The sequence below is a fragment of the Aegilops tauschii genome, chromosome 3 (genome assembly GCF_002575655.3).
Source record: "Aegilops tauschii subsp. strangulata cultivar AL8/78 chromosome 3, Aet v6.0, whole genome shotgun sequence".
Lineage (NCBI taxonomy): Eukaryota > Viridiplantae > Streptophyta > Magnoliopsida > Poales > Poaceae > Aegilops > Aegilops tauschii.
This window is the reverse complement of record NC_053037.3, coordinates 442,401,854-442,473,539: the sequence shown is the minus strand read 5'-3', so window position 1 is coordinate 442,473,539 and position 71,686 is coordinate 442,401,854. Positions and strand designations below refer to the sequence as shown.

Genomic DNA, 71,686 nt, shown 5'->3' with positions numbered 1-71,686 from the left:
TCACCGGTCCCACCTGCTTGCGACCCTAACCAGCCCTGAGTCACTGACTAGCAGGCCCGACCGGTCAGGTTTGACCAGGACCGGCCCCTGTTGACTTGCTGACATCACAAGTACGTCATGCTAACGTACTAAACTATTTCTGGAATTTAAATAAATCTAAATGATTTATTTATTTTCAGAAATTTGTTTAAACTTCTAAAAATCATAGAAAATCAACCGTAACTCCAAATGGAATAATTTATATATGAAAAATGATCAGAAAAATCCAATCTATCCATCTGTACCATTTTCATGCATGTTAGAACAACTTATAAGTGCTGTTTAGGACCAATCATATAAATGGCATTTGAATATCCACATATGGAGTTTGAATTTGAACCTAGGGTTCAAACCAACTTCATTTAACTTGTTGCTACTTGCTTTAGCTCAATCAACAGCATATTGCTATGTCACATTCATGCATCATATTGTTGCATTGCATTGATTGTGTTCTTTCTCTGTTTGTCGGTATTTGTTCCCCCTCGGTAGACGTGGTTCCGACGATGAGATCGATGACACCGATGAAGAACTATACTATCTTCAGAAGTGCCAGGTAAGCAAAACCCCCTTGTTCATTCCGATACAATCCCACTCTCTCGCTCCTGATCTCTTTTACTGCATTAGGACAACAACGATTCAACTGTTACATGCTGCGGTAGTTGAACCCCTTTCCTTTGCATGACCTGTCATTGCCACAGTAAATAGATGAAACCCACTAGCATGAGTAGGAGTTGTTTGAGCCCTGATGTGCCTACTCATTCATGCTTGTTGTCATGCCTGCTACTTCTTAGAGTTGAGTCAGGTCTGATTCATCGAGAATGAATTGGAACGGTGATGAACATGTCCTACTGTATGTGAGCTAAGTGTGTGAACACGATTTGGTAAAGGTAGCGGTGAGAGGCCATGTAGGAGTACATGGTGGGTTGTCTCATTGAAACCGTCCTCAGGAACTGAGTTCTGTGTTTGTGATCCATGAACAGCTACTACCACACGTTGGGCCCTGAAATATGACCCCGCTCGACTTATTAACCACCCCTGTCCTCTGTCCAGGAGTTGCAAGTAGTTTCTGGTGTTTGTAGTATGCTGGAGGCCGTGCGCAGAGCTGACCGGAGGGGTGGGCTGTGATGCGGTAGGCACGTGGCCCGGTGTACCGAGTCGCCCGTTTGGTGACCCGGGAACCTTGTACACATCGTTCGGGGCCGTATGTGGAAACCTCAGCCGGACTCCCCGCGGATGGAACCGGAATAGGCGATAAACCTGGACTAGGGACTTGTGTGGTTAGTCAGGTCGTGATCTACACCCACGTCGGCTTTCGCTTGAAGTCTGCCGAGCACATGTCGTGTGCAGACGCTAAGTGGTGGAAACATGTGTGAAGAAGTACACCCCTGCAGGGTTATAAATGATCTATTCGAATAGCCGCGTCCGCGGTAAAGGACCTCTGGGTTGCCTATACAGTTCATAGACAAGTGAAAGTGGATACTCTAAAATGTAGGGAGACGGGAGCGGATCCATAGTGGTGTATTGATATGGTGAATATGTGGACTCGTGTGCGCCACCTCAAAGAGTTACTTGGAGTCATAGTTCAGGATAGCCACTGAGTCAAAGCTGGCTTGCTGCAGTTAAACCCCACCACCAACCCTTTGTTGATACTGATGCATATGTAGCTAGTTCTGATGTAAGTCTTGCTGGGTACATTTGTACTCACGTTTTGCTTGATTTATGTTTTTGCAGAGAGACTTCAGTCTCACTAGTAGTTCCGCGTGGACTTCGACGTTTAGCTTGTTACCTCAGCTACGATCTTGTGCCATCGGCAGGGTCTTGTAGATAGTCAGGCTTCTCAGCCTTTTCATTTGTAGTTGTCTGTACTCAGACAAGTTAAGCTTCCGCTTGTGCTTGTTGCTTGTATGACTTGAATGCTGGGTCATCAGACCCCTGTTTGTAATATCTGGCTCTTCGGAGCCTAATGAATAAATACTTTGAGTCATAGAGTTATGTTGTGATGCCATGTTGTATTTGCACATATCGAGCATATTGTGTGTATGTTATTGAAATGCTTGGCATGTGTGGGATCCAACAACCTAGTTGTTTATTCTTGGTAGCCTCTCTTATGGGGAAATGTCTCCTAGTGCTTCCACTGAGCCATGGTAGCTTGCTACTGCTCCAGGACACTTAGGCTGGCTGGCATGTGTCCTTCTTCGTTCCTGTGTCTGTCCCTTCGGGGAAATGTCACGCGGTGTCTACCGGAGTCCCGTTAGCCTGCTACAGCCCGGATTCTCCGGAGTCCTGTTAGCCCAGCCGCTACAGCCCGGATTGACTCGCTGACAACCGACACGTTCGTTGCTGGGTCATGTATGCCTGTCCCTGTAAGTTAGTGCCACTTTGGGTTTACGACTAGTCATGTCGGCCCGAGTTCTTTGTCATATGGATGCTAGCGACACTATCATATACGTGAGCCAAAAGGCGCAAACGGTCCCGGGCCAGGTAAGGTGGCACCCGTGGGAATACCGTGCATGAGGCCGCAAAGTGATATGATGTGTTACATGCTAGATCGGTGTGACTTAGGATCGGGGTCCTGACACCTCCCCAACCACGGCAAGCCGCCGAATCTAGTCCTCCGCCGCAGCGGTGGACCTCACACCCCGCCGGATCTACCTTTCGCACCTTGGAACCCCCAACTGCCAACTCACCACTTCACCGGAGCCGCTTCAGCGACTGGCTTGTCGACCGCTCCAGATCTCCTTGACCGCCATCATGGTCCACCGCACCGGATCTACTTAACCGGCGCCCTCATCCACCACAGTGTAGGCCCTTCACTGACTCCCTTGTCCACCCCATCGCTGTCCCTTCATACAAGTCCTCGTCCGCCGCAACAGATCCGCCTCACCAAAAGCATTGTACACCGCGCCCGCCAAAGCCTTCGTCCACTACACTAGACCTGCTCCACGGACGCCATATTCAACTCCACCGGCCCTGCTTTACTGATGCCGCAGCCTCATCAGGTTATTTCGATTTGTACTCCTTCGGTTTTTCTCTTCTTTATCGTGCAACTGTTCACTTACCACAGATGGGCTTTCTTTATGTCGGCAGGCGCCGCAACCGAAGCACCGGAGCTACTTCAGGAACGACGACAGTTGGCCCAAACTCAACCACAACACGAGCACCATCGACGATCCTTGGCTATCAAGTATGACAACGACACCCATACGCCACCGAGAATCGGGTACTATTATCCAATGGCCGGCGCCTACGTTCACTTTCTTAGCATAAGCACCGTACCTTTGAATTTCTTCAGGGCATCATTCAATTTTTCATGAGACGCGTTATTCTGCTTGCACCTGTAGGGTCATACTTCTTGCAGTGAACATGTTACATGTGCTAAATTACAAACCAGTGCACATATTGTTACAATGCTTTAGTTTTGTCCTAAGTATTACTGTACTTCCTAGATATCACTGCCTACTATTTTACTTCTTGCATGTTATATTTATGATAATGGTGTTGTTCTGATGCCACCTGTTGGTTCCATCAGACTGCTTCATGTTCTCTATGCTTAATTACACATCAGCAAACTAGCATGTGGTTCCGCTGCTTTTTGTTCGTTTTACCCTACATTTTCTGATGCTACCTATTACGTCACCGCTCCGAGCCTCTGTTCATTACTTTTTTGTGTGTTCTTGATCTTCCCAAGTTGCATGACTAATTTGATGCTTCTATTAATTATGGAGCTGCCAACCCCATCAAGCAAAATATTTGTTCTTTTGGGGCTGGCACCTCGAACAAGCATAAAAATAGAGTGAAGCACATATATTGTCGTGTAAGCACACACCCTTCTTTCATTAGTTTAGATGAACCATTGATGATCAATTCGAATAAGTGCATGTGATTAAAATTAATTTTACCTATACAGAGGGTGCAGAATAAACTACAACAACTAGATTTGCAACCACGGGATGCTAACGATATCTTCAAAGAACATTGCAACAGCAGCGAGGCTTCACAGCAACATATGGTAAGCCAGTGTGTTTTAGTACATGTGAAATGTAATGCGTGTGGGCTGCTTTCTTGGCTTGTGCCCTCAACCTGTAATCCTATAGAATTACAAATAGTTCAGTTGTCTGCTTTGCTGTATTGCTTGATTCGAATGCTTGTTTGTTACTTGTTAGGCTATACCTGAGTTAGCCAATATGTCAGCAGTGCCTGCTGTACTATCGTAAAGAAATGCATGCCTAGTTCATTTGAGTCCTTAACGTTTTCTATGAACTTCATCACAAGACTGTCTTCATAGTTTATATGAGGCCACACTGTTAAGTGCTTTCTCAGATTATTTCAACTGCTTAGATGCCTTGGCAACTTAAATATAGCGGTGGTACACTCCCTTTCAACTAGGGATGTCAACTGGGTCCCGTTTAATCCCGATTAAAGCCCACTAGTGGTATGATAGTTCAAAAGAGTTTTTGTTTTCTGAGGAAAATGAACTAGGGAGCTAGCAAAAACTAACTAGATGGGACTGGCGGATGTCGTTTATTTGCCCCTTACATCCCTAGTTTCATCTTACCATTTTAGTTTCTTTTCAGCTGATGCTGCTTCGAACCATTTAAATATAGCTTGCCATGCTCAGCAATAATTCGTATGTCGTTTACCATGTAAGCTTACTGCCTAGATCATGCGATAACTATCTCTTACTTATGTCCAGCGGGAACCTTTCCGGATGCCGTTCACACTAGGACACAATGTACAACCCCAGAATCTATTTGTGAAAGCAATGCGCCATCCATGTTACCAGATGGTAGCAGTTCAGAGGCAACACCGCCGGAGAGCAGTCTGAGCACAAATATTATAGTTCTTGAGGTTCTACTAGAGGCAGAAAGAGATGGTGTGGCTGCCATGAATGAGGTAATCTTGATCTTGAGGCTGAAGTTACGCAATTAGTTGCACGCATTATGCAAGCAACCCAAGAATTGGAGGAAGTAAGAATGTTGCATTTGAAGACGGAGGAGGTCCTGCTGTTTCTGCTATCTGAAGCCCAGGGTAATCCCAGTTCTTCTTTAGATACCAGTTGAAATTGTCATTAGATTATTGTACTTGCATGCTGTGTCATGTATCTGAATGGATTATGTTGTAAGACCCCCTGTGTTGTCCATGTGTTGTAATGATCCGAATTTTTTAGGCGAGGTAATCCTCAGTACTTGTATGATTGACATAAGGTGAACTGTTTTTCGTGTGAGCATATTGTATTGGATGAAATAACTGTTTGACTCAAAGTGTATCCAACCTACTGAATTCAAAGATCACGGCATTTCTAAATCATAATCATATATAAAGGTGGAATAAATCTTTGTCGTTGTTTTGAAGAAATAAATAACAAAACGTAGAATTATCTATGGATATTCGTAATCAAATACAAATTGGATTTGAATTTAGTTGCCAGGGCCCAGGGCAAACGTGAATGCTAATTCTCCCAAATTTTGAACGAAGTGGCTAAACACCCACTATCATTTGTGGGCTGCCCGAAGCAAGTGTTTGCGAGATGGAAATTACTGTCTACCCCTGACACTTGACATCCTTATCGAACCGATTTACACTGCCGTCGATAGGGGTAGACTAGTAACTTCAATCAGACATGACACGACCGCCTCTGAGCCCATTCAGACACGGTGGGCTCCAAACGTGGGCGGCAAAACACATTTGATTCAAGCTCGTACGAAAGACATGTGTCTCTCCCTCCATTTCCCCATTCATACACGGTGGGCGGCAAAACAAACTCTCGTCGTCCGATATCGATGTAGGCAAATATTTTAAATAGGGGCAGATGTGTAACTTCCCTCAGGCGTGACACAACTGCCATACCCGTCAGCCCCGTTCATACACCGTGGGCGCCAACCGTGGGTGGCAAAACACCCTCTCCTCACCCGAAATCACCGGCAAATATTTGGGAGATGCGAGATTACCGTCCTATCCCCAACCGACGTGATGTCTGATATTTTAAACGGGGGATAAGTTCGTAACTTTCCCACATTTCAGACAAGCGCGTCCCAAAGTTTGAGATCCCCCCTCCCACTCCATTTCCCCATTCATATACCGTCGGCGCCACAACAACCTCCCCACTGCGGCCAACCTCCTCCGTCCGCCACCCCATCCTCCACCTTGCCGGAGCCGCTACCCCTACCCCGTTGTCCACTGCAAGAGATGGACGTCTCTCATACACGGCGCCGGACCAGGATCCTTTCATCGGCGCCGTCGTCCACCTTGTCGTTGCCGCTCCTACGACCGCCTCGTCCATGGCAACAGGATTTATCCCCCGACCCAGCCATCTGCCGTCTAAAGTCTTCTTCCCCGCCGTTAAAAGCCATCGCACACGCAGCACCCTCAACGTATCAGCAGGGGCCTACACGGCGTCGCAAGAGAGGTGGTACTCTTCCATATGTGCTTAAGTTATTGGTCTCACCCGGAAAATAGATCGTAAATTGTTTAATGTACTTTTCTTGTCCGTACCAAATCATAGTGGCTAGTTGAATACAAACATTGGTTGCGAAGTAGCTTTGTCCAGTTTGCACCTTCAGATCCGCCATGGCACAGTCACTATACTCGTAAAGCTTATGGTTTTCCCCCTTTATATTCACTGCCATCATCGTAGGTGCTTCGTGTCGTGCTAGCACTGCTCCTCAAGACCTCAACCCATCAAGCAAAACAACATGCCACTCATAACTCCAAAGCGTAGGTGTTGAATACGAATCTGATATGATGCTCATATTACTAAAACAGAGAACGTTTAATTGGTCACCTAATGTTCCTATATTCGTTTCGAAAAGCATGTTCCACTTTCCTAATTTTACTCTTGATGCTTAGGGTTTTCCCCTTTTATCTACTCTACTATGATCTGCGTAGGTGCTTTCTGTCGTACTAGCATTAGTCCACCCTTCAAGCTAAACAACACAACACCCAAAATTCCAAAGCTTATTTGTTCAAATATGATTGTGATATGATATTGATATTAGTTAACAGACACATTTAATTGGTTAGCTAAAGGTCCCACTTGAGTTTCCAAATGCATGTCGCGACATATAGAGAGACGGCAGAATTGCATTTCTTTGTCACTTGTTGACTGTACTTTCTTGTCCATACCAAATCTTAGTTGTTATTTCAAAGCAAATCGGTTGCTAACTACCCTTTGCGCGGTTTGCAGCTTCAGATCTGCCATCGCACTGCCACGGTCAACACTATACTCATCATGTAACGCCCCAAGACCGACGCTCCAGAAGACTTCCATATATTTCGTGATCACCGTGTGTTTCTTTTGTGCTTGCTCTTTTATTTTTGCATTGCATCATGTCATCATGCCATCATGTCATTCATCTTTGCATCTCAACTCAACTAATAAATTGCATAGATGGTTGATCTATTTAAATCGAGGGAAGGGTGACTTCTCTTTATAACATATCCTCCCAATATTAGGGAGCTATATTAAATATTTCTTTAATTTGTAAATCACCATAACACACTTGCAAATTATCCCAATGCCTTTGTTATCTTAATTCTTGGTCTCCAACCTTGCCATATATTCTTTCATCATATTCCGGAGCTCCACCAAAAATCCGAACATTTTTGGACCTTCCCAACCCTCACTTCCAATTCAAATCAAATGAGTTTGAATTTAAATCTTTTAATCATGGCCTTTTCTATTTTCTCGGAACAAGCACATTTTTGTGAGTCCGGGGAAATAATCCCCATGTCCAACTTCTTTCCCTAACCCTCTCTTTCTTTTCTTCTCTCTAATTTCTTTTCTATTAAAAGAAATATGAGGGAGAGACAGAGCACAGCCTTGCAGCCCAAGCCGCCGGGCGTTCTGGCCCTTGCACATCACTGTTGACCCGAGGAGACCACCGCCAAGTCCAAGGACTATCCCCGAAGATTTTCGACGCACCAAGTTCCTCTTCAGAAGTACTACGTCTACATGACAACCCGCCAAGTATCGTGGCACCGAAGACCGTTGATGTGTCAAGTCCCTCTCCGCAATTGTTGGGCTACCATCCCGTGCATTGCAGCAAGTACCACGACATTGACGGCCCTACAAGTTCAACTACGGTTGCCGTGTACAACTACCGTCGACTCTCGAAGACTCCGTGGACGTCAAGTTCCTCGCCGTGACCCCGAACATCTACGGAATGTGTACGACTACGAAACGTGTACCACTACTTCCACTACCGTCGCGAGAACGACTACTTCCACTACGACCCGTGAACGACTACTTCCCTCGACATTTTTGAACCGCCTCGAAACACACGCTTCAAAGGTATAATGACGAGACGACCGCCGTGGACCGAATGCATGTGTTGTATGAGATGCACCGTTTGCACCGTGTCCGATTTGTCACTCGTTTCCATGCCACTAACCTGTGGGAACCCGGTAGTCGGGAGCACCCCACCATCTCTAGCATGTTCCGCACATCCGCACACTTGCTTCTTTTGCACCGATATCTCAACGAGTTGTCGGAACCGGAACGTTGTCGTGGCACCGTGTCCGTTATCGTCGCCGTGGCACCCTTTCATTTCGTCATGGTGACCAAATGCTTCATAACATGCTCAAGTCAATATTTTCATTAAATTGCATAAAACTTGCATATGTCATCCGCATCATGTTAACAACATTTAAAATTGTTGTTTGCTTTAAACTGCTATATGCATATGGGGATTTTCCGGAATTGTTGTTTGTTATTTCCGGCCTCATTTAAACTTGCCTAAATAGATAGTTTATTTATGCTTCACCCCTTGCCATGTTGAATAACATTTAATATTGTTGGGTACATAAACAAGAGCGAACTAAATAACTTGAATGTGGTGTTTCGTCAATATGCAACTCGTTGCATATTGAGCTCCACTTAATTTGTAGTATTGTTTGTGCACCTTGCCATGCCATGCCTCATTAAACCGGACATGCATCATACTTGGTTGCGCATCATACCCTGTTTGTGTGATGGTTGTTTACCATGTTGTTTGCTTCTTTCTGGTTTGCTTCTCTCGTTAGCTTCGGTTTCGTTTCGGAGTTGTGAGGATTCGTTCGACTACGTCCGTTTGTCTTCTTCATGGAATCGTTCTTCTTCTTTGCGGGATCTCAGGCAAGATGACCATACCCTCGAAATCACTTCTATCTTTGCTTGCTAGTTGTTCGCTCTATTGCTTTGCCGTGCTACCTACCACTTGCTATATCATGCCTCCCATATTGCCATGTCACGCCTCTAACCATCCTTTCCTAGCAAACCGTTGTTTGGCTAAGTTATCGCTTTTGCTCAGCCCTTCTTATAGCGTTGCTAGTTGCAGGTGAAGGTGAAGTTGGTTCCATGTTGGAACATGGATATTTTGGGATATCACAATATCTCTTATTTAATTAATGCATCTATATACTTGGTAAAGGGTGGAAGGCTCGGCCTTATGCCTGGTGTTTTGTTCCATTCTTGCCGCCCTAGTTTCCATCATACCGGTGTTATGTTCCTTGATTTTGCGTTCCTTACGCGGTTGGGTGTTATGGCAACCCCTTGACAGTTCGCCTTGAATAAAACTCCTCCAGCAAGGCCCAACCTTGGTTTTACCATTTGCCTACCTAAGCCTTTTTCCCTTGGGTTCCGTGGACTCAAGGGTCATCTTTATTTTAAACCCCCGGGCCAGTGCTCCTCTGAGTGTTGGTCCAAACTAGAGCCCCTTGCAGCGCCGCCTCGGGGAAACTTGAGGGTTGGTTTTAGTTGTACGGACTGCTCATCCGGTGTGCCCTGAGAACGAGATATGTGCAGCTCCTATCGGGATTTGTCGGCACATTCGGGCGGCTTTGCTGGTCTTGTTTACCATTGTCGAAATGTCTTGTAACCGGGATTCCGAGGCTGATCGGGTCTTCCCGGGAGAAGGAATATCCTTCGTTGACCGTGAGAGCTTGTGATGGGCTAAGTTGGGACACCCCTGCAGGGTATAAACTTTCGAGAGCCGTGCCCGCGGTTATGTGGCAGATGGGAATTTGTTAATGTCCGGTTGTAGAGAACTTGACACTTGACTTAATTAAAATGCATCAACCGCGTGTGTAGCCGTGATGGTCTGTTTTCGGCGGAGTCCGGGAAGTGAACACGGTCTTGTGTTATGCTTGAACGTAAGTAGTTTCAGGATCACTTCTAGCTTCTCGACCGTTGCGTTGCTTCTCTTCTCGCTCTTATTTGCGTATGTTAGCCACCATATATGCTTAGTGCTTCCTGCAGCTCCACCACATTACCCCTTTCCTACCCATAAGCTTAAATAGTCTTGATCTCGCGGGTGTGAGATTGCTGAGTCCTCGTGACTCACAGATACTTCCAAAACAGTTGCAGGTGCCGATGATGCCAGTGCAGGTGGTGCTACCGAACTCAAGTGGGAGTTCGACGAAGACCTTGGTCATTACTATGTTTCGTTTCCTGATGATCAGTAGTGGAGCCCAGTTGGGACGATCGGGGATCTAGCATTTGGGGTTATCTTCTTTTCATTTGGATTTGACCGTAGTCGGTCTATGTGTGTATTTTGAATGATGTATGATTTATTTAAGTATTGTGTGAAGTGGCGATTGTAAGCCAACCCTCTTTATCCCATTCTTGTTCATTACATGGGATTGTGTGAAGATGACCCTTCTTGCGACAAAACCACCATGCGGTTATGCCTCCAAGTCGTGCCTCGACACGTGGGAGATATAGCCGCATCGTGGGCGTTACACATCATGCTTACGGTTTCCCCATTTTATGATGACCACGATCAGCCTACGTGGTTCGTGTCGTAATAGCACTGCTCCACCCATCGAGCTAAACAAGCTTAGTTGTACAAATTCAAATCTGATATTATCCTGATATTAGTAAAACTGAGAGATGTTTAATTGGTCAGCTAAATGTTCCTACTTTAGTTTTGAAATGCATGTGAGCCACATATGGAGAGACCGAAAGGAATAGTATTTCTCTGTGCGCTCTGGTTCATCATGGGTGGGCAACCGACATTGTATAGAAAGACTTGTAATATCTTCAATCTGCTTGCTCTTCTGCTCTTCGTTAAGATGATCCTCTTCTCTTCTTTAATAAGTATGTTCCTTGTTGGGAAGAGTAGCAGAGACATTTGCGGTCGACTGGTCAGGTTGAGTTGTTCTACCTTAGTATATTTTGAATATGTCATGTCAGGTCGACTTGTTCTTCTTTACTATATGTTGAAGCTGTCATCTGCGAAGTATCAGCACTTCTGGAGCTCTCATATTTTGAGTAGTAGGCCACATTATATTAATGCACACACCAAATTACAGCATGCATGGCATCTCTCAGAAGAATTGCAGAGATAGCACAAAGGGGTTTACAGGGAGGCAGTATTGGATTAGAATCACTTCTGCATTACAAAGATAATCTCACTTGTTTTTATGTTTTCATGCATGTCAGGTATTGAACATTATCAAAATGAATATGAGAATGGGCGCACGAGAGGAATATTGCGGAACAATCCACTGGCTAACAAGCTTGGTATGGTGGAGGATGGCCTATCTTATTCACCCATCAAGGTGCTTGCTCTAACTTGGCAAGGTTGTATTGGTTGCACATATTTTGCATTTGACCTCTTGCATTACTTCTACTTTGTTACACCATCTGCTTAGTTTAAGCATCATATATGAGTATATGCCATACCTATCCATTTTCTGTACCTATTCCATGTGTCGTCATACTATGTTTTTTCAGTCAAAGGTTGTTGTTTCGTAATAAATGTCCAAAAGGAAGAGGGTGAGTGCAAATCCTCAAGGAGTACAAACTAGGTATTTGGAAAAGGTAGTGATACCTGTTAAATAAGATAGATCAGCAACCACAGAAAACACAGGCCCAACTGTACCACACTTTACCCCTACTCCACTGGCCAAACCCCTATTAGAACTGCTGAGAGCCCAGCCTCAGGTACTGTCTATGATATCAATTCAAAATTTGAACTCCTAAATTTCTGCATGTGCCTTACCTTCTCTCTTGTATGAAAACTAATTTCAGATGAATCTCCTTGCTCAAAGGATCATAGGATCTCACAACAATACTGGGCTCTGCATTGCTCTTGTCAGTACCTGTTGCCCTTTGTCAGCATACTTACACTCATTGCTGTTTGATTATGTAGCATCACTGTAAATGTTCGCTTCTTTATCCTACCTTTGCTTGAAATTATAAGATCTATATTTACTCTTAGATAAATGTAGAATTAACACAATGGTTATGAAGTTTTGGATTGCTCATGTAAGTACATGTTGTCATGTACTCCCTCTGTATCAAATTAATTGTTGATCAATTGGATGTATTTAGAACTTAATAGTGCTAGATACATCCATTTGAGCGACAAGTAATAACGGACGGTGGTGGTATTACTGTACTTGCATCGCGAGATAGTTGATTGTCTAGCATTACTCTGCATCTTATCTGCCCTGCCCTCCAATTTCTCCAAATTATCATATCCACATTTTCTCTTACCAAAATGTTGAATAAAGCCAATGCCACTGCACACGTTGATGTCTGCATTCCTCTTATCAGTACCTTTTGCCTTGTAACGTTGTACTTAATTAATTGCTATTTGATTATGTATCATCAGTCTGCACCTGAGCTTCATTATCTGATGTTTCTTCCAATATTATTTGATCTATATTTATTCTTTGTAAAATGTAGAATAATGGCAACACCTATAAAGTAGTTTCTTTGGGGGATTTATTGAATTATCCTTCCATCAACATGGAGAAGGGCTTTGTCCAGCCCGTGTTAACATGTAATGTAAGTTCATCCTTCTCAAGCCTTCAAACTTTGTTCTAGTATAGATTTGGATAGGCATCATTTCCTCCACTGCTGTTTACTTTGCTGTTTACATCTGATTGGATGTTTGCAACAACTACCAGTTTTAAATTGTAGTTGTAAAAACATGTTCCTTATGCAGAACAGATCCATTTATTTGCTTATATAATTATGAAACCTATTACGTGTCTCCTTGTTTCTCTTTCAGAGTCATATCTCTTATGCCAGGCAGAACTTTAGGGAAGATAGTGAGCCAAACCATCTTGAGGAGAGTGAGATGACCCCAAGGTCCTGTCTTGATGAAGACAGTGAGTTGAAGCTACTCACCAACAGCTGTGAGACAACCTCTGCTAAGTCGCTGCCTCAATCAGTTTGACTTCTTCAGTCTCAACTTAAAGCGGAAAGGCTTGCTTCAGCTCAGCTCCGACTTGAAGTCAAAGATGCAATGAAGATGTCAGAGGACTGCCTTGTGCACTATGGTGCTATACAGCTAGGGATGGAGCATCTATCGTTGACACAACTGAGGTCTCATCAGCTTGTTCGGCTGCTTGCGGGGCCCGTCCTGGCCAGGCCTAGTGCCTTCTAAAGCGCTCTCAGTTTTGTATATTCTTTTGTCGGCGTGTTTATATGCACTGGTGGCGACCATTGATGCCCGGTGTATGTAATCTGCGGTCACCTTGTGCTTTATTATCACCGATAGCGAACTTTGATTCCCAGTGGATGTAATATGTCGTAATTTCTTTATTGTATAGTCTAGGTTTATTCTTTGGTCGGTATGCTGTAATTTAGGCCGGAAGGTTCAGTGGATCTCAGTGTTGTCGGTCTTCAGGCCGGCCCGTTACTCATATGGGCCAAAACGTCGGCCTATAATCATCTTGGGCCATTAGCAGGTCTAAACCTATAGTAGTTTCCCGCCTTTAACAGGCCGAGTAAAGTTCTGGCCAGCTGGACCAGAGAATACCATGGGCTTTTAACAGGCTAAAACCTAGATTGGGCTAGCGTTGAGCCAAAAAATTCACGAGCCAATACAGGTCGAAACTGACTAAGGCCCATGTTTGGCCCAAATTGGACGAGCAGTTAACAGGCCAAAATATGGCCTGTTTGGCCCAATAAAATTATGGGCTTTAAGCAGGCCGGTATCCACGTGGGCCATAGGCCCAAAAGTGTCACGGGCCATTATCAGATGGGCTGTAAGCAGGCCGGATTCAATGCGGGCTGTAATTAGGCCCAACTGTTACACGGGCCATTAACAGGCCAATAGGCCAGTTGGGCTGAAATTTATCCACGAAGACTACGGGCCGTTAAGAGGCCTAAAGTTACTTCGGACAAGAAATAGCCCAGTTTCTGCATGGGCCGTTAAATGGCCTAAAGTTAAACCGGGCCGACAACGTCCCAGATGCACCACGGGCCGCTAACAGGCCGAAACTATTATTGGGCCGAACTGGTAAACGGACATTTAACAGGCTGAAATACAAACCTGTCTCAGAATGGGCCCAAAAGAACAGTGGCCTGTTAACGGGCCTGATCCGATATGGGCCATAATTTGGCCCAAAACACGGCAGGCTGTGAACGGGCCTGATCTGATATGGGCCTCAATTTGACCCAAAACATGGTAGGCTGTTAATGGGCCAGCCCGCTAGTGTCTGAGAAAACATGGTGGGCCTTTAGCTGGGCCGACTTTTTCACAGAAATGGGCCTCTGTTGGGCCGTGCCACGTGTCGACGTATCATAGGCGCCTCCTGTCCAATGATTGGATGACATATGTCCCAACGGTGAGCCAACACGTGTTTCCTCCGGCCAATGAGAATTTTACACGTGGAAAATCCCCATTGGTCTGGGCTGTTAACGGGTTATCGGATCCAAAACCGGACCCGATAGCTTAACGGCGACCCGTTATGGTCGATGCCACGCGTCGGTCACCCTTGACGAAAGCACTTTTATGACGCACGATTTATCGTCATGGAAGTGGACACTTCCGTGATGATAATTTTGGTAATGTCATGAAACACTTCTACGACAGCACATGTATGAATATCTTGATTCTGTCATAAAATCGTCATGGATGTACATGCATGACAGAAAACGTGACCTATTGTGACAAATACGTATCATCACGGAAGTATATTTTTTTATAGTGAACATTCTCCAATTTCAACGGTGGGTTGCAAGTTTGCTGCAATAGTTTGTTGTTCGGGCGTTGAGACTACCTAGTTTTGGCTGTACTAAGCGGCGATGTCTCCACATGGTGCGGGGGTGCCTCTCGCCTATTTCCTAGCATTGGTTTCATGCCCTTGATTTCTACAACTATGACTTGCAACAATTCGTGGACTACCCTAGACTATGGAGGTTTGCAAAGGTACAAGGTGTGACGCCCCCGATTTGACCGTACACTAATCATGCACGCAAATGTGTACGATCAAGATCAGGGACTCACGGGAAGATATCACAACACAACTCTAAAACATAAATAAGTCATACAAGCATCATAATACAAGCCAGGGGCCTCGAGGGCTCGAATACAAGTGCTCGATCACAGACGAGTCAGCGGAAGCAACAATATCTGAGTACAGACACAAGTTAAACAAGTTTGCCTTAAGAAGGCTAGCACAAAAGTAGCAACGATCGAAAAGGCAAGGCCTCCTGCCTGGGACCTCCTAACTACTCCTCGAAGCCGAACTCCACGTAGAATCATCCTCGGGATCTCTAGCTCCTGGACTCCAGCATCTGGTTGCGACAATCCGGTATAGAAAGGGGAAAAGAGGGAGAAAAGCAACCGTGAGTACTCATCCAAAGTACTCGCAAGCAAGGAGCTACACTACATATGCATGGGTATATGTGTAAAGGGTCATATCGGTGGACTGAACTGCAGAATGCCAGAATAAGAGGGGGATAGCTAGTCCTGTCGAAGACTACGCTTCTGGCCATCTCCATCTTGCAGCATGTAGAAGAGAGTAGATTGAAGTCCTCCAAGTAGCATCGTATAGCATAATCCTACCCGGCGATCCCCTCCTCGTCGCCCTGTTAGAGAGCGATCACCGGGTTGTATCTGGCACTTGGAAGGGTGTATTTTATTAAGTATCCAGTTCTAGTTGTCATAAGGTCAAGGTACAACTCCGGGTCGTCCTTTTACCGAGGGACACGACTATTCGAATAGATAAACTTCCCTGCAGGGGTGCACCACATAACCCAACACGCTCGATCCCATTTGGCCGGACACACTTTTCTGGGTCATGCCCGGCCTCGGAAGATCAACACATCGCAGCCCCACCTAAGCACAACAGAGAGGTCAGCACGCCGGTCTAACCCTATGCGCGCAGGGGTCTGGGCCCATCGCCCTATGCACACCTGCATGTTGCATACGCGGCCGGAAGCAGACCTAGCCTAGTGGCGTTCCAGTCCAATCCGGCGCGCGCCACTCAGTCGCTGACGTCACGAAGGCTTCGGCTGATACCACGACGCCGGGATACCCATAACTACTCCCGCGTAGATGGTTAGTGCGTATAGACCAAATGGCCAGACTCAGATCAATACCCAGAACTCGTTAAGCGTGTTATTTATCCGCGAATGCCGACCAGGGCCAGGCCCACCTCTCTCCTGGGTGGTCTCAACCTGCCCTGTCGCTCCGCCACAAAGTAACAGTCGGGGGCCGTCAGGAACCCAGGCCCACCTCTACCGGGATGGAGCCACCTGTTCTTTCAGCCCCCTCATCAGAATCACTTGCGGGTACTCCTCGAGCCGACCCGACTTTAGTCACCACATGTGTCATGTATATAATGTATATAGTATATACCCGTGATCACCTCCCAAAGTGATCACGGCCCAGTAGTATAGCATGGCAGACGGACAAGAGTGTAGGGCCACTGATGGAACACTAGCATCCTATACTAAGCAGTAGGATAGCAGGTAAGGGTAACAACTGTAGCAACAATGACAGGCTATGCATCAGGATAGGATTAACGGAAACAAGTAACATGCTACACTACTCTAATGCAAGCAGTATAGAGAAGAATAGGCGATATCTGGTGATCAAGGGGGGGGCTTGCCTGGTTGCTCTGGCAAGGAGGGGGTCGTCGTCGACGTAGTCGATCATAGGGGCAACATCGGTCTCGGGGTCTACCGGAGAGAAGAGGGGGAAGAAACAGTAAATATAAAGCAAACATAGCTTCACAAAGCATAACGTGGCAATATGATGTGCCAGGTGTAACCTAACGTATGGCTACACGATATAGGTGAAGGGGGAATTCAACCGGGAAGGGGTTCTCGGTTCCGGACCTGTGTCAGTCAGATGACCGGAGGGGGAATGTTCCATGTTCAGCATGCTAAGGGCATGTGACAGACGAACGGACCACGTATTCGGATTCGTTGGATTTTTCTGAGCAACTTTCATATAGAAAACATTTTCATCGGAGTTACGGTTTAATTACTATGAATTTCTAAAGGTTAAGGTATTTTCTGGAATTATTAATATTAACATAGAAGGAATATTGCATCAGCATGACGTCACTGTGACGTCAGGGGTCAACAGGACGGCTGACCAGGTCAAACTGACCAGTGGGTCCTACCTGTCATAGACAGTGGACTAACAAAAGTTTAAACTAACTAATTTTAGATTAGTTGACTACTGGACCCCACCTGTCATTGTCTAATCAACTAAACTAATTAGTTTTAATTATTAAAATGTTTTAATTACGGAATTAAGCGGTGGGGCCCGCACGTCAGTGGCTGGGGCCTGCCCAGTCAGCAGTTGACTGGGTCAACCCAGTCAACTGGGACCCACGGGGCCCACTGGCAGTGGCTCTGGGGTGGCCCCAGGCCAGCCACGTCGGCGGCCGGCGCCGGAGTTGGCTCCGGCGAGCCAAAACGCGGCGGAGGGTGCGGCGGGATTCGCCGTTCGGCGGCCAAAATGGACGCGGCCGACGCCGTTCGAACGGGAAGACGACGGCGAGGCGATCTGGGGTAGTGGCAGAGGCTGCGGTGGTCGGGAACGTCGACGGCGAGCGGCGAGGCGGACGCCAGACTTCGGCCCTCGCGCGAACTGCGGCTAGAGGGCACGGCAGGACTACTGGGGAGGCTCTCCGGGGTCCTGGCGAGGCCTAGAGCACGGTGGCGAGCTCGGGTGAGCACGACATCGACGAGGACGATGGTGACGAGCTCCATTGCGAAGTGGGCTTCGGGCGGCGATGGCAACGGCGGCTACGGAACGTGGGCGAGCTAACGGAGAGGGCGAGGAGAAGCGGGAGCTCACAGCGGAGCCGTAGGGAGTGGCAGTGAGCTCGGGGAGGGCGCGAAGTAGCCGGAATCGGCGACGAACGCTGGCGATCCGAAGGTTGAAGACGAGCTCGTTCCGGTCGGAGTAGAGGCGCTCGGCTCGGTCCCGATGGCGTAGGCGACGTAGACGATGACGAGGAAGACGGTGAGCTCCAGATCGAGGCGCGGGAGGCACGGTGGCCACGGAGTCGAGCGGCGGCGGCGGCGAGCGCTTCGGGTGAGGTGGGGAACGAGAGAGGGAGAGGCACGCGGGGGCGAATGGATGAAGATGACGAGAGAGGAGGCCACGGTGGAGATCTTATCCACCCCGATGGCCTGTAGCGGCGTGGACGGCGAGGTGGGTTCGGCGGCGACGGCGGGCGCGCCTCGGTCGCTTGAAAAGAGAACGGGGGAGAAGGAGGAGGCCGTGGTGGGCTGAGCTCTAGGCACTGTGCACTTAGGCCTGTGCACAGTGGCCTTTTCTATTTTCCTTTTTTTTTATAGAAAAGGGGTTTAGTAATATTTTGAGCTCCCATATGATTTTGCAAAAATGTGAAACTTGGTCACATAATTACTTTGCAATATCCAACACTGCCACAAAAGTTTGGGCATTTTTGGACTTCATTTGAATTTATTCAATAATGAAAAGGGCATTTTAAAGGCTGTTTTTGCTTTGTTAAAATGCATTAGGCCCATTTAGAAATGATGATGATGTTGTGTTCCTTAACAGAAAATAGTTTTGGATTATTTGCTAAAAGGTGAACATTTTTCCAACAAGTTTTGATCAAATTCAATTTGCACTTGCAAATTGAATTTGATTCCAAAGTGGAATTTCAAATGAGATTTTAATCAAAGGTGATTAAGCACTGTTTGGAAGAATGATTAGCTTAATCACAGTGGGTTACCGTAGCATGACACTGAGGGTGTTACAAATCTCCTCCACTACAAGAAATCTCGTCCCGAGATTTTAAGGGGTAGAGTAAGGGGAAAAACTCGGGAATGACGGAGCTCAACACATGATAGGTGCCTGGGGGCTATCTCAGTGAACATGGCATAGAGGCATCTCTCGAGTTGAAATTTAAGAAAGACGTCGAGAGCAAGGTAAGGAGTTGCAATAAGAAGCTTCAACCGGGTAGGCAATCGTTTGTTGCCCGAAATAGAGGGTGAATGGGATTCAGAGCAATGGGAATAATTATTGCATCTGATACCAGAATAGATCGTCTCTCGGAAGGTGTCTCAGGATTTTCATAAGAAGCCAAGCGTGAGGAGTAACCTTAGAAACAGGGGTGTATAGGAGAGTCAGGTTTCGATCCTGTGGAACTGTGGGTTATGGGCCCACCATTTTTTTATAGGAGCAGTGACATCTTGCACGGTCATGATAGCAAGGCATGTCAGAGAGCACCCTGTCAGTTATGTCGGCAACACGTTGGTACCAAGGGCGAGGGACAAAGAGAACCATTTTCCTGCTCGTTGAAACGAGGCGGACCAATAGGCAAAGTTCTCGTCCATCGGTGGTTACCGGAATGTCATCAACAATAGTAACAGGGTCTCACTGACAGAGTTGTAAACCGAGGTGTTTACCTAAGCAGGAGAATATTACTGCTTAGATCATATAGATCACAAGAAACGTTAACCCAACAAATGGAAAGAAAAATATGATTATCAGATTAAACAGAACAATGGAAAGGAAAATGTGTTTAAACACATATTTCAAAGGTATATCCTTCGGAAGGACGAGCAGAGCATGATATCCATGACAGGATATAATGTTGTAAACTCTTTAGGTAGGGGAGAGAATTTTCATGACATTACCCATACAACGGTGTTTGGATAATCGAGCAGGAAACATTTAGCATTGGGCTTCAAATGTTTTTGTTGAAAATCAAAGTACCACAGACATGCTTCGAGATAGCACTGACATGGTCTTCAAGCAAAGTTCAGACCTTGGAAACACAAAGGATCCATCAGGATAACTTATTAAACAAGGCATTCAAATTCTTCATGGAAAAATGGTCCTCCTTGCTAAAAAGGAAATTATAACAATAGGTCCTCCGGTCAGGTGTGCTAGGCATGACATCACCTTAACGAGTCATATAAAGACCAATGTTATAACTCTTGGAAATATGTTCCCACCATCATATCTGACTGAGATTCAGATCTGTTTGGTGTCAGGATACCTCAGACTCAGGAAAATGGTGCGACACAAATTGACGAGATGACATTGCAAGATTCTCAGGAAATGAACTATGGAAGCAAGTTCCGAAACAAGAGTTCATCAATTAACCAAGGAAAGGACGAGGAGGGGGCTGATGAACTCAGCGACAATTCATCGAGAATTCCAAATGGATGGATTTCCACAATAATGTGAACAAGAAGATAACATTTGCCAGATCAAATTATATAATGATGTATGCTCGAAGAAGACATACACAATTAAACATTGGTTGAAAAGTGCACCCGTAATTCTGGACTAGGTAGCACGATCAATGTTTGAATGATGATTCAATAAGCAATAGACTTAGAATGAAGCTATCGACCCTTAACGTCAAAGCAAATAGGGTTGCTAGAAATTTTGAATTTTACACATCACAGACCATTTGTCGGTATTTCGTTTAGAAACAACACGGGGACCAAGAAAGAATGGTGATGGTGAGAAGTATCACTGTACCAAGAATTCTTAAGAGGTGGAGTAATGCTCACGACATTCTTGACATCAAAGATGGTAATACTCCACGGTAGAACATAACATAAGTTGGATAGCAGGGAAATCAAGATACAACACAAAATAGGAACAAGTTTGTGTTGGGGGGGGGAGGCAAGAATGTTGTCTATGATAACACAAATCATCGAGGGCAAGGATGGTATTTCACATCATGAATTCAATTGATATCCTGGAAGAGCTCAGAATGCTGATGATGATCACGATGCATTTGTCGAGAGATTTCGTGAAGATGTAATCGGTCGGTGACGACATCAAGCCAAGGGAATGGTGAAGCAAAAGGCTGTTATAAACATAGATAAGATGTCATCTCGGGATTCAGAGTTGTCTCTCAAGACAAACATTATGATGGTGAAAGTTCGATGTAAGCTTAGAGCACTGTCGGGATTGTGTCCCGGGGATGAAGGACATAGGTAGAATGGTCAAGCAGTCAGCCTGACGATGATGATGTAGTCAATCAGCTAGGAATGACCGATCGAGTACAAAATCATAAGCAATGAAGATTACTAATAGTTGTTGAATCATAGTGCGGACTCGATTCAGTTGTCGGTGTCTTTGAGTGTTTAATAACTCAGAGCCCACGAAAAATTGTAATCAGTGAGAATGTAGTACTTGATGAAGAACTCATAAGAAGTTATGCAGTTCCAAGATAATCTCGATATACCAGGGGGTAATACTCGACGAAAGATCAAAGTAAAGGTCAGAATGGTGTATTGATCCATAGAAGACAAGTGCTTAAACTTGCCCGAGAAATGGGATCTAAGAAGAACATATGGTCGAAACCACGATTGCAAAGGATCAATTCACCGATACCAAAGAATATTATATCAAGGAAATAGTTATTACTACAAGAAGCTTCCATGATAAGTTCCACATCGGGTCCATGGGCGTGAACACAAAGTTCAAGGTCAACTCCCACTTCTGCAATGCATAACCTTTCATTCACTTCTCGTTTATGAAGAAGTTGTAGTGCTAAAATTTTATCTGGCGAAGCACCGGAAGAGTATGACTCGTGAAAACTTTCGGGTTCACACGGATTAGAGAAGGCTTCATCCCATAGGGGCATCTTGGGAACATATACCGCAAACTTCAGGAGTAAATAACACAAGCTCGAAAGGAGAGCATTGTTGACAAAGCCTTGGATACAATTTACCAAAGGCATTATGTATCCGAGAAAAGACTCACAAAGTTATTGAATATGAAGGACGTCGTCGGATAAAATCCAACAAGGTTATGATGGTCCATAAAGGATCTGTGTGAGTATCGGCACACAACCAGAGGAAGAATCAATGCATAGACCTTGGATTATAGAAACAACTAAGTAACTTAGAGCTCAATTGCAAAGGAATTATGATTTACAAAGTGAAGGATCAGAAACAGACACTCTGATCAAGGATGGATAAGTTGAGTAGGCTTAGGGGTACAATCGATGGCAATTTGATAGGTCGAGATCTAGCTCACGTTTAAAATGACGTCTGAGCCGGAAGAATGAATTATAGGATATGATTGAGGATTGCGAGCATTCGCAACAAATTGAATCAACGGACTCAAAATGATAATGACAAGAGATGCCAATAAGATTACGAGACTTATGGGATTAACCATAATGCAAGCAAACAAGAATTTCAAGAGCAATAGGCTCCTGAGGATTTTCGGAAGATCGAATAGTATTTTGAAGACTATTGTGGAATACTTGAATCAACTGGGGATGACCGGATACTCGGTAAGTGCGAGAATTATCCGTAGGGGTATTCAGGTGACAAAGAACAGCAAGGCAGTAAGCTCAAAGGATTCTCGGAACAACAGAGAGAATTTCGGGGTATCTTGTAATAACAAGATCAACTGGGAAACATTGTATGAGTGGCGAGTATACGTGGTTATCCATAGGAGTTTATCGATGAAAGGGAATTGCAAAAGCGATGAACACAAGTTCTCGGGTTATCAGCGGAGAGTATCTTCAGGGTCTTCACGTACAGCAGACGATCATCAATAATAAGGGGCTCTCTGGGTGAAAGTGATAACGAGATCCTAATGTTAGATTTAGCAAAATTCATTTAACCCGAATAGAAGAGATGTCAGAGTCCCAGAGTATAGGTTGAGGAATAAAAGATCCTACTACCACCCAATGGCGACGTGGGCCCGTAAGCCACACAGCCATGTTAGTAAAACAGTTTTCACTGACTAGACTCAACTTCGGGCAAGGAGTTGGAAAGGGGGATTCCTACAGGCCGTCGGCTCTGATACCAACTTCTGACGCCCCCGATTTGACTGTACACTAATCATGCACGCAAATGTGTACGACCAAGATCAGGGACTCACGGGAAGATATCACAACACAACTCTAAAACATAAATAAGTCATACAAGCATCATAATACAAGCCAGGGGCCTCGAGGGCTCGAATACAAGTGCTCGATCATAGACGAGTCAGCGGAAGCAACAATATCTGAGTACAGACACAAGTTAAACAAGTTTGCCTTAAGAAGGCTAGCACAAAAGTAGCAACGATCGAAAAGGCAAGGCCTCCTGCCTGGGACCTCCTAACTACTCCTCGAAGCCGAACTCCACGTAGAATCATCCTCGGGATCTCTAGCTCCTGGACTCCAGCATCTGGTTGCGACAATCCGGTATAGAAAGGGGAAAAGAGGGAGAAAAGCAACCGTGAGTACTCATCCAAAGTACTCGCAAGCAAGGAGCTACACTACATATGCATGGGTATATGTGTAAAGGGTCATATCGATGGACTGAACTGCAGAATGCCAGAATAAGAGGGGGATAGCTAGTCCTATCGAAGACTACGCTTCTGGCCATCTCCATCTTGCAGCATGTAGAAGAGAGTAGATTGAAGTCCTCCAAGTAGCATCGTATAGCATAATCCTACCCGGCGATCCCCTCCTCGTCGCCCTGTTAGAGAGCGATCACCGGGTTGTATCTGGCACTTGGAAGGGTGTATTTTATTAAGTATCCAGTTCTAGTTGTCATAAGGTCAAGGTACAACTCCGGGTCGTCCTTTTACCGAGGGACACGGCTATTCGAATAGATAAACTTCCCTGCAGGGGTGCACCACATAACCCAACACGCTCGATCCCATTTGGCCGGACACACTTTTCTGGGTCATGCCCGGCCTCGGAAGATCAACACGTCGCAGCCCCACCTAAGCACAACAGAGAGGTCAGCACGCCGGTCTAACCCTATGCGCGCAGGGGTCTGGGCCCATCGCCCTATGCACACCTGCACGTTGCGTACGCGGCCGGAAGCAGACCTAGCCTAGTGGCGTTCCAGTCCAATCCGGCGCGCGCCACTCAGTCGCTGACGTCACGAAGGCTTCGGCTGATACCACGACGCCGGGATACCCATAACTACTCCCGCGTAGATGGTTAGTGCGTATAGACCAAATGGCCAGACTCAGATCAAATACCCAGAACTCATTAAGCGTGTTATTTATCCACGAATGCCGACCAGGGCCAGGCCCACCTCTCTCCTGGGTGGTCTCAACCTGCCCTGTCGCTCCGCCACAAAGTAACAGTCGGGGGCCGTCAGGAACCCAGGCCCACCTCTACCGGGATGGAGCCACCTGTTCTTTCAGCCCCCTCATCAGAATCACTTGCGGGTACTCCTCGAGCCGACCCGACTTTAGTCACCACATGTGTCATGTATATAATGTATATAGTATATACCCGTGATCACCTCCCAAAGTGATCACGGCCCAGTAGTATAGCATGGCAGACGGACAAGAGTGTAGGGCCACTGATGGAACACTAGCATCCTATACTAAGCAGTAGGATAGCAGGTAAGGGTAACAACTGTAGCAACAATGACAGGCTATGCATCAGGATAGGATTAACGGAAAGCAGTAACATGCTACACTACTCTAATGCAAGCAGTATAGAGAAGAATAGGCGATATCTGGTGATCAAGGGGGGGGGGGCTTGCCTGGTTGCTCTGGCAAGGAGGGGGTCGTCGTCGACGTAGTCGATCATAGGGGCAACATCGGTCTCGGGGTCTACCGGAGAGAAGAGGGGGAAGAAACAGTAAATATAAAGCAAACATAGCTTCACAAAGCATAACGTGGCAATATGATGTGCCAGGTGTGACCTAACGTATGGCTACACGATATAGGTGAAGGGGGAATTCAACCGGGAAGGGGTTCTCGGTTCCGGACCTGTGTCAGTCAGATGACCGGAGGGGAATGTTCCATGTTCAGCATGCTAAGGGCATGTGACAGATGAACGGACCGCGTATTCGGATTCGTTGGATTTTTCTGAGCAACTTTTATATAGAAAACATTTTCATCGGAGTTACGGTTTAATTACTATGAATTTCTAAAGGTTAAGGTATTTTCTGGAATTATTAATATTAACATAAAAGGAATATTGCATCAGCATGACGTCACTGTGACGTCAGCGGTCAACAGGACGGCTGACCAGGTCAAACTGACCAGTGGGTCCTACCTGTCATAGACAGTGGACTAACAAAAGTTTAAACTAACTAATTTTAGATTAGTTGACTACTGGACCCCACCTGTCATTGTCTAATCAACTAAACTAATTAGTTTTAATTATTAAAATGTTTTAATTACGGAATTAAGCGGTGGGGCCCGCACGTCAGTGGCTGGGGCCTGCCCAGTCAGCAGTTGACTGGGTCAACCCAGTCAACTGGGACCCACAGGGCCCACTGGCAGTGGCTCTGGGGTGGCCCCAGGCCAGCCACGTCGGCGGCCGGCGCCGGAGTTGGCTCCGGCGAGCCAAAACGCGGCGGAGGGTGCGGCGGGATTCGCCGTTCGGCGGCCAAAATGGACGCGGCCGACGCCGTTCGAACGGGAAGACGACGGCGAGGCGATCTGGGGTAGTGGCAGAGGCTGCGGTGGTCGGGAACGTCGACGGCGAGCGGCGAGGCGGACGCCAGACTTCGGCCCTCGCGCGAACTGCGGCTAGAGGGCACGGCAGGACTACTGGGGAGGCTCTCCGGGGTCCTGGCGAGGCCTAGAGCACGGTGGCGAGCTCGGGTGAGCACGACATCGACGAGGACGATGGTGACGAGCTCCATTGCGAAGTGGGCTTCGGGCGGCGATGGCAACGGCGGCTACGGAACGTGGGCGAGCTAACGGAGAGGGGGAGGAGAAGCGGGAGCTCACAGCGGAGCCGTAGGGAGTGGCAGTGAGCTCGGGGAGGGCGCGAAGTAGCCGGAATCGGCGACGAACGCTGGCGATCCGAAGGTTGAAGACGAGCTCGTTCCGGTCGGAGTAGAGGCGCTCGGCTCGGTCCCGATGGCGTAGGCGACGTAGACGATGACGAGGAAGACGGTGAGCTCCAGATCGAGGCGCGGGAGGCACGGTGGCCACGGAGTCGAGCGGCGGCGGCGGCGAGCGCTTCGGGTGAGGTGGGGAACGAGAGAGGGAGAGGCACGCGGGGGCGAATGGATGAAGATGACGAGAGGGGAGGCCACGGTGGAGATCTTATCCACCCCGATGGCCTGTAGCGGCGTGGACGGCGAGGTGGGTTCGGCGGCGACGGCGGGCGCGCCTCGGTCGCTTGAACAGAGAACGGGGAAGAAGGAGGAGGCCGTGGTGGGCTGAGCTCTAGGCACTGTGCACTTAGGCCTGTGCACAGTGGCCTTTTCTCTTTTCCTTTTTTTTATAGAAAAGGGGTTTAGTAATATTTTGAGCTCCCATATGATTTTGCAAAAATGTGAAACTTGGTCACATAATTACTTTGCAATATCCAGCACTGCCACAAAAGTTTGGGCATTTTTGGACTTCATTTGAATTTATTCAATAATGAAAAGGGCATTTTAAAGGCTGTTTTTGCTCTGTTAAAATGCATTAGGCCCATTTAGAAATGATGATGATGTTGTGTTCCTTAACAGAAAATAGTTTTGGATTATTTGCTAAAAGGTGAACATTTTTCCAACAAGTTTTGATCAAATTCAATTTGCACTTGCAAATTGAATTTGATTCCAAAGTGGAATTTCAAATGAGATTTTAATCAAAGGTGATTAAGCACTGTTTGGAAGAATGATTAGCTTAATCACAGTGGGTTACCGTAGCATGACACTGAGGGTGTTTCACAAGGCGAACACAATGTCTTCAGTTTGAAGAGTAGAAACCAATGTTCCCGTCATCATAAAAAATCTCTCTTTTATGATGAGAACTAACAGCACAACAAGCCGAAATCCTCGTCTCGAGTGCATAGTCAAGGGGATGTGATTTCCTCCTCCTACCGAGAGGAAACCCTATGGATCGGATGTTCGTCACACTTTGAAGTTGTGCCCTCTTGGGGTCTTCTTCGTCGGAGTTGGTATTTACTGGAGGGGCATGTGGACATTGTTTGAAGGTTCATAGTAAAATTGTGTGACAATTATGAGAATATTTGGATCACAACAAGGTTTTGATAGTTGGTTTTCTAGCATTCCCATTGAGTCTTTATTTTCGTTCTCCTCTAGTGCTATAAAGCTGAAGTTGTCACATCATCGTCTAGGCAGTGACAATGATAGGTGGTAAGTAATGTTTTTGTGTGATTTTTTCCAATTAACTAGACAATTCTCCTTTTCTTAGTTAATAGAGGAAGTCATGTGGACTTTCGATGAGTGAGTGAGGCCATTTTGTTGTTTCGTTGATGACAATGGTGGTTCCATTGTTCTATAGTTTTGTGGAGGTACGACCATGATCATGTGTAAACTATTTATCTTTCATGTCAAATCAAACACTAATACAAAATTGAATTGTTGACGAGATGTTTTATTGATGGGCAATAGCATGAGCTTTGCTTTTTCATTAAAGAAGGGGACTCAAGTTACATGTATGTTCATCATATATGGAGAAGATAACTCATAGACACAAGCCTATTCACTAGCTAGAACTCCAAAGACTCTAGCCTACAAATGATGCAGGTCCTACCATTTTTGGATCAGCAACCACATGCTCGCTCCGACTTTGGGATCATCCATAATCTTCCGCATCATGTTTAGGAGAGGCTCAGGCAATATGCCTGGAAACTAGAAGTCATATCTCGAAGCTACTAAGTAGCAACCATCTCTTGTGATGTTCCAACGGATCCTACGGGCTCGGCGGATAATAGCATCTTCTGCACCTTTTTCCCAGAGGAAGATGAATCCATCCATAAGCACCATGAGATTTTATGAAGACCGTCCGACCACACATCCATCTATTCTTAACTAGGGCCTCCTTAACTGACATGTTTTATTTCTCCTAGTCAGAGCATATACTAAGGGCGAGGTCTTTCAATGCGTGACCATGAAGCCATTGGCCAACCCATATTTTGTCCCGACCATCATCGACTAGCTCAATATCGGTACATACAGAGAAAAACTACATCTAATCACATGGTAGAGCAGTGGCAGATAATGGGTGCAGATCACCCCACAGTCCAAACAAGGCCAGCGGCACACAAGGCTTTGCTGTAGCACGAGACGTCTTTAATACCAATCCCTACTAGCTTATTTTGCTTGCAAATCCTTTTCTAGTTGACTAGGAATTTTCCACGACGAGCGTCCTCATTAGCATTATAGAGAAAATCTCTCCTGATTTTATCCATCTCCCCTACAACCCATTTGTTAGTGATGACGCTTGTGAAAAAATGTGTTGTAGTAGAGGTTAGTGTTGAGTTATTCAAAATTAGGCTCCTAGAATTGTATAAGAGCTTTCATTTCCACCTTTTTAGCTTTCTTGCCATCTCATTAATAATAGGTTGCATTTCAACTCGTCTCGTCCGCCACGTCAGACTGAAGATGGGGTCCCACACGAAATCGCCCGAAACCCGGCAGTCCGACGGACGCCTCCTCTGGTCGGGGGTGTGAACGTCGCGTGGCGTCGAGGCCAACCCGGCCATTTAAGTCGGCCGACGTCCCTCAACCCTAGCCACATCCACCTCCCCCCTCTCTGCGTCGCCAGCCCGAGCCCATCCACCTCTCTCTCGCTCCGTCGCTCTTCCCACGCCCTCCGGCTTCGTCATGGTTCGGCAAGAGATAACCACGTATGCTATGCTCATGCCGGAGCGCCGGTTTCAGATTGAGCAAGCGGACGCGCCCAAAAGCGTGCGTGACCATTTGAGGGGTCGGATTTGCTGTCCGCGGCTGTAGGTGCTCTTATGATGGTACAACTCCTTCGAGGGCCGGAGAAGAAGAAGGAGCCTGAACCACAGAGGGGCCCCACCTACCAGCCGCCGCCGCTCCACTCCCCGTCCGTCACCTTCCTCGAGAACACCACCAAGTCCAACCCCAAGCGCAAGAAGCTCTCCTCCCCCTCCCCAAGGATCCCGACAGACGGCCCCCGACCCCCTCCAATGCCCCACAGTCCACGGACATGGCCTTCCTCAGAACCCTAAACCCTCTCCTCCGTAGGAACCCCGCCCTCCCGAATCCGAGGCCTCTCCTCTCCCACTACACCCTCTCCGCCCCCTTCCGCGCCGCCGTCCCTCCCGCCCCCTCCCCCTCCCCCTTCGCCGCCGCGGCCGCGGCCGCGCACCCCCGCGTCCTCGCCCGCTCCCGCAGCGGACCGCTGCTCCCCTCCTCGTCCCCATGGACGCTCCCGCGGTCCGCCACGCCGTTCACCACCGCCGCCGCTTTCCGCTCGAAGCTCCACAGGGCTCGCGCCATTGCCGGCGGCAGTGCGCAGGCTCTCGCCGACGCGGTGCGGTGGGAGCCCAAGCGGGTCTACGGAGGCGAGGCTGCGGGTCCGGGTGGAGGTGAGAAGTTTCTGAATCTGCCCAATTTGGTGTCGATCGGGCGCATGGCGTCGGGGCCGCTCATTGGATGGTGAGTTCTTACCTTCATGTGTCACTATGCTGTCGAACCGGATGCATTAAGATAGGTGCTTAAGTTTGATGGTTGGACTTCTCGATCAAAATGCTACTGCTCTGATGTTTACTTAGTACTGCATTCAGTACCCACCGTGTTAATTGAATCAAATAGGAAGTATGTGCAGGCTTGATGCCATAAATTACCATGCTCTGTTATTTTTCATAGGTGACTCCCTGCTTGTGCATGGGTACCTCATGAAAAAAATTAGTCTCATGCATACTTGTTGGATTAGCACTCATTTCTGTGCAAACCAGCTATTTAAAATTATGTTGATGTGTCTGATGATGTAGGTCTGAATGTGTTAGCCTTAAAGGAATCGAATATTCGATGTTATGTATTGTTGAGGCTTTATGAATGTCTTATAATTGATTGTATTTCAGGTTTTACATTGGCATGACTGACTTGCTTTTGTATTTCATATCTTAAGGAACCGAGAACCCGAAATATTTACATTTCATGAGAGAGTGAGAGGTTGCCAGGCTACAAATTGAAACAGGATATTAAATACGATGTCTGAACTTGTTAGTTGTCGCCAAGGTTGTGGAGCTTGTAGTCAAAACATGTTAACCAATCATTGAACCTTTCTTCATGTTCTCTTTGATCATGTAAATGCATGTTTGACCAGGCAGCTTTGAACCATGTCAGACAAAAGATACTGAAATGTTTTGTTCTTGTGTCTATGTGACATGACATTACATAAAGGGCTGAGTAAACCTATTGTTTGTTCTTCACATTAGAATCAGATGTATTGCTTAACCAGCACTGCGTGTCAGTGTCAAATCTGAAGAAGTTGCCAGGCTGTAGGCTTATCATTCCATACTTCAACACTGCACCATCCTCCTGTTTGTTTTTGTGTTGTTTCGCTTCATTACAGGAGGTCTGAAATTGTGGTTAATGTCAAATTAGCTTTTTTGGATGTTCTAACAGTGATTTCGAATTACTCAGTCTCTAGGTATCAGAGCATGCGATTGCTGTCAAATAAAGGATGCCCATGTTTGTACTTTGTATATGTTTGATTAATTTGCTGTTTTGGATATTTTGTCTTGCCACATACTCCCTCCTTCCCAAAATAAGTGTCTCAACTTTAGTACCTTCCCAAAATAAGTGTCTCAACTTTACTAAAGTTGAGACTTATTTTGGGATGGAGGGAGTAATATTTTAGACATATAGGGCCATGATTATCTATATCTTTCTTATCTATGGTTCTGGTTCTGATGATCTACATATGCTATGTAGGATGATTATGAATGAATGGTATCTTCCTGCTTTTGGCACATTAGCTTTGTCTGGTGCAAGTGATTGGGTAAGATTACACCCTTATAATATTTCAACCATACTAACACCATATGTTAAAAACCTTACTCATCATTTCTTCTCTGATAATAGTTGGATGGTTTTTTAGCAAGAAAGATGGGCATCAATTCTGTCATTGGTTCATATCTGGACCCATTGGCTGACAAGGTTCAAACTTCAAATCAATATTTATAAACTTTATGTTTCTTTATAAAATTATATCTGTGTTGTTAAGCTGACCTGCAGTATCTGTTGTGTTGCTTAGGTGTTGATTTGCTGTGTTGCTGTAGCAATGGTTGAGAAGGAGCTCTTACATCGTGAGTAGCTCAACACATATTCTCTTCATTTTTGTATCTTTGCTACACAGCTTGCTTGCATCCCTGTGTATAATGTCAATCCCAACCAGAGACATTGTGTGATACTCTGAATGTCTAAAACCATTCACCAGCTTCATCTAAGAAAAAATACAGTGATGGTGATTGCTGATAGCTCATTATGTTGTCCTGCTATTCTTGCCCTTAATCGAATAATTTGACGAATCAATCAATGATGTTGCACTTTGATTGCTCTGCTTGAAGCTGGCCTTGTTGGCCTGGTGGTTGCAAGAGACTTTCTCCTGGTGGGTGGGGCTTTCTACAAACGAGCATCCAGCCTGGGATGGAAGGTACCACTTACACAAAATTAGGTATATATTTGAAGTGTTTAAATGAATTCTCACCCTGATTATCCTTGCGCCAGTGGAACAGTTGGTCAGACTTTTGTAACTTAGATGCAATTCAGCGTGAGAAGGTTCAACCTCTTTTCATCAGCAAGGTATGTCACTATGTTCTCACATTATTTGATCCTGTGGACCTTTGGCACACATGACAATAATTTTTTAATGCAGGTAAATACAGTATTTCAGTTGATGTTGGTTGCTGGTGCACTCCTTCAGCCAGAATTCGGCACAGAGGAGACTCAGAATTATATTACATACTTGGGGTAATCTTTTTTTTTCAAACTTTTTGTCTGCCCTGGTGTTTGTAGTTTGGTAAAATGGTGTTTTTTTATATGAAATTATACTTTTACGTTGATCAGTCAAACCACTATTTATCTGTCATAACTCAGAAGCATCTCCTATGTGAAATTTGATAATTTTCAAGAAAATAATACTGAAACAGAAGAATACTTGAACATCAATAAGTGATGATTGTAAAAAAAAAGTTTATATAGAACATTTTAGATTATTTTGCTTGCAGTGTTTCGTGCTAAATATTTGTTTTATAACTGCAGTTGGCTGGTTGCTACTACAACAATGGCATCCACAGTAGGTTATGGTGTGAAATACTATCAGTTAAGACCGAGGACATGATGACAGCTGTTGCCTGCATTTTTGTTAAATACCAGCCAGATTACGATTGGTGAATCCAGCAATTAGTGGTGAAACTCGATTGTTTCCATGGACCATCCAAATTTGAAGAAATGGAAGGGTTGTGCAGTTTCTGAAAATGAAAGCTGCAGATGTTTGCTGTATTAGGACCTCTCCCAAGTAGCCATTAGTCTAGTTCCTAACATATGGAGCCATTGACTAGAATATAAAGCTGTAGAATTTGTTGTATTTTTTTCCCCTTAAGAATGGTTATCAAATTACTGGAGGGCAAACCGCATGCCAGTGTACATATTCTTGCAGCTCTGTACTAAGGTTGAGTACAGACTAGAGAGGTTGGCTAGTCTTGAGACGTCAGCGGTTGAAGTCTACAAATTCTCTCATATTCCAAAGGATTTAGTTGAGTCGTTTTAACCCCTGCAAACGGTGAAATGTATAAACTCATATTTTCTATGTCCCTGTATTGTACTTGCGGGTTAAAATGTAGTAGTGGATAGATCCAGTTGAACCAGCTGATTACTGGTCGAAATAAGGCATTATTTGCTTCTTAAGCTTTGTTCCTAGAATCAAGTCGGGCTGGGGCGAGCAAGTTGGAAGCACAAAATGAGCGCCTGCCAGTCATAACCATTTTTCGATACTCAAGTTGAGTTCATTCTCATCGATGGGTTCAATAAACGAGCCATAGTTCGTGGCAGGAGGATATGTTATTTCTATCGGAGTTGCTATGGGTTACTCCCTTCGTTTCACAATATAGTGCATATGATTTTTAGAAAATCAAACCTCACAAACTTTGACCAAATTTATAGAGAAAAACATCTAGGTTGCCAAAATACATCTCATTAGATTCAACATAAGATGTAGTTTCATATTATACATATTTGATATTGTAGATATAAATAGTTTTCTGTATAAACTTGGTCAAAGTTTGTAAAGTTTGACTTTTAAAAAAAATCCATATGCACTATATTATGAAGCGGGGGAGTATCAAACTTCTGTATCATTTGATTAATCAGAAAAAAAGAAAAAGAAATTGCATTGGTCTCGCATGAAATCAAATGATGTAGGAGTTAAATGAGACCTAATTAATTATTATCTAGATGAGAGCTGGTCACACCTTAATTTTATCTTGTGTTTAATCCAAAGGATAATTAATAAACTCCTTACTGAAGCCTGGCAGTGGCAGGAGACATATCAGTCCGATGGCACGCCACACCCCAAGCCTCGAACCCACCTGCTAACTAACCCTAGAGAAGCCCTCGGCCTCGGATCGCCGCCGCCGTCGGCGACTCCGAGGGAGTTCTCCTCTTCCCTTGCCGGTGGAACGGAACACCTCTCTGCCAGCCGTTTCTCGTAAGCATCTCAGATCTTTTTCTTGCTCGGAGATCCCATTTCTCCCTCTCTGTAAACACGTCGCGTTTCCCCTGCTAATCTATGCGCAACAGCATGCCAAACTGCTTAAATCTGGCATGCCAAACTCGTCCTACGGTGAGCTCTAGTGATGATCTGGTTCTTAGATAATCCCTATTGGTGTTAGTATTAAAACCAGTGGCGGATCTAGGATTTGAAGACAGGGTGGTCCTCCTAATTTTTTTTGACATCTATGACATGTGAATTTTCTAACTAATTATCAATCCCACATAGAGATCCCGTATGTTCGTATCTACATACCAGATCTACAAAAGCAATGTCCGTGGTCCTCTTCATTCTTCAATAATTTTGCAGTAATAACTTTCCTTTTATCAAACATAATGACATAATTGAACACAAATGATGTGCAAAATTATTTGTACCATGTGTTTGTTGATTCGTGTTCTGGACAGTGGATAGCACGACAAAGAACAAACCCTAAATCAATTGGGGGGTTTGGCAGTGGGCGACCTCAAATCTGACGACCACCGGGAGTGCTGGAGACCTGAGATGTGGTCTGGGCGGTGGGCGGGCGGCGGCTTGCTCCGAACGCGGGGCGGCCAGGGGCAAGGCCGCAGCCCGCAGGTGGTCACGGACGCGCGGAGGGTGAGGCTGGCTGCGAGGGCCGGGTGGATGGTGGAGAAGCAGGAGGGAAGAAGAGGCTCGTGGGCGTCCGGGCGAGCGGCGAGGCTGACAGGGTCGCGCGGAAGCGGCGAGGTGGGCGGGGACGGAGGCGGCTGGGCATCGTGGGCGGGAAGGCTCGATGTGGTGCAGACGTGAAGTGGTGGATGCATGCGTTGTTGCTTGTTGGGTCAAGTGTTATTGGGCTTTTCTTTTTCTCTCCGACACATCTCTAACTGCATAGGTATAAAGGCCGGACCAAAATTCCAGGGTGGGCCGCCACCCTGGCCACCCTGTAGCTCCGCCTCTGATTACAACAACAAGAACAACAACAACAACAAAAACTCGTCATGGATTGGAAATTTGGATATCTACTGTTCATTACTTGGCTAGGAAATGCTCGATGCCGAGCAAAATGTTTTACTCTGTCTATTAAATTGCTAGAGAATGCAGTGCCCTGTTGTGGTATGCAGAAAAGTTTTGGTAGGAACGGAATACACAGGGGAGGCTGGAAATTGCTCTGCTTCCCTAATTTGGTGATAAGATCGTAACCGTTATAAGAACTAACCAAACCTGCATTGGTTTGTGCGAACAACCCAGCTAAACAAGTAAAACCTTCATACTGATGCAGCATTGATAACCTGGACACTTTTTGCGGCAATTGATATCTGCCCTGGGCCGGGCCTCATTACTTCATGTACTAATTGTGGAATATGTACACACATGGCAGGTTTTGAAGCCTTTAGGTAAGAAATTTGAGGTAGGGTTGCTATGGAGTCGTCAGATGACGAGCATGCCATGGAGAGTGATACTGAGACTGAAAGTGATCTGATCAGCGGGCTGCCTGAAGACATCCTCCAGAAAATCCTGTCGTGCGTGTGGATTAGAACTGTTGTGCGCATGCGCAGGGTGTCTAGGAAGTGGATGGAACTGTGTGAAAGCCTGCAGTTCATACGCCTTGATTACAGAGATTTCGAACATTGGAAGGTCGAGAAGTTTACTCGTTTCGTTAACAACCTATTGCTTGTCCGTCGGAAACTAGACTTGCACACATTCCAGCTGCATTGGAATCCTCATGGTCCCCTGAACTGCAATGATGTCAGAATGTGGATTGGCTATGCGGTGAAGCATAATGTTAAAGTGCTTGACGTGAAACTTTGTCTATATGATAAGACTGTTTTACCTCCTGCCATTTTCACCTGCCGCTCGCTTCAGGAGCTAAATTTGCAGTGGGGTAATGCTCCCTACCGAGATTATGACCACACAGGACTTGTACTGCCTGACATAATCAATCTTCCTTCTCTCAAGAAACTTACTCTGCGCGACGTGGAAGTGGATGAGCTTTCTCTGAACAGATTCATTGCCCGGAGCCCTGGCCTAGAAGACTTGAATTTGATAGACTCTGCGATGCGTCTTGATCTCATAGCCTCAAAAGCATTAAAAAGGCTAACCCTTGATGGCTTCCTAGGTGAGTGTGATGGATTCACAATTGCTGCCCCTCATCTCATTGGCTTTGAGTGCACGGGATGTTCACTGGAAGCTATTTCCTGGAGAGACCAGCCATCTCTAGAGAGCGCACGCATAGATACTTGTGGGTATTCATTTGATTGTGAATCAAAGTTCACTGGAGTTCTTAAGTATGCCAAGAAGCTTGCATTATTTGGTTCTGACATAAAGGTATGGCTTTTGAAAAGACAAGCCTGCGGTTCTATCTGTTGTTTTTTATCTTTAATATTTTTGCTAGAACACACATTCTTTTATTATTCTTGTTAAACTGTATAAAAAATGAATTATAAAACTTCTTACATTATTCAACCGTTGCTGTTGTTTGTAGTCGTTAATGTAAAATTTATTACTACCATGTTTCCAGAACAAAATGGAAGTAAAGAAAGTAGTTTTACTTAATAGTTGAAACACTTCTGCTGCAACAAAAAGGTAAAATCTAAGTGCCGTTGCTCAATGATTTGGGTGTACGTTTTGTTTATTCTTGCTGCTAAAGTGGATTTGATCATTTTGAATGCAAAACCTAATATCCATGAGTTCATCATATTGCTCCATTAACTTTGAATTAGTACTAATATTTAGAGCATCTCTAGCAGATCCCGTAAAAACACCACCTGTAAAAACAGTTTACAGGTCCCCTTATAACGAATTTACGGTACCGCAAGGCATCGGGTGGAACAGATCCCATAAACCCGTACCATAAAAGTTTTTTTCCTTTGTTTTCTCCTCACGCTTCTTCTTACCCGTGACACACGCATGGACGAACTCGAACTCCGGCCGGCCAGAACGGCGCTGCTCCGGCCTGCCGCCTGCTCCGGCGCCGCTCCGGCCCGCTGCCTGCTCCAGCGACTTTCCGGCGACGCTTCGTCCCGCCGCATGCTCTGGCGATGCTCCGGCCAGCCGCTGCCGAGCCCTCCCCCTGCTCGCTGCTCGCGCGCGGTGTCGCCAGCCCCCCTGCTCCAGGTTGACCGGTTTTACGGGATCCTCAAAAAACGGCTTGAATCCTCCATACATGACGGATGGTTGCTCTAATATACGAGAACCTGTAAAAAAATACGGGGTATGCTATTTTACAGGATCTATTCGGTGTTTTTTTTTCAACCTGTACCGTAAATCTGAAGGTTTGACCGTTTTTACGGGATCTGCTAGAGATGCTCTTATGTTGGTCTAAATTCTAACAAACAACTATTGGAGTTGGTTCAATATTTTTCTATACTGATCTCTTCCACAATTTGATTTTCTTACCTTAATTATGTCCACCAAAATAGAGCACACTTTCAGTAGAAGTAAAAGTGGATCAGATATGATGGAAGCATTCAGAGTGTGAAACCTGGATATGAAATGTAATTCTGTTTGATATGGATACTTTTAAGCTTTAACCACTTAGTTAGTGCTGTGCGTAAGCAGATAGAAGAGAAAAAAAAATGCGCTTGAGACATTGTGTTTGATAAGCTTACTAACAAAATTGGCAGTTTTTGTTTTTGATGAGCTTACACTTAGTCATTTGGAAGGCTTTAACCACTTGCATGTTTTCTCAACTGTAACAAAATTCACAATTTCGTAGTGGGAAGTTTGGTCTGTTGGCTTATAGCGGAATATCAATTATCAATTATGATGCAACAGTTTTGTATTGCTACACTTTCATGATGTCTTGTCTTGCAATGCTAATTTGATGTTTGCACTCTTTCGTTCAAGTTAATGATACGGTGTTATCGGTATTGTAGTTGCTTTAGGTTTGTCCTAGTCATAACTCACTCGCTCACTCAATGCAAGGTTATGTTGGAAAAGGAGCTGCCAACATGTTCTGCGTTTGAAAGCCTCACAACTCTTGAGATTGGCGAATGGTTTTTAACTGAGGACTTGTACGTTGTGCTTCGCTTCCTCCAGCTTTCACCGAGGCTAGAAGAACTCACTTTGATGCATAGGCCGGTATGCTGCATGTAATATCTATTGCATTTATTATATTGAGAAGTTTTGCTAAAATATATCCTCTCCTTTTGCTTTCTCTTTATCTCTAGCTTGATGAAGGAGCGGAAATAGATTGCATGCCAATTGACGGGATGACCTTCCGGTGTCCACTCCTTGAAAGTGTTGTCATACAATGTTCAGAGGGTGATGGAGGAATCGATAAGCTGCTAAGTGTTCTGGTAGTCAATGGGATTAGTCTAGACAATATAAATATTGCCTTCTATGATGAAATTGAAAAGCGGGACCGTGCGGAGAGGATACGTGCCGACGAGGAACGGTCGAAGGAGCTGCGCATCTTCGAGAAGAGGGTGAAGAGAAATCCAGAATGGAGAGAGTATGATCCTTACGCAATGAGTGAGTCTGACAGCAAACAGAGTGATGATGGGTTCAGCGACGCATCTGATGACTACTGAGGGGGTATGGCTTTCAGAGCAATGAATTTGAGAGTTTGACGCTAGAGCCCTGCAGGGTGGGTTACTGCTTTTATACCCATCCAATATTCAGTTCCTTTTGTTCTAGATGAGACCTTCATCTCTTTGGATCCTTCCTCTTACTTCTGAAACTTGGTGACTTGTGGGTTATGGAGCCGAAAATCTTATGCTCCGAGCGTTTGTACTGTTTGAGCATGGTTGTGTAATGTGACATGGATACATATTGACCTGTTGTTTTGAGCATAGTTGTGTAATGTGACATGGATACATATTGACCTGTTGTTTTGAGCATAGTTGTGTACTGTGACATGGATACATATTGACCAGTTGTTTTTGCAATTACTCTCTAGTTAGCTGTGTGGTCACTGATGGTTAGTGTTGTCCCATGCTCTAGAGTTAGCGTGTGCACTGTACGACCTTTCATACGATGGGAGGCCTTTTCGGTTAATCGACTCTAGAGCGGAGTTATTTGCGTCCTAAGCTTTGTTCTTGGATCATCGGGGCTAGAATGATCAAAGCACAAAATGAGCACCTGAGAATAACAATTGATTTTTTTTTCTTGCTCAACTAATTGACTCAGGCATCCTTCATATTTTGGAATCCTACAGAGATGGTTGTTCAAAAGAATTGAATTTCATTCTCATTGGAGGTGTTTAACAAATGAGTGATAGTTTGTGGAGGATAAGTACATTTTATAACTTTACCTTCTGTTTGAAGAATAACTCGGTCCTAAGAAAGCAGCTCGCTAAACTCAAGCCCGTCCTGTTCGTCGACATTCTTTGTGCGTTTTATTCGGGAGATAGGTTCGGATGGTTGAGACTCGAGAGCACGTGTATTCATCAGATCCAGATCCTCTGACGTACGAAGCAAAGTCAGGTGGAGCTACACTTCCTATAATCAGATCCAGACTTGCCTTCGAAAGTGAACTGGCACAACATTGTATCTACAGTGATTATCTACTGTAATCATCTATAATCTTTTGTCTATGGTGCCTGCTGCACCTCTCTGACTTGCCTATACTATTTTACAGAAGAAACACTGTAGCATCACTGCCTTCCCTCCCATAAGTCAGAGGAGCTGGTTTCATATCCACCTTGCTAAGAATAGTCACTTCTTCTGTTTGGTTAGGTATAGGTAGGATGAGTTGAGTTTTTGTTCAGTTGGAAGAATAAGAGATGGTTTGACATAAGCCAATTATGTTTTAGTCTAAGAGATAAGTGGTGATAGGAATTGCACTGAGCTTTTTGGTCTAGGTGATAAGATCACCTCCACAACTTTTTTTTTTCAAATTAAGCAATCCAATACGATATGAACAATAATAATTTGGAAAATAAAGCAATACTTTGGCATTACATTCACACTTAAAATTTGAACAACAATACTTCAATAATATGAGCTAAACTTGAACTTCTTTACTTAGACGAGTTGCAACTATTTCCCATAGTTCAACGTTCCATTTGAACATAGAATACTAGATCAAATCTAAATTTATGTACAACCCATATTTAATCCGTCGCCGTTGCGAGCTCCAAACCCTCGCAAACAGGCCCGAGACACAACCACACGAATTGAAAGCTCCCAGGGAACGCCAACTGTCTAGGGTTCCCCACAAAATCAAAAGTAACAAGATTTGTTAGGATCTCGTGGGGAATCAACGAATTTCAATTTTGCTTTCATGGAATTGTAGATTGGGTGTTACTCTTGCTCTTCCTAAAATATGGGATAGATTAAGTGGCTAGATAGGTAGGAATCGAAGTTATGAATCAATGAAGGAAAGATGGATTGAGTCAGTCACCTTCTTTTGAAGAAGGGTAGCTTTTATAGGCCAACTCAAATTTTTCCCGTTATGTGTGCTCCTTAGCGATGTCAGACTATTTTGACATAATTCAGACAATCAGTGATGTCAGACTATCTGGGTCAATGCCCGACATGGTATCTAACATTACACAATGCTATGTATAAGGCCGAACATAATGTCGAACTAGCCGACATGTAAAATCCGACCTGATCCAAAGAGCAAATAGAAGTGACATACAAAGTGAGATAATATGACTTTTTGTGTGACTTATGTCTAACTTAAGGGATGACTTGTACAACATCACACAAACAAGTAGAAACGTGGGGCTCTTCCTCACATGGGTACGGATGGTATTTGGTATCCCCTGTTAATATCTTAATAGTATGGCGTACCTAAGACTGAATAAACAGAAATTGTCGGTGCAAAAATTGACGTGTTTTCTTCTTATATTCTTTTGCTTTAGGGGGGGGGGGGGGGGGGGGAGGGGGTCGCCGACCAACATTATGTTCCATTCTTGATGATGTGTATACTGAGAGCACGCTTGAAGCATAGTTAATCATCTAACCATCATTGTCATTAACATCAAAACCCTCATTATAGGTTGTCATTTCAATCTCCTCTTTTGGTGGTTAATGACGGTATGGTTAGTGATAATTCCCAAGTTTTTTTTGAGGGGTTGATAATTCCCAAGTGTGGCGAGAATTGTAGTACTTTTGCAAAGTGGAGGTCGTAAGTACATTAACCCCCAAAACAGCCCAAATAGGCCCAAAACAGCCCAAAAATCAGGCGGGCCGGTGGGCTAAACATGCTGGTGGGCCGGCCTGTTTCCTTGCTGTGTCCAGCACGACCCATGTATTAGGCCCATTTAGACCGTGCCGGCCCAGGCCAAGTTTGGCGGGGGCACCCTCGGTCCCTCCGTTGGTGGGGATGTAGCTTTACTCCATCCCGGTCGGCCGGTTGGGGGGCAAGCCAAATCCAAACTCAGAACTCAAAGTGCCTCGCCTTCAACCCTAGGAAACCTCGCGGGTGCGGTTGGCTACCGTGCTGGACATTCAGCGAGAGTGCTCCTCTTCCTCGCCGGTGAGAACACAGCTTCTTCTTGCATTTTATTGTATAAGCATAAGCATACATTGGTACCATCCCAGATCTGGTTCTTGCTCTCATTTCACCCCCCGTTTGTTGTACTTTGCGCGCTCAAGCTTCTCGGATGAGACCAAGATATCTCTCTTTGTAAAGACACCCGTTTTCCCTTTGGAATCCATATAATAGTTTTGCAGGTTCACTGAAAATCTATGCGCGCCTGCTTGCCAAACCGCTTAGGGTGTGTGTGTCAGACTGTCAGTGCCCAGATTAGTCCTGCCCAAAAGTAATAAAAAATGGTTTCCCGTTACACTCATAAACTATGATTGACCAGACCAAACCCATCCTACGATGATGGTGGTCCTTTAGACCAAGCATTACTGCATTAGTGACGGTCTCCTTTTTCAATTACATTTTCTCAAATTTTTAGGTGCTCTCCTTACTGGCGTAGTATTACAGAAAGTGTCATGTTCTGGATCTGTGCCCATAGCCGACTAGGGATATGCTCAATGCCAAGCAAGATTTCTTACTTGTCAATAAATATTTTGATGCCCTACTGTGGTACGCATTTTTCGGTTGGTCGATTACCCAGGGTGGCGGCAACCGTTCTGCTCCATGACCCCCAGTTTGATGCTCAAGTCACAACAATTATGAGCACTAACCAAGACTTGCAATACTTAGTGTGAAGAGTCCACTAAACAAATAAAACCTTCATACTATTGATGTAGCATGGTAACATGGACACTCTTGAGATAACTGAACTTCTCTGCTGGGGCCTCATTACTTGATGTATTAATCGTGGAATGTGTATATATATGGCAGGTTTTCTAGCCTTTGTGGTTAAGGAATCTGAGGCAGGGTTGCTATGAAGTCAGGTGATAAGAAGGCCATGAGAGGTGACAGTGATCAGATCATACACCTTGATTACAGAGACTTTGGGCGTTGGAAGGTCGAAAAATTTGCTCGTTACGTTGACAACCTATTGCTCGCCCGTCGTAATGTTGACTTGCACACATTCCGTCTGCATTGGGATCCTCATGTTCCCCTGAACTGCAATGATGTCAGAAAGTGGATTCGCTACGCTGTGAATCATAAAGTTAAAGTGCTTGACGTGGAGCTTTGCATGTATGATAAGACTAATTTACCTCCTGGCATTTTCACCTGCCGCTCACTTGAGGATCTAAATTTGCAGTGGAGTGGAGCTCCTTTTCGAGATTATGAGCATAAGGGACTTGTGCTGCCTGACATAATCAAGCTTCCTTCTCTTAGAAAACTGACTCTACGCGATGTGGAAGTGCATGAGCTTCCTCTGGAGAGTTTCATTGCCCGGAGCCCTGGCCTAGAAGACTTGCATCTGATAGACTCTGCAGTGTGTCTTGAGCACATAAAATCAAAAGCGCTAAGAAGGCTAACCATTGATGGTTCCATGTATGGACCGGATAGAATGACAATTTCTGCTCCTAATCTCATTAGCTTTGAGTGCACCGGTTTTTCACTGGAAGATATTGTTTGGAGAGACCAGCCATCGCTAGAGAGTGCACACATAGATACTTGTGGGCGTACATTTGGTGGTGAATCTAGGTTTACAGGAGTTCTTGTGCATGCCAAAAAACTTGCACTATTTGGTTGTGACATAAAGGTATGCTTATCAGAAGACAGGCCTGTTGTTCTGTTTGGTATTTTTCTACTTTGTTTTCTTGCGAAAATATGAATTCTCTTTTGTCATAAATTCTATATAGAAAAGGGATTAATAAAACTATATGCTCTCTGCTCTGTATCTAGAGCTGTGGCGCGTGGTTGCTGTTGCTTGTAGTTGATAGTAGCATGTCAGCACGTGTATTGCCATATTTCCAGAAAGCAAAATGGAAGTCAATAAAGTGGTTTTACTTAAAAGTTAAACACTTCTGCTGCAACTAAAAGGCAAATATAATGTGATTGACTAATTTGTCAATGTACATTTTTTTCATGCTTTGCTTAATTTACCTCTTGTAAGTTCTCAATATTGGTTATTTGACTTTTTTGCTGATGATGTTCTGAAGATATTAAGATATATATATAGGGAAATGCCTGCAAGATAAACTTGTGTATCACATGTATTGCTTAATTTTCCTACCCTGATGGATTGAATATTGGTGCCCTTACATTTTCAAAGTGCAGCAATGGATTTTGCCCTATTTCAAGGTGTATTTGTCTATTTGAGATCAATAGCTTTTAGTTTTCTTTCTTAAAGGCTCTTCATGTGTTATGTTTGTTGAGATCGGTGATGATTGAATATTGGTTGCCTTTACATTGCCGGTGCGCAGTCATGGTCATTTACTGAGGTGTATTTGAAATCAGAAGTTCTCTGTTTCCTTTCTAGGAGGTTCGTCGCAAGTTATGTTTATTGAAGTTTAATTCTAGCGTGGTAGGCTTAATGTTGTGTGTGTACCCTTTTTAAATTTTTTGCTGCTGAAATGGATGTGAATGTGCAAAGCAATATATACGAGACCATGAGTTTATCCATTAATGCTGAACTAGTTCTGATAATTCATGTTGGTCTAAGTTCTAACAAACAACTGTTGGATTCATAATATTTTTCTATACTGATCTGTTTTGTGATTTACTTTTCTTCTACCAGTCGTTTACACTAGAACAGAGCAAACTTTCAATTTTAGTAAAAGTGCATCAGATATGAAGGAAACATTCAGAATATGAAAGCTAAGATATCAACGTCATTCTGTTTGATATGGATATTTTAAGCACTTACTGATTTGCTGTGCATAAGCAAATGGCAGAAAAAACATGAACTTTAGAGATTGTGTTTGATAAGTTCAAGGTGCAGGTATTGTAGAAACATTGGGCAATGTTTCATTTGTTTGTTTTCATAGTGAGACATTTTGTCTGTTGGCTTCTTATAGCTTTCAACATTAGTTGTCAACTGTGGTGCGAAAGTCTTGTAGTGGTAGTGCTACATTTTCATGATGTCTTGTGTGGCAATGGTCATTTGGTCTTTTCCCATTTTTGTTCAATTATTATACATTATCATGCTTGTTTCTGCTTCGGAATAGTTATAACTCGCTTGCCTATTCACTTAATCAAGGTTATGTTGGAAAATGAGCTGCCTACATGTTCAGTGTTTGAGAACCTTGTAACTCTTGAAATTGGTGAATGGCACTTGACCAAGGACTTCTACGTTTTGCTTCACTTCCTCCAGCTTTCACCAAGACTAGAAGAGCTCACTCTGATGCATAAACAGGTACGCTGCGCGTAATATTATCGAATTGATTTTTTTTGAAAAGGTTCGCTAACATGTAGGACCTTTTTATTTCTCTCTTCCTGTTTGTCTCTAGCTTGACGAAGCAGAAGAAACAGAAGGCATGCCTACTGATGGAATGACCTTCCAGTGTCCACTCCTTAAAAGTGTCACCATACAGTATTCAGAGGGTGACGATGGAATTGACAAGCTGGTGGATGTCCTGGTAGCGAATGGTATCAGTTCGGACAAGATAAGTGTAACTTCCTACGAAGATATCAAAAAGAGGGCCTTTGCTGAGGAGGCACGCGCCGAAGAGGAGCGTCCAAAGAAGAAGAGGGCGAAGAAAAATCCAGACTGGGAAGATGATGACTCCGACGAACAGAGTAACCCTGATGATCCTAGCGGTGACGAGTATGATCCTGATGACTTTTGAAGAGTGTGGCTTTGGCAGTGGCAGCAATGAATCTGACCATGATGATCTCTAGAGCTCTGTAGGGTTAAGATTTACCCAACCATTAGTTTCCCTTTTGTTCTGCATGAGACCTTCATTTGGATCCTTCCTTTTATCATTATGGTCTGAAACTTGGTGAATGCTGGATTACGGAGCAGCAAATCTTATCTATATAGTTGTATTAAAGATGTGTAGTGGAGGCGGACGTTTGGTCTATGCGAAATCACTAATTAAGGAGTACTCGTTGCAAAGAACACATCACTTTCCCAGGTCGTGACAAGTGGCGCGCATGCAGCGCGCCATTTGTAGCAACCTGGGAGTTTTCACTTTTTTTCGTAGATCCGTTTATTCAAAACGTTTTATCTCTTAAACCGTGCGTCCAAATCTCGAACCGTTTTGGATTTCTCGCGTCGAGATCTTCAAAACTAGATCCCATGTTGATAGGTTTTGTCGAACTTTTTTTTTAAAAAAAAGGACAAAAAACATGGCGAAAAAACCGAACCGGGAGCACGGTTTTTTCCCTTTCCGAAAGAGGCACGCCCGTGCCTCTCGCGAAATCACAACCGTGCCTCTCGTGAAAGCAAAACCGTGACTCTCGTGGAAGGAAAAGAAAAACAGAAAACACGTTTTTTTTTTCGTTTCCGAGAGGCACGACCGTGACTCTCGCGAAAGCACAACCGTGCCTCTCGCGAAAGCAAAACCGTGACTCTCGCGAAAGAAAAAAAAACAGAAAACGCGTATTTTTTCCTTTTCCGAGAGGCACGACCGCGACTCTCGCAAAAGCACAACCGTGCCTCTCGCGGAAGCAAAACCGTGACTCTCGTGAAAGAAAAAAAAACAGAAAATGCATTTTGTTTTTCCCTTTCCGAGAGGCACGGCCGTGACTCTCGCGAAAGCATAACCGTGCCTCTCGCGGAAGCAAAACCGTGACTCTCACGAAAGAAAAAAAACAGAAAACGCGTTTTTTTTTCGTTTCCGAAAGGCACGGCCGTGACTCGCGCGAAAGCACAACCGTGCCTCTTGTGGAAGAAAAACCGTGACTTTCGTGAAAGAAAAAAAAAAGAAAACGCGTTTTTCGTGCAAAAAAAAAAATTCGAATTTTTTTTATCGAAAAGCTAAGGAAGACCGGGGGAAAACCGAAACGTCGAAAAAACCCGGAAAAAACCGTTTAAAAAGCTGAAAACGCGTGCGGAAAAATAAAAAGAACAAAATCCGGAGGGAGCGTCCAGAACGCGACACATGGCGAATGGCTGAGAGCGCGCCAAGTGGCGCTGATCGTTGCGAGGTTCCCGAAGGAGCGCTCGTTAACTAGTTGCTCCCTGGTCTATGGGTCTGCTGCGGGGTACGTATCGGGCCAAATTCAAGTTCGGGCTTTTATGTTTTTTAACGGAAATACTAACGCCCACACGTGTGGGCGTTTGCATCTCGCCCACACGCGTGGATCCACATCGGTTGTGGTTGCACGAATCTTGGCATGTTTGTGGTGCCACGTATGACTGGGCTGGTGTGTGGACATTCATCCGGTCGCCCACACGTCCGTTTTCACCACACAGAGGGACCGGTGTGTGGGCGTTTAGCAGTTCACCCACACGTCAGTTTGCACTCACGCACAAGGGCTGGTGTGTTGGTATTTATCAGTTCGCCCACACGCCCGTCTCCTCTTCCACACCCAAAGCTGCCAGTTGCCATGTGTTTTGCAAGGTACATGGCAACTGCCCTAGTGTGCTTGTAAGCAGATGGCAACTCTCTCTTTACCCGAACATGTTATTTTGCCATGTCTCTTTGTAGCGCTACACGACAACTGCCTAGTGTTAGTAGGTGGCAACTCCTAAAGTTTTCAAATCATGGCAACTGTAGTAAACCAGATCATACATGGCAACTGCCTAGTGTTAGTAGGTGGCAACCCCTAAAGTTTTCAAATCATGGCAACTATAGTAAACCAGACCATACATGGCAACAACTGCAGTTGTCCAAAAATGGCATCTGGCACTTGACCTGAGATGACAACTGCAGTTGAGCAACCATGGCAACTGTAGTTGTCCGACATGGCAACTGCAGTTAAACGAACATGGAAGAGGGTCCGGACCATGGCAAATGCGGGGCGCGTGATGACTGTCACGCGGGGCGTGCGGGACCATGAGGTAGCAGGGCTGACATACGGGCGTGTGGGCGTTATCTATTTTGCCCACATGTAGGCGTGTGAGAGGGACCGCAAGAAAAAAAAAAGGCGTGTGGGCATTACTTGTTTTACCCACACGTAGACGTGTGGGCTGATCCTTTTAGACACCACACAAAACGTGTGGGCAGACCCCTTAACGCCCACATGTGTGGGCGTTATCAGCGTCCTTTTTTAATGGTAATGTTGAAGTTTTACTAATGGGAAGCCATGGATGAAATACTAACAATACTAATGGCATATTACGAATTATGTTCTATAGGCAATTTTTTTTTTGGTGCATTTGATTTATGTTATTATTATTATTATTATTACTATTTTGCACCGACAATATGTTTTCATTGCCTGAAGATATGTTAAAATTATGTTTAGATTTTCTGAATAAAATTGTTCGAGCGGCAAATTTTATTTGAAAATTGTAACGTGACATTATGCTGGTGACATTTTAATGACACCTTTTATGATGATCTTTTTTCTGGTGTCATTTCAATGGTGAAATTAATGTGCATCACTCATTGAATTTTTGAATATTTTATTTGAAGATTTTAATTGAATGTGAATTTTACGTTGATGCCATACTTGTGGATTTTTTAAAATCATGTGATCACCACTAAAGGGCTGAGGCCATCTCAAGAAAAAACATAGTGATTTCGTGGTGTGGTTTTCCGTGACGTACTATACATCTAATAACTATACATCTAATAATGTTGGGCTAGTGTGCTCGTTGACAAATACTAAGGATTATGTCGATTTTTTTTCTATTATTTAATTCAAATATGCACTATTGAAACAAGCATAAATGGATCAAAATGGCGCTGATAAAACTATGGTTGATTCTCTATACAAAGAAATTTTGTTTGGAGGAACTTTATGTGATATGCAATATCCTAGTTATTATATGGCTTTTTTATGAAATTTATCCAAGTACATGTTGCCATTTATGTGACCGTTATAATTTACCAAATATTATTATTTGGTGAATCCTTATGTAAATTTAAGTCCAAAATTTATTTGGAAAATCTTATGATATCCTCACGATAATGAAACATTTTCATTGTGAATGTCTGAACGAAATATGCCATAGAGGCAATAATAAAGTTGTTATTTTATATTTCCTTACTTCATGATAAATGTTTATTATTCATGCTAGAATTATATTAACCGGAAACTTGATACATGTGTGGATACATAGACAAAACACTGTGTCCCTAGTAAAGCCTCTACTAGACTAGCTCATTAATCAAAGATGGTTAAGTTTCCTAACGATAGACATGTGTTGTCATTTGATAAACGGGATCACATCATTAGGAGAATGATGTGATGGACAAGACCCGTCCGTTAGCTTAGCATATTGATCGTTCAGTTTTATTGCTATTGCTTTCTTTATGTCATATACATATTCCTTTGACTATGAGATTATGCAACTCCCGAATACCGGAGGAATACCTTGTGTGCTATCAAACGTCACAACGTAACTGGGTGATTATAAAGATGCTCTATAGGTATCTCCGAAGGTGTTTGTTGGGTTGGCATAGATCGAGATTAGGATTTGTCACTCCGAGTATCGGAGAGGTATCTCTGGGCCCTCTCGGTAATACACATCATAAGAAGCCTTGCAAGCATAGTAACTAATGAGTTAGTTCCGGGATGATGTATTATGGAACGAGTAAAGAGACTTGGCGGTGATGAGATTGAACTTGGTATGAAGATACCGACGATCGAATCTCGGGCAAGTAACATACCGATGACAAAGGGAATAACGTATGTTGTCATTACGGTTCGACCGATAAAGATATTCGTAGAATATGTAGGAACCAATATGAGCATCCATGTTCCACTATTGGTTATTGACCAGAGAGGTGTCTCGGTCATGTCTACATAGTTCTCAAACCCGTAGGATCCGCACGCTTAATGTTCGATGACAATTTTGTATTATATGAGTTATGTGATTTGGTGACCGAATGTTGTTCAGAGTCCCAGATGAGATCGCGGATATGACGAGGAGTCTTGAAATGGTCGAGAGGTAAATATTTATATATAGGGTGATAGTATTCGGATACCGGAAGTGTTCCGGGGGTACCGGGTACATATCGGGTCACCGGAAGGGGTTCCGGGCACCCCCCCGGCAAACTATATGGGCCTAATGGGCCAAGAGGGGAAATGCAGCAGCCAGCAGGGGCTGCTGCGCCCCCCATATGGGCCGCACCTAAGGGAAAGGGAAAGAGGGATTCGGCCTCCCCCTCCTTCCCTCCTCCCTCCTCTTTCCTTTCCCCTCAAGTGGATATGGTAAGGGGGGGGGGGAGAATTGGATAAGTCCCCCAAGTAGGATTCCTCCTACTTAGGGCGCCCCAAGGCTGTCCCCCTCCCACCTATATATACGTGGGGAGGGGGCGCCTAGAACACACACCAACAATTGATAGCCGTGTGCGGCGCCCCCTCCATAGTTTACGCCTCCGGTCATATTCTCGTAGTGCTTAGGCGAAGCCCTGTGCGGATCACTTCACCATCACCGTCACCATGCTATCGTGGTGACGGAACTCATCTTCCTCGACGCCTTTGCTGGATCAAGATTTCGAGGGACGTCATCGAGCTGAACATGTGTAGAACTCGGAGGTGCCGTACGTTCGGTGCTTGATCGGTTGGAACGAGAAGTTCGACTACATCAACCGCGTTGTCAAACGCTTCCGTTTTCGGTCTACGAGGGTACGTGGACACACTCTCCCCCTCTCGTTGCTATGCATCTCCTAGATAGATTTTGCGTGAGCATAGGAATTTTGTTTGAAATTGCATGCTACGTTTCCCAACAATGTCAATTTGAGTGTTTACTTAGTGGCAGTGGCATTTATATAATTCCATGTCATTTAGAAATTTTTATGATAATTTTTACACTTAGGTTCACTGTTATTACTGGTATCAACTTTAGTGACAAAAGGTAATCATTGTGTATGATGGCAAACATGGTTTTATGTCGTTGCTTAATGTTAAAGTGAGCTATTAATTTAGCCAAAAGTTCTTGCACGCAATTATGTGATTTTATGTCTCTCTAGTCAAAATGGAACCAACGAGAAGTTTTGATTAGAGATTTATTAATTAAAAAATTGTTATAATGGCATATGATGATATTCTGATCAATGTTGATTATTTTTATGTGTCATTTATGAATACAGATTAGAATAAGAATTAAGCATCTCTTTGATTTATCTCATTGCATGGTTAATTTATGCTTGATGCTTTGTTGTGATGCTAATAATGATGCCAAACTTCTGTTTTGGCATAGACGAACCTTATGTAAATAACTTTCCCACATGGAGTGGAGATCATTGTCGCACATAAGGAATCTCCCAACTTTTTTCCGCCAGTAAGGTTGAAGGATCTTAATCATGATGATAAGGCAGACATTCGGTAAGACCTCAAGACACTGTGCCATCATGCACATTACTAATGCAAATGAGAGTAAAGTAAAAAATATTGGATTTATTCCACTCTCTTTTGGAGATGACTTAATTCTTATCTTATGATGATGTTTGTTAATGTTAGTCCCACCCTAGGGTGAGTGATACGTCTCCAACGTGTCTATAATTTTTACTGTCCCATGCTGTTATATTATCATTCTTGGATGTTTTACTATCATTTTATAGCAACTTTATGTCATTTTTTGGGACTAACCTATTGACATAGTGCCCAGTGCCAGTTGCTGTTTTTGCTTGTTTTTTTACTTCACAGAAAATCAATACCAAACGGAGTCCAAACACAGCGAAGCTTTTTGGAGATTTTTTCTAGACCAGAAGACACCTGTTGGGCCAAAGAAGTACCAGAGGGGGGGGGGCTCCGAGGGGAGCACAACCCACCAGGGTGCGCCTGGGCCCACCTCGGCCGCCTCCCGCACCGCCTCTACTCTACAAATACCCCAAAAATCCAAAAACCCTAGGGGAGTCGACAAAACACAATTCCAGCTGCCGCAAGTTCCAGAAACCACAGATCCAATCTAGACACCATCACGGAGGGGTTCACCATCCTCATTGGTGCCTCTCCGATGATGCATGAGTAGTTCATTGTAGACCTTCGGGTCCGTAGTTAGTAGCTAGATGGCTTCCTCTCTCTCTCTTTTGATTCTCAATACAATGGTCTCTTGGAGATCTATTTGATGTAACTCTTTTTGTGGTGTGTTTGTTGGGATCCGATGAACTTTGAGTTTATGATCAGATCTATGTTTTTATCCATGAAAGTTATTTGAGTCTTTTGATCTCTTATATGCATGATTACTTATAGCCTCGTATTTCCTCTTCGAATATTTGGTTTAGTTAGGCTGACTAGATCGATTTTTCTTGCCATGGGAATAGGTGCTTTGTGATGGGTTCGATCTTACGATGCTCAATCCCAGTGACAGAAGGGGAAATGACACGTATGTATCATTGCTATTAAGGATAACAAGATGGGATCTATTCCTACATGAATAAATCTTGTCTACATCATGCCATCGTTCTTATTGCATTACTCCATTTCTCCATGAACTTAATACACTAGATGCATGATGGATAGTGGTTGATGTCTGGAGTAATAGTAGTAGATGCAGGCAGGAGTCGGTCTACTAATCTGGGACGTGATGCCTATATAATGATCATTGCCTGGATATCGTCATAATTATTTGAAGTTCTATCAATTGCCCAACAGTAATTTGTTTACCCACCATATGCTATTTTCTCGAGAGAAGCCACTAGTGAAATCTACGGCCCCCGGGTCTATTTTCTCATCATATATTTTCAGATCTACATTGCTATTTGCCTTTTCTTTTATTTGCATTTTTTTCCAGATTTATTAATCCAAAATCTTGAAAATACCTTGCTGCACTTTTTTGTTATTTATTTTATGTTGCGTTTCCGCGAGATCTATTTATCCAATCTACTACAATTTTATCTATCTTTTTACCTGGGAGGGATTGACAACCCCTCTTACACGTCGGGTTGCAAGTATTTGTTCTTTGTGTGCAGGTATTGTTTACATAGTGTTGCATGGTTCTCCTACTGGTTCGATAACCTTGGTCTCATCACTGAGGGAAATACCTACCGTAGCTGTGCTGCATCATCCCTTACTCTTTAGGGAAATACCGACGTAGTTCAAGCCGCATCAGTGAGACAATTTATGTTTTGACTGAATGAATCATTTGTGAAGATTATGTCATATGTTATAATTAAAGATGTAAGAGACCTTATCGAAATTGTGGTTTCAAACCACATTTCGAGGGGGAGAATGTTTGTCTCATTTAATTTGAGACATCATGTTCACTTCTCCTACTTAGATCATGTAAAACTAAGCAAAATATATGTGTTAATTCTCTAATTAAGATGGAACAACGAGAAATCTCGGTTGGAGAATGTATGAAAATCACACACTAATGTCGGTTCTCTAATTAAGATGCAACAAGTCTTATTTAGAAGAATGAATGAAAAACACTCCCTTTATTATGTTAATGTGTACTTAATCCCTTATGAGAATTATGAAGCACACATGAATGCTAAAGTGGAAAGCTTGCCATTGTAATGACCATCATGATGTAACATGTCGATTATATATCTGACCAACGTTGTTTATAATCAGATGTCACATTTCACTCAAGTGGAAAGTTTGTCTATATCATGTGGCTTGTGGTTATATTTTGACTAATGTCATTTATAATCATTTGTCACAATTCAATTATGGAGTTATTTTCCATGTTCATCCCAACGGTGTTGTGGTTTAGAACTGAGATGATTATTATCAAGATATTGGATATGTTTCCCATCTTTTAAATAAAGTGACCATCGGGAAAACCTGGAGCGTATGAACATGAATCGTAAGGATAACTCCATTAGATCTTTGTTCATATGTATCAGGTAAGTTTACAAGAAATACCTATTGCACCACTTAATGTTAAAACTTAACAATTTTCCGTGATTGATAATGTGTCTGAACGATCATCTTAGAGGCTTCTGTGATAATGCTCTAATGATTTATGGAACTCAGTAGTGTTTCCTCGGTGAGTTGTTATGACGCTTGTGTTATTATTATAACATGCTCTTGTGTTTACTAAGTTAAGAATGTACGTATGACTCAACTGTAAGGTTTCATCAAATAGGAGGTATGTTGCCTCAGGAAATTCAATTATAAAATAATATGAGCGTTAGGACAGTCATACCATAAAACCAGTGGGAGTAAGTTTACTACCTTGTGAAGATGGAATATTTTTTTGGGCGGGCCAAGAAATTTCTATCTTCTATTTATGGCATAAAGGAACTTAGTGCTGACATATACTTTGTTTGTATCGAGTTTCGCCAAGATGTGAGTCCAAAAGGAGTATAAGTTCTATTATGACGTACGACATACGTTGATAGACTATGAAAGAAATTTTTTTGTGGTAGTAATCTATCGCACCTGCTACTAAAGTCAAGGGAAATAAAGGTGGACATTTTATTGTCCAAGGAACCATTATGAACTAATCAGATAATGTCGGTTCCTTATGCTTCAACTGTCAGAAGCCATACGTGTATTTAAGTATGAACATGCCCTATTTATGATCGGGATAATTGGCGAGTAAGTCCAGAAATGGACCACTGGAAAGGCCGCACAAAAGTCTTGCAGTATATGCATGGCAATAATGTTTACATGCTCACTAATAAGATGTATGGTAACCTTGATATCGTAGGTTATTGAGACATTGTTTTTGCGAGGTGTGTGGGATATTAGGTTTCCACGTCATGTTGCATCCTCACCTCAGCATATGGAGCTATATCATGGAAAAGCTCCAGTATAACATTGATGGCATTAGTATGATGCAATTCATTATGTGGCATGTTAAGAGACCATTGGGAAGGTTGTATGTCGAAAGAATTTTATTTCCCGAGTTAAGAGTGGTAGACAACATCTCTAAGCCACTTACTACGATGATGATCACGCAGTCCTCTATGCGAGTAACAACAAGTCATTCGGTGTAGCCAAAACCGTCGACAATATGTTTCATGTTGTGAAAGATAGAGTCCGGAATGAAACATATGATGCTTGATTTTTAAGTTTTTGCGGTACCGCTTACTAAGGCTTACCATTTACCCGTTTATGTTATGTTGCCGGCATGGGTTAGGAAAGCCTTTTGATCCTAGAAATTAGGACCATCTTATAAACCAACCCCATAAAGTCTTATGGTTTTCATTTTGAGATAGAATGATGTACTATTGGCAATGAGGTTCAATAACATCTCATTGGTCATTGTGACACATTATTTTGGTATGTTATTTCTATCGAGAGTGGGCTTATGTTGTTTGTTGACCTTACGATCAAGGGGGAGAATGTTGGAATTGATCTTAGGTCATAACATACCGAGAGAAAAGGGGGGAGCCCCACCACGTCCGTGCAATGATCGGAAGCGCACCAACAGTTTGGTTTCGGCCCTAGGTCCACCTAGCGTGACATATAAGAGGAGGAGATTGTACCCATCTAGGACATACAGACTTACGGGAATATCCCAACTCCTAACCACCGATCCAAAAAGATCGCTAGGGGGACTCAGAAGATCGACTACCACCGTCGTCCACCGCGGTCAGTGCCGACGGCTTCCTGCTGCCATCAATGCCTCCCTGCCCCTGCTCTTCTACCACGGCCATCTCCCTGTTGCTGCTGGAGATCACAAGATGCAGCCATGGTCTACACAAGGGGTGCATCGAGCAGGCAGAAGCTCCTCCTGGAACCTGTAAGAAATCCCAAATCATGTTCTGTCATATGTACATTAGGTGTTCTACTCCTAGACTTAAGATCCTGTGACGTTTATCTCTAAAGATTATTTCTAACAGTATCTACACCCTACATGAAAAGAAAAAAATTAGTTGTAATTAAATAAAAAGTAGAAAAATTATGAAAATGTTTTTTAAATAAACTTACCTTCCTTTGTACCTCGAAATTCTTGTCTTAGATAAGAATTTTGGGATGGAGATAATACTTGTGAAAAGGTAAAAAAACCTTGACTGTTTTTAAATAGATAAGATTTTTTGGTCAAAATAGTGTGAATAATGACCCTATAATAGCAAATAATTTTTTTTTTGAACATTGAAAACAACAGGAGAGGCTCCTACTGTTGCTTTATTATAAGGGGGGCATTTTACATTTTACATTTTGTACATAGCCAAAAGGCTAGGGGGGAAAAGCAAAAGTCTACATTTTACACAGAGGAATTTTGGTGAACAACCAAGGTTTGAATCAGTCCTTGGATAAAAGTATTGGTATCCCCCTTTGTCATGAATGTTAAGATCTCTAGGTCCTTAAGCATCCTCAACCAGTCCAAGTGTGAGGCCACCTCACCATCAAACAACACTTTGTTTCTTTGTTTCATTCCACGCTGCTAGAATCGTGATTTTTTTGAAGGCAGGTTTGCACCAAGTTGTGAGAGACGTATCAAACATTACCTGGATGTCATCATTTGTCCCCCATTGTATTCCAATTGTTTCCCAGCACCTTTTAGCAAATAAATTTTCAGCCCGCTTCAGTGCTTGTAGTTGCCGTTAGGCGGTCTACGGGTTTGGATGTAATTTTCATTATTTCTTGTGTTTGTTGTACTGCCATTGAAGATGAATAGATCGAAAGTTTTCCCGTAAACTAATAATAATAATAATTTCTGTTTTTTCCTTGAAGTCAACTCTGGGCTTATTTTCCATGAAAATTTATATACTAGTGCAAAAGAAAATTAAGTTTATTGTAAAAAACTTCTGAACTACCTTTACTTTTTTGTAACTATTAAATATTTCCCCCATATAAGCTGTAGGGACCAAGACTCTAAGGGCGTGTTTGGTTGCAGTTTGCTACAGTACCCCCATTGCATGTCCATCTCCAGCCAGCCTGGTTCTTCATATGCAGCCTCATATGCAGCAGATGCAACCTGTTTGGTTGCCTGCATCGCATGAAGGGGCACTTACCCCCTGCTGTCTGATTGCCGTTTTTGTGCTTAGGGTGTGAGCAGATGCAAACTTCAGCTGTTTGGTTGCAAATAATGTTTGTGTTCTGCTCACCCCATTCAAATGTGGTGGCCTTACCACCACACGATCATCACAACATCAAGCACAAATGAGATCAAACAAAGCAAGCAACCAAATGAGATCAAACAAAACAAGAACGGAAATGATAGCAAACTAATTAGATTAACAGCATGGGTATCCTCCTTCTCTGCTCCACGCCAGGGTGCTGCTCCTGGCCAAAATATTAACAAGTTCACAGCACAAGTACCATAAGTTCTAGCGACACACCATAACAAGTTCAACACTAACACCTTAGTTAACTACATTGCATGCTCAATGTCACCAACGCAGCTGTGCCTGCTACAACGAAACCTGCACATGACCGAGGAGTCATGGTTCTAGATTTGGACCTTCAGGCCGAGTCCTGAGATGCGCACAACGACGAGGTCGCCGGGGACGATCCGGTGGCGGCGGCAGAAGTAATTCCAGCCGCGGCCAAGCACCATGTGCCCCTCGAAGTTCTGGACCTGCACTCAGAACGCGCACTGCTTGTTCGCCGACAGCCTGACCACACGCGGGAGCCGCTTGATGACCAGCCACTCGTTCATCACCTCCACGAACTTGCGAGGGATGACGAGCATGGCGAGGTCCTCGTTGTCCTTGATCTGCAGGTAGAAGCGCAGCGGCTCCTGGCCCCCCTCCTCGTGGCCGGTCCTCGAAGATCGTCCCCTTGAATGAGGCAGGCTCATGAAGGCGACCCTGCTAGGTAGGTCCACTCTCTTGAGCCACCTGTTCGTGGGGATGAGATCCTTAGCGCCCTCAGCTCCGGCCACCACCTGAGATCCTCCACCCGCCACGTCCCAGTCACTCTTCAGTATCTTGTCAGGTAAGATGACAAGTATTAGAGGTTCTTGCAAAATGAACAACCACTGATCAGTGCCATTAGCTCTTCTGCAAATGCCACTGATCATTTGCACTAGCACTACAGCAAATGGCACTGATCAGAGACATTTGCCCAAGAGCAAATGCCACTGATTAGTGCCATTTGCTCTTGGGCAAGCGCCACTGATCAATGGCACTTGCTCAAGAGCAAGTGCCACTGATTAGGGGACTTGCCCAAGAGCAAGTGGCACTGATCAGTGGCATTTGCTCATGAGCAAATGCCACTGATCAGTGGCATCTGGTCTTCTGCAACTGCCACTCATCAGTGCACTATCCAAAGCATGGGAACATCTAAAAATAGCACCCATGTGCACCCATGCACATTTGGCAGCATCCTAAAATGGTCCTACTACATGCACGTATAACAATCTAGAGCATGCAACACAAACCCTAGCTTGAACATGTATGTAGCAACATGAACAACAACATGAACATGATCCTAGCTTGAACATGAACATGCCATTTGCATGAACACAGATCTTAGCAAGACCCTAGCATGAACACAGATCCTAGCAAAGCACACTAGCATTGGGGATTCTAGCATGAACACACATCCTAGCATGAACACATATCCTAGGAAAGCACTAGCAGAAGAACATTATCCTAGAACACACACTGTAGCAAACAAGAACAGATCGGTCGGATTCGATTCGATTGGGATCACATCGAATCGGATCTACTCGAATCCTATCTAATCCTATCAAATCCACTAAGTACTAGCACATGCCTAAGAAAGAAACCCCTAATCTACATCTACAAGCAATCATGGGGGATTCTTTGACTCACCGAAGCTTGCGCAGTCACAGCGAACCGAGGCCAGGGTGAAAACCCCGGCGGGAAGGAGAGAGGTGGCGGAGTAGAGGAGGAGCTGGCCCTAGGGACGGCCGGCGGCATCGTCCCCATGCTCATGGCCACGCCGGAGGTCGAGGAGGACGGTGCGCCGACAGGAGAAAACCCTTGGACAGGGGTCAAGAAACCCCCCTGCCCAATGGGGTCCCAAGAAGCGGCGGCTCTGTGGACGGCGTCGGTGCCAAGCACACGACCACGAGGTCCAAAAACGGCGGCGGAGCAGGAACGGACGACACCTGAAAGTCCAACTAATCCCTGGTTGGTTTTGGTAATTCATAACAACATATAGCTCATTGAACTAATATCCTTCCAAGTTAATTATTTCAGAAAGTTCAATGATTGGTATGGCATGGACTAGAGACGTGGACCCCTCAAAATGCTAAGGACAAATATTGGCAAAATCTCAAGACTCTTAATTTCTATTTTGGTGATCCAAGATCACATTTAGTCCATAGGAAAAGCCAATACTATTAAAAGGGATGAGGTGTTGCTTAATGGTCTACTTGCTCAAAATGCTTAGTGATATGCTCCAAAGCCCTCAACCATTTTATCATATCCAAATATGTCCTAAACCTAAAGTCAAACTCGGCCCCACCGATTTGATTCATCCGGCGCCACCGAGTTAACTTGACATAGCCATAGCCAGAAACCCTAATCAGTTTGGTCTCACTGATAAGGATATCGGTCTCACCGAGATGGGATTGCAAACTCTTTGTTTCCCTTCGTAACTGTAAGTGCATCTAGTGCCCCTTAGCGATTTTGGTGTATTGAAGACTTATAGGTTAAGGATATAATGTGTTTGTGAGTATACACAGGTCTATAATTCTATGAGGAGTTTTATATTTACAGAGAAAGTAGACCCCTAAAAATGAATGTCTTCGACTGAAGACTTCGGATGTCTGAAGACTTTCTGAAGACTTTGAAAGTGAAGAAATTGGTGTGACCATGAAGACTTGGTATTCATATGAGGAACATGAAGCGTGAAGACTTTTGTTTTCGTAGTTACATTTTCTCTTTCTTGAGTCATAGGAAACACCGTACTGTTAAAGGGGGTCGAGGAAATACTAAGGAAAATTTTCCAAGTGATGCTCATCTCAAAATCCTACACCTACCAATCCCTTCGAGTGAAGCCTTTGGAAATCTCATGCAGCTCAGTCAATTTCTTCAGTGACAGAGATGAAGTTCTTCTGGTCTCTGAGGAATTTGTTCTGACGGAGGAGTTAGGAATTTGCCAGTGCGGATTGCCTACAAGTGAGGAACATGATAGCCCTGAGGAATTTCAACCTCAAATTTCCGACCGTTGTTGTGCTACGCGCCAGCTGTCCCAAAATATCTACCCACCTAGCGGTCATATCATTGAAGGGCATTTATGTCTTATCATGTCGGGCTGCTCCCTAGGCTATAAATAGCCGCCCCCTACAACCACTAGCTGGTTGGCTGCTTCGAAAGAAACTGACACTTGTCATTGAGAGCATCCCATCCTCCGAGGACTTTGAGCAAAAATCATCAAGTGAGGAAAACCCAAACCCAAACACCTACAAACCCAAAGTGATTGAGCATCACTGAAGAGATTGATCCTGCGTGGATCCCATGCTTGTTACCTTTGAAGACTGTGCATCTTCCAGATGGTTAGGCGTCATGGTCTGAGCATCCAAGAGGAAATTGTGGATCGCCGAGTGACCGAGTTTGTGAAGGTTTGGAAGTCACCTGAAGACTTACCACGAGTGATTGGGCGAGGTCTGTGTGACCTTAGCTCAAGGAGAATACGGTGAGGACTGTGTGTCCGGGACTGTGTGTCCTCAGGTTTAAATACCTAGCCGCTCCAACCAGACGTACAACTGTCACAACAGTTGGAACTGGTCTACCGAATCATTATCTTCACCAAGCCTACTGGTTCTATTTCCTCAACTCTTTCATTTCCTCAGTACTGTGTTGAGTGCTTGTTCATATCTGTTTGAAGACTTTGACTGGAGACTTTCTCAATTTTCTCAGTTCAATTTCTTCAGTCTGTTTGTCTTCATCCTGCTTATCCTGTGTTCACGCTTTCTGTACTCTGTGCTTGTTTTCATTACATCATGATGACCATGCTTATGTTCTGTTATGTTTGCATCTGAGTACTTATTCCGCTGCAAGTAGTTCTTCGCTTAGGAATTTCCTCACCCTGAAATTCCTCAATGAAGAATTCATAAAAATCGCCTATTGACCCCCTCTAGTCGACTAAACACACTTTCAATTGGTATCAGAGCAAAGTACTCCCTTGTTCTGTGTGATTTTGGTTTAACCGCCTGGAGTTTCAGTTATGTAGACCGCAGGAATGAAGACTGTGTCATGCCCCATCTTTGACGGTCGTGATTATCCCAAGTGGAAGGCCATGATGAAGAAGCGACTCATGGCGATGAACAGCGAGCTGTGGACAGTCACTGAGATTGGACTCACCGATCTGTGCAAGATGGAGGAGGCTGATGACATTCGCAAGTACACACTTCTCAACCTCACGACAAAGGACGTCATCTGCCCTTGTGTGTCTCCAAATCAGTTCAGGAATATTGTGCATCTCAGCCATGCAAAGCTCATCTGGGACCGACTCCCTGAGGTCTATGAAGGTCATAGATCTGACCGTGATCCCTGGTTTGAGGATTTCATGGTATCGCGCAAGGCTATGACTTTTGAGCCAGAATCATCATCCTCTACACCATGCCTTATGGCAAAAGATGCCAAGGTAACTGAATGCTACCTATCTAAGTCCAATGATGATGAATCTGGTGATGAATTTGGACCCAGCTATACCAAACTTGCTTCCCTTGCCACTAAACAACAAAGAGCTTTGGAAAAAGTTCAATACATGCTGGATAAGAGCAATGATATGTTGGGTGAAGAAATGGATCAGTCGAAAGCTTTGGCTGAAAGTTTTCAGAGACTTCAGACTAAGTTTGACAACCTTCAAAGTCATCATAACACTCTCTTATCTGATGATGAGAAGCTTTCTTATGAATTTCTTCAAAGAAAGCAAGATCTTGAGAATCTAAGGGTGAGTTATGAAGATCTTCAGAAGCAACATGATTCATTACTTGCTTAACAAATCAGTGCTGCTCAAGAAGAATTCATTCCTCCATGTTCGAAGTGCATTGAACATGAATCTGCTAAATGTTCACGTGAATGTTCAAATGCTTCTAATGCTACAAATTCTTCACCTGTCTCTGCTATCACTAATTCCTCATCTGAGGACATTGCTTGTATCACTGATGATGCAGGGCTGAAGGAATTGTATATGACAGGCATGTACAAAAGCCTCAAAGGGCATCAGGCTCTTTGTGATGTGCTTAAAAAGAAGATCCTCAACAGGAACCTTAGGAAAGAGGGTATTGCCTTTGAGAGGAAACTCAATGCTAATGGAACATACTGGAAGCCTGAGCAGTTCCCCAAAACCTCATGGGTTGCTGCAAAGGGACCTCCAGTAGATCCATCTACTTTATCTGGCTTTACATGTGAATCTCCTCATTCTTCTGATGAGTCATTTGACTCCAACTATAAACTGTTCAAAAATCAGAATGGTGAAGTATTTGCTAGATATGTTGGCACTAACTACAGGAACGGTTCCCCTATGAAGAAAATCTGGGTTCCCAAAAGGTGCCTTGAAAGTCTTCTGGTGAATGTCATCATGACACCACCTGTGAAGAATAGGAACCCCAGATTAAATTCTTCATATGGATCCAAGTCCTCATATGGACCAAATTCCTCACATGGATCAAATTCCTCAAAAGGATCAAATTCCTCATATGAACATCATCATGCTAACACTTCTGTTTCGCAGGGAAGGCCTAAGGGCTATGAATATGAGCATTATTCTTCTAACCATTATGTTCATAAGTCCTCAAAGAATTTCTCTACTTATTCATATGCTTACCCTAACTCCTCTTATGTGAAACGAAGTGGACTGGCTTCTATGCCACCATTCTCTTATGGAGCTCGCAGAATGATGAACTCTTTGCCACCCCTTCAGATGTGGGTGGTGAAGAAAAGGAACTAATCTCTTATGCAGGGTCAGGTCTCCAGACGTACTTAAACATCTGAAGAATTTGCCGGAGACCTGAATGTGCTTGAAAGGACGCAAGCTATATCTGTTCTATTGCTTGATGAATTTGATCTGATGAATTTGATGTCATATTCTTCACTGATGAAGTATATGAGCTCATAAGCTGCACTAATTCATCTGCAGGATGATCAACCCAAAGCCACTGAGTGGGTCCTCGATAGTGGATGTACAAATCACATGACTGGTGACAAGGATCTATTGATGGACGCTCCCTTATCCCCATCGCATCTGAAGTATATCACCTTCGCTGACAAAGGCAAAAGCAAGGTATTGGGTCTAGGTAAGGTTGCGATCTCAAAGGATCGACACATGGACAAAGTCATGCTTGTCGAGTCCTTAGGAACAACCTCATGTCAGTCTCAATGCTTTGTGATATGGTTGTTATCTTTGGCAACTATTGTTGTGTTGTGATCATGGAAGCTGACCATTCCAAAGTCTTCGAAGGCTTTAGGAGAGGAGATCTGTATATTGTTGATTTCTCTACAGGGCCACAACCAGCTATATGCCTACTTGCAAAAGCTTCAGAAGGCTGGCTATGGCATCGACGACTTGGTCATGCTTGATAACCCACAAGTATAGGGGATCGCAACAGTTTTCGAGGGTAGAGTATTCAACCCAAATTTATTGATTCGACACAAGGGGAGCCAAAGAATATTCTCAAGTATTAGCAGTTGAGTTGTCAATTCAACCACACCTAGATAACTTAATATCTGCAGCAAGGTATTTAATAGCGAAGTAGTATGGAAGTAACGGTAGCGGTAGCAAAAGTAACACAGTAATAGTTTATACTAATTGTAACAGTGGCAACGGAAAAGTAACTAAGCAAAGATCAATATGTGAAAAGCTCGTAGGCATTGGATCGGTGATGGAAAATTATGTCGGATGCGATTCCTCATGCAATAGTTATAACATAGGGTGACACAGAACTAGCTCCAATTCATCAATGTAATGTAGGCATGTATTCCGAATATAGTCATACGTGCTTATGGAAAAGAACTTGCTTGACATCTTTTGTCCTACCCTCCCGTGGCAGCGGGGTCCTATTGGAAACTAAGGGATATTAAGGCCTCCTTTTAATAGAGTACCGAACCAAAGCATTAACACATAGTGAATACATGAACTCCTCAAACTACGGTCATCACCGGGAGTGGTCCCGATTATTGTCACTTCGGGGTTGCCGGATCATAACACATAATAGGTGACTATAGACTTGCAAGATAGGATCAAGAACTCACATATATTCATGAAAACATAATAGGTTCAGATCTGAAATCATGGCACTCGGGCCCTAGTGACAAGCATTAAGCACAGCAAAGCCATAGCAACATCAATCTCAGAACATAGTGGATACTAGGGATCAAACCGTAACAAAACTAACTCGATTACATGGTAAATCTCATCCAAACCATCACTGTCCAGCAAGCCTACGATGAAATTACTCACGCACGGCGGTGAGCATCATGAAATTGGTTATGGAGGAAGGTTGATGATGACGATGGCGACGGATTCCCCTCTCCGGAGTCCCGAACGGACTCCAGATCAGCCCTCCCGAGGGAGATTAGGGCTTGGCGGCGGCTCCGTATTGTAAAACGTGATGAATCCTTCTCTCTGATTTTTTTCTCTCCGAATGTGAATATATAGAGTTGGAGTTGAGGTTGGTGGAGCACCAGGGGGCCCACGAGGCAGGGGGCGCGCCCCCACCCTCGTGGACAGGGTGTGACGCCCCCGATTTGACCGTACACTAATCATACACGCAAATGTGTACGATCAAGATCAGGGACTCACGGGAAGATATCACAACACAACTCTAAAACATAAATAAGTCATACAAGCATCATAATACAAGCCAGGGGCCTCGAGGGCTCGAATACAAGTGCTCGATCATAGACGAGTCAGTGGAAGCAACAATATCTGAGTACAGACATAAGTTAAACAAGTTTGCCTTAAGAAGGCTAGCACAAACTGGGATACAGATCGAACGAGGCGCAGGCCTCCTGCCTGGGATCCTCCTAACTACTCCTGGTCGTCATCAGCGGGCTGCACGTAGTAGTAGGCACCTCCAGTGTCGTAGGTGTTGTCGTCGACGGTGGCGTCTGGCTCCTGGACTCCAGCATCTGGTTGCGACAACCAGGTGGAAAGGAAAGGGGGAAAAGAGGGAGAGAAGCAACCGTGAGTACTCATCCAAAGTACTCGCAAGCAAGGAGCTACACTACATATGCATGGGTATATGTGTAAAGGGCCATATCGATGGGCTGAACTGCAGAATGCCAGAATAAGAGGGGGATAGCTAATCCTGTCGAAGACTACGCTTCTGGCCACCTCCATCTTTCAGCATGTAGAAGATAGTAGATGGTAAGTTCACCAAGTAGCATCGTATAGCATAATCCTACCCGGCGATCCCCTCCTCGTCGCCCTGTTAGAGAGCGATCACCGGGTTATATCTGGCACTTGGAAGGGTGTGTTTTATTAAGTATCCAGTTCTAGTTGTCATAAGGTCAAGGTACAACTCCGGGTCGTCCTTTTACCGAGGGACACGGCTATTCGAATAGATAAACTTCCCTGCAGGGGTGCACCACATAACCCAACACGCTCGATCCCATTTGGCCAGACACACTTTTCTGGGTCATGCCCGGCCTCGGAAGATCAACACGTCGCAGCCCTACCTAGGCACAACAGAGAGGTCAGCTCGCCGGTCTAAACCCTATGCGCGCAGGGGTCTGGGCCCATCGCCCATTGCACACCTGCACGTTGCGTACGCGGCCGGAAGCAGACCTAGCCCCCTTAATACAAGCGCGAGCTTACGGTCCAATGCGGCGCGCGCCACTCAGTCCCTGACGTCAAAAAGAGCTTCGGCTGATACCACGATGTCGTGATACCCATAACTACTCCCGCGTAGATGGTTAGTGCGTATAGACCAAATGGCCAGACTCAGATCAAATACCAAGATCTCGTTAAGCGTGTTAAGTATCCGCGAACGCCGACCAGGGCCAGGCCCACCTCTCTCCTGGGTGGTCTCAACCTGCCCTGTCGCTCCGCCATAAAGCAACAGTCGGGGGCCGTCAGGAACCCAGGCCCACCTCTACCGGGATGGAGCCACATGTCCTTTCAGCCCCCTCATCAGCATCACTTGCGGGTACTCCTCGAGCCGACCCGACTTTAGTCACCACATGTGTCATGTATATAAAGTATATAGTATATACCCGTGATCACCTCCCGAAGTGATCACGACCCAGTAGTATAGCATGGCAGACGGACAAGAGTGTAGGGCCACTGATGGAACACTAGCAACCTATACTAAGCAGTAGGATAGCAGGTAAGGGTAACAACCGTAGCAACAATGACAGGCTATGTATCAGTATATGATTAATCGAAAGCAGTAACATGCTACACTACTCTAATGCAAGCAGTATAGATAAGGAATAGGCGATATCTGGTGATCAAAGGGGGGGGGGGCGGCTTGCCTGGTTGCTCTGGCAAAAAGGGTTCGTCGTCGATGTAGTCGATCACAGGGGTACCGGCATCGGTCTCAGGGTCTACCGGAAAGAAGTAACGAAGGGGGAACACAATAAATAACAGAGCAATCAAAGCATCACAAAGCATAACATGACAAACGCGGTGCTAGATGTGCCCTAACGCGGTAGTAGGTGATATCGGCAAAGGGGGGAAACATCCGGGAAAGTATTACCGGTGTTTCGCGTTTTTGGACAGATGAACCGGAGGGGGAAAGTTGTGTGTTTGCTATGCTAGGAATGTGTGGCGGGCGAACGGGCTGCGTATGCGGATTCGTCTCATCGTTCTGAGCAACTTTCATGTACAAAGTTTTTCCATCCGAGCTAAGGTTTGTTTTATATTAATTTTAAAAGATTTAATCAATTTTCTAAAATTAAATTAATTCAAAAATTATATTAAATGAAAATGCTAAGTGCACCTACTAGAGTGTACACATCAATGCACACACAGGGTGACGTGTGGGGCCAGTGGGGTGTTGAGTCAGCAGGGTCAACAGTCAACATTAACTGGGTTGACTGGTCAAAACTGGGCAGTGGGGCCCAGATGTCATTGGGCCATTATATTAAACATATTGTTTATTTTGCCTAGTTAGTGGTGGGGCCATTAGTAGTGTGTAAGGTGTTGGGTTAGTGGCCTGTAATTAGATTAGCATCTAATCTAATCCTAGCAGGGCCCAGGTGGCAATGGCACTAGCCGGCCACTGTGTGGCTGTGCCTCACGCATGAGCGCACACATGGGGCGCTCGCGGCCAGCGCCAGCCGCAACACTGGTGGCCGAGCAAGCAGACGGCTGGGCGAGCGGACAGCGCAGGCATGCGTCGGGGCAATCGGACGGCTGCGGGATGCGGCGAGGAGCAGGGGAAAGCAGAGGCAGCAGCAGGAAGTAGCGGCAGCAGAAAGCAGTAGCGCCAGTTGCAGCAAGAAGTAGAAGCGGCAACGGCAATAGCCAGCAGCAGCGCGGGCGGGCACGGCCAAGCCGCGATGGATGCACGCTCGGGCGGCGCAGGGGCACGGCCAGGGGCGCGCGTGAGCACGGCCACGCGGCGGTGAGCACGAGCGGCGGCCGGAGCGTGAGCAACAGGAGGGCGGAGCGGGCGACAGCAGCACACACGCAGCGGGCATGGCAATGGCCAGAGGCAAGTGCGGGCTCGCGCGAGCGGCTGTGGACGTGCGCGCCGGCGAGGCACAAGTGCGTGGGGCGCGGTTGGGCGTCCACGTGCGGTCAGGGGCTTAGGCTGGAGCAGCACGGGCATACGGGCGTGACCACGGGCACAGACGGGCCAAACTCCGGCCATGGCGACTGGTCCTCATGGGGCGACGTCTACGGCGTCAGATCGAGGGGGAAAAGCGAGGGAATCGAGAGATGAGCTCACCGTGGAGGCACAAGTAGGCCCGGTGGGAGCTCAGGAGCGCAGGGTTGGACGAATTTGGAGATGAAAGTCGGCGGCGACCGGGGAAGAAGAAGCTCGATCCGCACGATGTAGAGGCGCCGAACTCGAACGGATGGTTGTAGATGGCGTAGACGAACACTACGGAGCTCCTGAACTTGTTGCATCGACGAGGGGAGTCCGGTGGCCGCGGGATCGGCGCAGCGACGGCGACGACCACATCGGGTGCCTCTCCAGATCGGGGAGGAGAGCGAGGGGTAAGAGGGGGGTAGTGGCTAGGGTTTGACCAGGGTCACGGGGTCGAGGGAGAGGGGCGAAGGGGGTCTTGTAGTCGAGGGGGAGGCGTGGATGGCCGGCACCTGGCCGAGGCGCCATGGATGGCCTCCACGCCCTCCTGTGAACAGGAGGTGGGAGAAGGGCGGCTGGGCTAAGCCTCCCCAGCCACATGGGCCTAAGCGCCCAGTCGTTTAGGTTTTCTTTTTTTTTTTACTGTTTTTCTTTTTATCTACTATTTTATGTAAAGTTAATCCGCCAAATTGATTTTGTAAAATTATGAAACTTGGCTCATAATTTGTATTGCAATTTTGGACGCTGCCACAAAAAGTTTAGAGTTATTTTGAATTTTTTAAATCATGTTTAAAACTTAAGTGGTTCATTAAGATGATAAGGGACCACTTCAGAAATTACTAGGGATTAACTGGTGAGTCAAGTAATGTTGGTTTAATCATGACAATTAGTTAGCGAATACTTGTAACCCAATGAACATTTTTAATTTACCTTTTGAAAGAACTAATAATTTGACTCGTATTTTGAATTCGAATTTGAGTTTGATTTGGAACAAAGTGATCATTAGCAAGAAAAATGTGATGGCATGGCACCATTAGTGAGTGATTACTGTAGCTTAACTACCGGGGTGTTACACAGGGTGTGGGCCCCCTGGCCTTGATTCTTTCGCCAGTATTTTTTATTAATTCCAAAAATACTCTCCGTGAAGTTTCAGGTCATTCCAAGAACTTTTATTTCTGCACAAAAATAACACCGTGGCAATTCGGCTGAAAATAGCGTCAGTCCGGGTTAGTTCCATTCAAATCATGCAAGTTAGAGTCCAAAACAAGGGCAAAAGTGTTTGGAAAATTAGATACGATGGAGACGTATCAACTCCCCCAAGCTTAAATCTTTGCTTGTCCTCAAGCAATTCAGTTGACAAACTGAAAGTGATAAAGAAAAACTTTTACAAACTCTGTTTGCTCTTATTGTAAATATGTAAAGCCAGCATTCAAGTTTTCAGCAAAGATTATGAACTAACCATATTCACAATAACATTTAGGTCTTATGTTTACTCATATCAATGGCATAATCAACTAGAGAGCAATAATAATAAATCTCGGATGACAACACTTTCTCAAAACAATCATAATATGATATAACAAGATGGTATCTCGCTAGCCTTCTCTGAGACCGCAAAACATAAATGCAGAGCACATATGAAGATCAAGGACTGACTAAACATTGTAATTCATGGTAAAAGAGATCCAGTCATAGTCATACCCAATATAAATTAATAGTAATGGATGCAAATGACAGCGGTGCTCTCCAGCTGGTGCTTTTTAATAAGAGGGTGATGACTCAACATAAAAGTAAATAGATAGGCCCTTCGCAGAGGGAAGCAGAGATTTGTAGAGGTGCCAGAGATCGATTTTGAAATAGAGATAAATAGTATTTTGAGCGGCATACTTTCATTGTCAACATAACAACCGAGAGATCTCGATATCTTCCATGCTACACACATTATAGGCGGTTCCCAAACAGAATGGTAAAGTTTATACTCCCCCTCCACCAACAAGCATCAATCCATGGCTTGTTCGAAACAATGAGTGCCTCCAACTAGCAACAACCCTGGGGGAGTTTTGTTTGCAATTATTTTGATTTGATTTGCTTAGAGCATGGGACTGGGCATCCCGGTGACCAGCCATTTTCTCGTGAGTGAGGAGCGGAGTCCAGTCCTCTTGAAAATAACCCGCCTAGCATGGAAGATACAGATAGCCCTGGTTGATACATGAGCTATTCGAGCATACAAAACAAAATTTCATTTGAAGGTTTAGAGTTTGGCACATACAAATTTACTTGGAACAGTAGGTAGATACCGCATATAGGAAGGTATGGTGGACTCATATGGAATAATTTTGGGGTTTATGGAAGTGGATGCACAAGCAGTATTCCCGCTTAGTACAAGTGAAGGCTAGAAAAAGACTGGGAAGTGACCAACTAGAGAGCGACAACAGTCATGAACATGCATTAAAATTAATAAACATTGAGTGCAAGCATGAGTAGGATATAATCCACCATGAACATAAATATTGTGGAGGCTATGTTGATTTTGTTTCAACTTCATGTGTGAACATGTGCCAAGTCGAGCCACTTGAATCATTCAAAGGAGGATACCACCCTATCATACCACATCACAACCATTTTAATAGCATGTTGGCACGCAAGGTAAACCATTATAAACTCCTAGCTAATTAAGCATGGCATAAGCAACTATAATCTCTAATTGTCATTCCAACATGTTCATTCATAATAGGCTGAATCAGGAACGATGAACTAATCATATTTACAAAAACAAGAGAGGCCGAGTTCATACTAGCTTCTCTCATCTCAATCAGTCCATCATATATCGTCATTACTGCCTTTCACTTGCATGACCGAATGATGTGGATAATAATAATAGTGCACGTGCATTGGACTAAGCTGGAATCTGCAGGCATTCAATACAAAGGAGAAGACAAGATAATATGGGCTCTTTGTTAAATCAATAATAATGCATATAAGAGCCACTTCAACATTTTCATTATGGTCTTCTCCTCTCGACCCCTAAAGAACAAGAAAAGAAATAAAACTATTTACACGGGAAAGCTCCCAACAAGCAAAAGAAGAACGATAAATTTTTTTGGGTTTTCTTTTAATTACTACTACTACTACGGGCATGAAAAGTAAACTAGCTAAAAGCTACAACTATTTTTTTTGTTTTTCTTAAGGTTATTCAAACACACAAGAAGAAAGCGAGAAAAGAAAATAAACTAGCATGGATAGTACAATGAAAAAGTATGAGCACCGACAACTAGCATGAGTGTGTGAGCATGAATATAATGTCGGTGAGAAATACGTACTCCCCCAAGCTTAGGCTTTTGGCCTAAGTTGGTCTATGGCTACGGCTGGCCTGGCGGATATCCAAAGTTGTAGCTGGGGTCGTACTAAGATGCAGCAGCTATTGCCTCATGAGCTGTAGCTTGGAGGCGAGTTGCCTCCATCCTCCTCTTATACTCGTTCGCCTCCTCCCTGGTTATAATATATCTCCCTTTTGTCTGAAAGTCAAAGAAAGTAGGAGCAGGGAGAGCAACATGGAAAATACGGCGCCTGTCAAACATTAGTCGGTACTGGAGAGGCTGTTCACTCCTCTCAATAAACTGATGGCGAACCATAGCATTATAATCTAGATAAGTGGGAGGCAATTCCATGTCATTTTCATGTATAGGTATCTCAAGAAAATTAGCCACACGGGTTGCATAAATCCCACCGAACAAGTCTCCACTTAAACCATTATTATGCAACCTTCGTGCAACAGTGGCCCCCAAGTTATATTGTTTATCTCCTAAAACAGCACTCTTGAGAACACTAAGGTCTGGAACACACATGTGGCATGCCTCATCCTTACCATTTATGCATCTACCTATAAAGAGAGCAAAATAATGTATAGCAGGAAAATGAATGCTCCCTATGGTAGCTTGTGTTATTTCCCTGGATTCCCCCACAGTGATACTAGCAAGAAAATCCATAAACTCAGATTTGCGAGGTTCACTCGCACTATGATACGTCTCCAACGTATCTATAATTTTTGATTGTTCCATGCTATTATATTATCCATCTTGGATGTTTTATGGGCTTTATTATGCACTTTTATATTACTTTTGGGACTAACCTATTGACCCAGAGCCCAGTGCCAGTTCCTGTTTTTTCCCTTGTTTCAGTGTTTCAAAGAAAAGGAATATCAAACGGAGTCGAAACGGAATGAAACCTTCTGGAGAAGTTATTTTTTGGAAGGAAAGCAACCCGGGAGACTTGGAGTCCACGTCAAGAAAGCAACGAGGAAGGCACGAGGCAGGGGGGCGCGCCCACCCCCCTTGGGCATGCCCACCACCCTCGTGGGCCCCTCGTGGCTCCCCTGACGTACTTCTTTCACCTATATATATCCATATACCCTAAAACGATCGGGCAACAGAATAGATCTGGAGTTCCGCCGCCGCAAGCCTCTGTAGCCACCAAAACCCAATCGGGACCCTGTTCCGGCACCCTGCCGGAGGGGGGAACCCTCACCAGTGGCCATCTTCATCATCCCGGCGCTCTCCATGACGAGGAGGGAGTAGTTCACCCTCGGGGCTGAGGGTATGCACCAGTAGCTATGTGTTTGATCTCTCTCTCTCTCGTGTTCTTGATTTGGCACGATCTTGATGTATCGCGAGCTTTGCTATTATAGTTGGATCTTATGTTTCTTCTCCCCCTCTACTCTCTTGTAATGGATTGACTTTTCCCTTTGAAGTTATCTTATCAGATTGAGTCTTTAATGATTTGAGAACACTTGATGTATGTCTTGCCGTGCGTATCTGTGGTGACAATGGATATCACGTGACTCACTTGATGTATGTTTTGGTGATCAACTTGCGGGTTCTGCCCATGAACCTATGCATAGGGGTTGGCACACATTTTTGTCTTGACTCTCCGGTAGAAACTTTGGGGCACTCTTTGAGGTCCTATGTGTTGGTTGAATAGATGAATCTGAGATTGTGTGATGCATATCGTATAATCATACCCACGGATACTTGAGCTGACATTGGAGTATCTAGGTGACATTAGGGTTTTGGTTTATTTGTGTCTTAAGGTGTTATTCTAGTACAAACTCTAGGGTTGTTTGTGACACTTATAGGAATAGCCCAACGGA

The 71,686-nt window shown here is 44.5% G+C and overlaps 3 protein-coding genes and 1 long non-coding RNA gene across 5 annotated transcripts; 3 read left to right on the top strand and 1 right to left on the bottom strand.

The window, feature by feature from the left end:
• Positions 1–28,998: 28,998 nt before the first annotated feature.
• Positions 28,999–32,723, top strand: LOC109749565 (CDP-diacylglycerol--glycerol-3-phosphate 3-phosphatidyltransferase 1, chloroplastic). Its single transcript, XM_020308505.4, has 8 exons — positions 28,999–29,566; positions 30,848–30,914; positions 30,998–31,072; positions 31,170–31,221; positions 31,483–31,568; positions 31,643–31,717; positions 31,791–31,885; positions 32,177–32,723. The coding sequence occupies exons 1-8, from the start codon at positions 29,115–29,117 to the stop codon at positions 32,253–32,255; spliced, it is 981 nt and encodes a 326-aa protein (XP_020164094.3). The 5' UTR covers positions 28,999–29,114; the 3' UTR covers positions 32,256–32,723.
• Positions 32,724–33,416: 693 nt separating this feature from the next.
• On the top strand, positions 33,417–38,515 carry LOC109749561 (F-box/LRR-repeat protein At3g26922). The gene is made up of 4 exons (XM_020308503.4): positions 33,417–33,620; positions 35,029–35,975; positions 37,575–37,730; positions 37,820–38,515. The coding sequence occupies exons 2-4, from the start codon at positions 35,070–35,072 to the stop codon at positions 38,180–38,182; spliced, it is 1,425 nt and encodes a 474-aa protein (XP_020164092.1). The 5' UTR covers positions 33,417–33,620; positions 35,029–35,069; the 3' UTR covers positions 38,183–38,515.
• A 2,412-nt stretch (positions 38,516–40,927) lies between these two features.
• Positions 40,928–45,004, top strand: LOC109749575 (putative F-box/FBD/LRR-repeat protein At1g78760). Of its 2 annotated transcripts, none has more exons than XM_040404294.2 (4): positions 40,928–41,078; positions 41,901–42,717; positions 44,272–44,313; positions 44,408–45,004. In XM_040404294.2, exons 2-4 carry the CDS (start codon positions 41,944–41,946, stop codon positions 44,744–44,746), a joined length of 1,155 nt encoding a protein of 384 aa, XP_040260228.1. In that variant the 5' UTR covers positions 40,928–41,078; positions 41,901–41,943; the 3' UTR covers positions 44,747–45,004. The 2 variants fall into 2 exon arrangements, with proteins under 2 accessions (XP_040260228.1, XP_020164106.1); XM_020308517.4 differs by having other exon boundaries at positions 44,158–44,313.
• Positions 45,005–63,604: 18,600 nt separating this feature from the next.
• On the bottom strand, positions 63,605–67,135 carry LOC141042452 (uncharacterized). The gene is made up of 3 exons (XR_012205272.1): positions 66,679–67,135; positions 65,258–65,329; positions 63,605–63,910 (listed from the first exon to the last, which is right to left on the bottom strand). It is a non-coding gene; the product is annotated as an uncharacterized lncRNA (long non-coding RNA).
• Between the last annotated feature and the right edge of the window lie 4,551 nt (positions 67,136–71,686).

What these genes read in the sequence shown, in the direction of transcription:
- LOC109749565 (XM_020308505.4), top strand. Translation starts at nt 29,115, where the DNA reads ATGGCCTTCCTCAGAACCCTAAACCCTCTCCTCCGTAGGAACCCCGCC. An exon ending in TGGACCCATTGGCTGACAAG is followed by an intron (nt 31,073 to 31,169) that starts GTTCAAACTTCA and finishes TGTGTTGCTTAG; the next exon opens with GTGTTGATTTGCTGTGTTGC. An exon ending in AATTATATTACATACTTGGG is followed by an intron (nt 31,886 to 32,176) that starts GTAATCTTTTTT and finishes TTATAACTGCAG; the next exon opens with TTGGCTGGTTGCTACTACAA.
- LOC109749561 (XM_020308503.4), top strand. Translation starts at nt 35,070, where the DNA reads ATGGAGTCGTCAGATGACGAGCATGCCATGGAGAGTGATACTGAGACT. An exon ending in TATTTGGTTCTGACATAAAG is followed by an intron (nt 35,976 to 37,574) that starts GTATGGCTTTTG and finishes ACTCAATGCAAG; the next exon opens with GTTATGTTGGAAAAGGAGCT. An exon ending in TCACTTTGATGCATAGGCCG is followed by an intron (nt 37,731 to 37,819) that starts GTATGCTGCATG and finishes CTTTATCTCTAG; the next exon opens with CTTGATGAAGGAGCGGAAAT.
- LOC109749575 (XM_020308517.4), top strand. Translation starts at nt 41,944, where the DNA reads ATGAAGTCAGGTGATAAGAAGGCCATGAGAGGTGACAGTGATCAGATC. An exon ending in TATTTGGTTGTGACATAAAG is followed by an intron (nt 42,718 to 44,157) that starts GTATGCTTATCA and finishes CACTTAATCAAG; the next exon opens with GTTATGTTGGAAAATGAGCT. An exon ending in TCACTCTGATGCATAAACAG is followed by an intron (nt 44,314 to 44,407) that starts GTACGCTGCGCG and finishes GTTTGTCTCTAG; the next exon opens with CTTGACGAAGCAGAAGAAAC.